Below are 72,089 nucleotides of genomic sequence, written 5' to 3'. Positions count from 1 at the left end.
TGCAAATTATTTAGAAGATATTAAGATCCTGAAAGAAAGTTTCCTCCGATCAGAGATCATCTATGTACCAAGGACGTAAAATTCAAAGGCGGATAGCCTAGCACGCAGTGTCTGGAAACAATTGTCTTTCGTCGTTCACATGGATCAAGATCTCCCGGTTTGGTTCACAGAATCAGTATGAGTCTGTATAAGTTGATGACAAAAAAAAAGTAAGTAAATAATGAGTTGTATCAGAAGAGATTAATCTACGGCATAGCATAATGAAAGCTTTAAAACTGAAAAAAATCAATGACCATCTCAATTTTTACTTTTACAGATATATATATTTCTAAATAATTTTCTGAAAGTGTCTTTGGGGGGGATTATTGGTAAGTGAATTATCATGAACTTTGAAATTTTTTAAGAATCCATTGTTATTGGTTCTTGGATTTCAAAAATCTTAGTAGAATCCATTGTTATTGGATTAAGAATTTTCAAAATTCATTCAAATCCCTTGTTATTCAAAAAATTTAGTTATTATTGATTCTCTAATTCTAAGTAAATCTAGTGTTATTGAGACATGATATCTATTTAGTTTTACTCATAAGACTCAACTTTCAAAATATCATATGTATCCATGTGATCTAAAATCCTTGTGATAAAAAACTAGAAACCAAAATAATTATTCTTACCAAATATCTATTGTACCTTAAATCCAAATTATATTTTCAAAACTATAATTCTTACATTTATACACTTTTAAAATTTTGAATATATAATTATTTTTAAAATATTATATTTTAATATAGATATTAATAATTACATTTACAAATTTTAATAATTTTAAAATATTTTTTAAATAGTTTCAAAAAACATTTTCGAATTTCGAATTAGAAAACATATATTCGAAATTATATAAAAACAACTCTTTTTATTACTTATACATCTATATAGCAAGGGGTAAAATAGTCTTTTACCTTTTTAATGAAACTTATTTTGGTCATTTTCTTTTTTTAATTGTCTTTTTGTGACAAAATCTTTTAAAATAGCTATTTAAGAAATTTTTTCAATTTTCTATGTATCAGTATTATTTTCTTTTTAATTTGAAAGCAAAAATAATAATGATATATGATTTAGAAAATAAAAAGATTATATATTTATTTTACAAAAAATGATAGAAAATAGGTAATACAAATTCATGAAAATCTATATCAATTTAAAAAAATTATGATCAAATTTCATAAGTCAGTGTATATAAATTTTCACTTTCCATGTAATTTTTTAAAATATATCAACTCTCCAAATTCATAAACTCTACGCAAATTCCTCTCCCAATAACCTCCCTCTAGATTTTTTTGTCCTAGCATAACCAAATGTAATATTAGTTTTATATTTACAGAATTTTAAAAATTGATATACTAAATTACTTATAATTTCTAAAATTCTAGATTCGACCATGTCTTTGTGATAATAAACCCATAATCTGTACGTTAGTTACTTGATTATTTTTATATTCTTGATAGTATTTGTTTACGAAAATTTTGAAATTAGAAGATTATTATTATTGTCCAAGGTAATTCTTCACTTTTGAATATGAAGTAGATAAATTGTTCAGAATATTAATTTCTTTTAGGAATTGTACTTTTTTATTTTCAGTTATACATTTCAATTCAAATCTTATCTTGTATACTTCCCCTTTCAAATTAATTGTCTTTTTAGAATTTAGAATTTATTTTACTTTAAGCGTAATTTTTTGTTTTCAATGCATTTAATTGCTAATTTTTTCAATGTTATCATATTTTTAGTTCATTAATTAATATAATCAATTAAAATAATGTATTAGTTGAGGGTAAAAATATAAAATTTAATGATTTTTTAATTCATGTGAAAAACTTAGAACGGAAAATCAAGTAAAACAGAGGGGGTAACTTTTAAAATATTTATTTTGTAAATGATTGCTCATGAAGTCCACAATTACGGGAGAGAAACGTGGGTTTGATTAAGAAGAGCAATTAAAGATATCTATAAATGACTAATTTTACCTTTTTTTGGTAAAAGATACTTTTATTTCTCATTATCTTTTTTCTACTTTTCAAAGGATTACATTAATTTCAATTATAAAGACAATAATTACATATTTTGGTATACGAACCGAATAACTCGAACCCTCGTGCTGAAGCTCAGACACGGAACACTACAAATTTTGCAATTCATCAATGTCTATTAAAAATACTCAAAAACTTTTTTTTGAAAATTAAAATATTTAAAAAATTCATCAGAAATTGTAAGATCATATTGGTCTATTCCATATTATTATAAGTGTCTATTTAAAATCAACAAAATATCTTTGAACAAGATTAAAGAATAGTCTTACGTGAACGTGCAGTTTTGAATATAAAAAAGATTCGAAAATTAGCATCATACTATTGTAAACTCAAAGGGAACAAACACAATAGTACTCGACCCCACGTATAGTTATTTATTTTTTGTAATATTACATATTAGATATTACTTATTAGAGATAAACAATTATGTGACTACTATAAAAAACTATATATTGTTAGTTTTTGTACGGAAATGTATTAGAAATAGTAATAAATCATTACTAGTTAAAATTATTATTAATTGTTAAAAGAAAAAATATATGTGTTCTCGTATGGCACTCTTATGGATCGACGGCCAGCTGGTTCAACAATAAAAAATAAATTATGTTATTTGCTTATATATGGTTCAATTTTTTTTCTTCTTGTTTAACAAATTACTATTGAATTCTAAACTTTACAACTATTCTTAGGCTTGGGCACTTTACCCAATACCTGACCCAAAAAACTCAAACCGAAATCAAAACCGAAATAGCAAAATACCCGAATGAGTATTAATTTAGAAAAGATTGGATATCCGAACCTGAACGGGTAATATCTGAACCCGAATGGATACCCGAAAATAATCGAACATAAGTATATATAACCTTACATTTTTAATTTAAATTTTTTATTTTATTTAAAATATTTATATTGATGTTATACATACGTTAAAATCATATAATATACATACTTTAAAATGATTTTTTACTCACTTAAATGCATGTCAAGCTTTTTGTTTTATGTATTAACAAAAATTACATCCAATTTTTTTTTTAAATGACCAAATTTATGTTTATTTATTTTTGCAATGTTATCTCTAAATCTATTAATCACTCTATCTATTAAAAATAAAAAAAATCAGTTAAGTGAAAGTTATATTTTTAAATACAAGAAACTTAAAACAATGAAAAAATTAATTTTTTATTACAAAATCTAAATATCCGAACCCGATCCGAAATAACCGAATCCGAACTAAAAATACCTGAACCCGACCCGAAATACAAAAATACCCGAACGTGTTCTATATCCCTATACCGAAATACCCGAAAATCTGAAATATCTGATCCGAACCCGAACGGATACCCGAACGCCCACCCCTTACTACGCTATTCCGCAATGTCGTCAAGCGAACCTCATTTATGTTAACGTGTTGCTTGAGCATTCAATTTATTTTGCAAACAGCAAATATGTAAGAACAATACTGCAGTTGGTTAGTCTTATAAAGTGATCTTGATGTTATAGACGCCAAATTAGAATCACAAGTGATAACTAACCTGTTACATTCGTTTCCATAATGAACTAGTTGTTTCGTAGACGTAATCACGATGGCCAATATGTTAACATCATAAATCGTTTTTGCAGGCATACTTTATATTGGTAAAAGGTATACGAAATGTTTTTTTTTTTTTTGCTTAAAAAGGTATACGAAATGTAATAGCTATAAGTCTGATATTGGTAGGCACGCGTGACCATATCTTCATGTTTGGTTTAATAGAAAATTCCTTAAAAATACAAAAACTAATTTTCATTTGTTAATAAAATACATAAATTATTTTGAATACATATTTAATACACGAACTAATTTTTGTTACCTATTAAATAATTCGTAGATTTTACACATCGCTTTAAACGACGTCAACTCTGTTTAACGGAAGTGATGATGTTGTTAGTGTTTAACTAAATACATAGTTAAACTGTGAAAAAAAAATTCCTTAAAAATACACGAACTAATTTTTATTTTCTCATAAAATAAACAAACTATTTCAGATCGCCGTTTAATACACAAATTAATTTTCATTTCCAATTACATACACAAACTTTTGAAATTTACAAATTTTACACATCGATTTTAACGATATTAACTTTGTTTAACGGAAGTAAAAACAATGTTAGCTTTCACTTAAAAATCCTTTCAAATCCCCCCATATAGATTATATTATAGCTTTCTTCTCCGATGCTTCCATAGTGTAAATTAACATTGACTCACTCATTATCACTGCAATCAAAGCGAATAGGGGAAGAATAAAAAATGCATAACACTCCAAAATCAGAAACTCTTTTGGAAATTACCTCTTTTTCGTCCTTTTCACAACATGGAAATCGACTCCACTTCAAAGCGATATAAAGTGAAATCAAAGCGAAGAAGAAGAAAAAGAACAATTGGAGAATAAGAGAAGTTAGAACAGATTATGGAACTCGCATTGAAACTAATTTGAAGTAGAAATTGAAACTAAATTAAATTAGAGTGCAATTGATTTGAGAGGTTTTGTCTGAGGGCGAGTTTGTTTTTCATAGTTTAAATATGTGCTTAATTAAACACTAATGTCCTCTTCACTTCTGTTAAAGATAGTTGACATCGTCTAAATCAATGTCTAAAACCTGCAAATTTTAAAAGTTTGTGTATTAAATGGGATACAAAAATTAGTTCGTGTACTAAAGGGAATCCAAAATAGTTGTGTATCTTATAAGCAAATGAAAATTAGTTCGTATATTTTTACGGAGTTTTCCTTCCACAGTCTAACAATGTGTTTAGTTAAACACTAACATCGTCATCACTTCCGTTAAACAGAGTTGACGTCGTCTAAAATGAAGTGTAAAATCTACGAATTTCAAAAGTTTGTGTATTTAATAGGCAACAAAAATTAATTAATTTATTAAACGGGAATCCAAAATAGTTTGTGTATTGTATTAGCAAACATAAATTAGTCCATGTATTTTAAAGAAATTTTCCGCTGGTTTAACCTTAAACCAAATTGAGCTAAAGAATGTTCAACTTAAGTGATTTGATATGTTTGTATACAAGGGCGGATTCAGAGTAGTATTTAGCATGGGGCACATACTGAGACATATAAATAACTTAAAGAGTATATATAAATTTTGGGTGAACTACTTAAGAAAAAATAAAAAGACGTGTGGGGCACATGTCACACCCTTCCACCTGAGTCTGCCCTTGTTTGTAATTTTGTATATAGCTCAACTTTTTAAAAAATATCACAAATGTTATAAATCAATTGGTGGATGTCCATAACCGGCCCGGTCCATAACCGACCCATACATTTAGAGAGTGAGACGGTCCAATCCTAGAGAGAGAGAGAGGCGGCCGCGAGACTTGGAGAGGAGAGAGAGGCGGCCGCGAGAGTTGGAGAGGAGAGAGATGCGGCTACAACTTGCTTATTTCCTAATTTGTTTATGTTTATGATTTGTAATCTTTCCTATTATTGTATTTCCATTTATCTCTCTTGTAACCCCTATATAAAGGGAACACTTATTCATTAATAATATACAGAAACTTACAGTTCTAAATCCTTAAGTTTACAACACGTTATCAGCACGATAGCCTCTAACACCCTGAGCCTAAAACTAAATCGCTAAAACCCTAAAACCCTAAATGAAAAGGAATCTGCCTCAGAACTTCGAAGAGGCCGTTCTCCTAAACCGTGAGGACCCAGAAAACGATCAAGATATCAAATCGAAGCCCTGGCCAAGACGAATCAGTCAGTACAAACCGCTTGTCGATCTGACCACCAACGCGCCCTCACGCAGAGATACAGTGCGCGCCGATTTGCTTTGGAACCCTAATCCGAACCCGACGATACCAACGAACCCTAATCCGTTCGCGACTCCGTTCCAGCTCGCGTCCAAGACAGCTCGTGTCCAGCTCGCGTCCCGATTGTGTCTAAGCTCGAGGTTCATTCTTGGTGGTCCGGTTTCTACAAACAACTAAACTAAAGGTATTTCGAATTCTAAGAACATAATGAATCGAATTTGGTTGATTGCAAAGAATGAAACCCTAAAATATAATCTCTAAGATGCAAGCCATAGGATAATAAATCAATCCCTAAGCGAGTAAATCGAAGCTCTATAAGTTTGATCCCCAAACCCTAAAAATTGAGATTGATCCATTGATCAATTAAAATCAGAATCTTAAAGGTTTTGAATCTCAAATCAAATCCCTTTGATCTAAGATCAAATTTTCGAAATCCCTAAACCCTAATTCGAAAACTATTGATTAATTAAAACTGATTGATTGATTGATTGAGATTGAATTTGATCATCCTGAAATTGAAATTGCTTGTTAATAAAATCGAAACCCTAAAACCCTAATTCTGAAAATCGATTTTGATTGTTTGAAATTGAACATTGATTGGTTGATTTGATCACCTAGAACTATTGTTAGGATTGTTCAAACTCGAATCTGATTGTTTGGCTTGTTTAAACTAAAACCCTAATGACCTAGTTTAGATTATTTTAAAATCGAAATCTGAAACTACATATTAGGTTAAACTGTTCTAGACTTGATCATACTCGTGGCCGTGTGGCCTTGTTGCATTCATACCATAACTTAATCACATTGATTGATTGCAATTACACTTAGAACTTATTCTAGGAATGGTGTTGAATTGAATCAAATAGCCGTGTGGCTTGATCTTTGCTTGGCCGATAGGTTTGCTTATTTTGATTGCATCATGAACTGATAGAAACAAACCATGTTAGGATTGCAATTACACGACAAACTAAATGCATAAAAACGAACTAGTTTGCATCCATGGCCGTGCGGCTGGCTCATTGGCCGTGAGGCATAGATCTTGGCTTCGAAGGCTTGTTTGATTGTTTGAACATAAAACCCTAATCGTTTAAAAATTAAAAACTATTCCTAAAAGATCTAAAAATATTAATCTATAACTTCAGATGTCGAAAATCAACAACCTTGATTTCGCTGCCCTAAATCTACCTGGAGACAATTACCTTCAGTGGGCACTCGATGCTAAGATCATCCTGAAATCCAAGGGACTCGGTGAGTGTATTACCGAGAACAATAATGCCAATGAAAAGGATCGTTACAGAGCCATCTTGATCATTCGTCATCATCTAGCTGAGAGTCTCAAGGATCAATACCTAACCATTGAGAATCCACTAGATCTTTGGAATAAATTGAAATCAAGATATGATCACCAGAGAACGGTGATCTTACCAAAAGTTCGGTTTGATTGGACGAATCTGAGGATCCAAAACTATAAGTCTATGGACGAATATAACTCTGCACTGTTTAAGATTGTTTCTAAAATGAAACTGTGTGGTGAAAGTATTACAGAACAGGATATGCTTGAGAAAACCTTTTCCACTTTCCATGCAAACAATGTGCTGTTACAACAACAGTACCGAGAGAAAGGTTTCAAAACCTATGCTAATCTTATTTCTTGTCTCTTGCTTGCTGTACAGAACAATGAATTACTAATGAGAAACAGTCAGATGAGACCACTTGGATCAGCTCCACTACCTGATGCACACGCTACAGAGGACAATAAAGAGTCCAACCACGTCCAAGGAAACTGCCAACATGGCCGTGGTCGAGACAAATTGAACGAACGTGGCCGCGGTCGAAGATCCTTTGGCCGCGGGCGAGGAAATGGTCAAGACCATGGGCGGGACCGTGGCTCATTTGGACGAGGCCATGGTCGTGGCCGTGGATCTTCTTTCAAACCCCAACACTTGACTAAATCAGAGAAATATGTGTGCCATAGATGTGGAATGAGCAATCATTGGGCTAAGACTTGTAGGACTCCCAAGCATTTAGTTGACCTCTATCAAGAGAGCTTGGAAGGGAAGAATCCTGAAGCCCATATGACTTACCAAGATGATGGAAACGACTTCAATCATGAGAAGGACGATCTTATGGATTATGAAACTTCAGATTGTCTAAAAAAAACTGAAGATTGATTTCGACATTTGTAATCTAAATTCTATGTTCTTTGTTTTGATGTTTTTTATTTCTATGTTTTTCATTTCAATGAACTTGTTTTATTAAAACTTAATAAAAGGAATGAATGATTTTTGAAAACGCCAATATGATTTGCGGGTATGGTACACATTAAGGGCTATGTCCAGATATGTATAAGGGCAAGCATTTAGATGCTTTATATTCACCCAGAAAAATCCATTGAGATTATATAGAGATATAAGAATGAATGGTTTCCATATTGAAACAATGGGCGAAGGAAACAAAGATTTCCTTCAGATATATGTATAAAATCGCCCAAGACCATAATGAGTCCTAAAAAACTATACATGCATTCTCTATTGATCAAGACTATGCCAAGATCAGTATGATAGAGGCAATAGTCATGGTAACCAGAATGGTTTACCCACGAAATTATACACTTTATGGTATGACCGGATTGGCCAACCCGGTCCAAAACATGATGCGAAATTGATATTGGAAAGGGCACAAAGAGTTATCCCATAGAATCTCACGTGTGTAGCATGAACACAAGGAAAACTCATTAGGCCATGATGTCCCAAAGCACTTAAAGATTATAGTATGTCCATGAGGGGGCAATGAGGACAAATCCGCACATGTCCATACTATATATAGCTTCGCTGAATCCTTTTATAAATCTGTATTGGCCATTACCCATAGGTCCAAACTCTCAGTCCAAGGCTTGGGGACACACTAATTTACATGCATCTTAACTAATAAGCATCAGACCATTAAGTGAGCATAAATATTCTCACCTCAAATTTATTACGGGTCGTGAGCCAGACATATAACATCTTGAGATATTTGGATAAGCCACCACAAATATATGTGCCGTCTAAGATGGATCCTTAGAAGAGGATGAGGATGGGGATATATGTTGGATATGAATCTCCCACAAATAATGAAGTACCTTGAGCCAAATATGGGTGATCTATTTAGTGGCCAAGAACACGGATTGCAAAGTTTAATGGATCCGACTATCCAACATTAGGGGGAGAAAATAATAAGCTGGTAAGAGAAACAGAAGACCATCATTGTCTTGGCAAGATCCTCGGACTAAAGAATGTGAAATAGACGTCCAAAGATTATATATTTACAAAGATAGCTAATCAAATGCCAGACACATTTGCTGACCCGAAAAAGAATAACCAAGTCATATATAAACCAGCTTGTAAAGCACCAACTAAATTGATGTCCAAGAGAGGCACAGTCAAGTTGCTACAGAGTCTATACAAGATAGACCAATAAGTTCCAAAAGATAAGAATCCTGAAACAAAAGAGAAAGGTGCATAGAATGATAAAAAAAATCCGAGGTCAAGAAAACCATACCAGACATAGAGATAAGGCCGGCCGGCTCTAAGGTACAGGTACCAAACAATGTAGCTTGGGACGCCAAGCTGCAAAGTATTAAAGGTCCTGATAATAATGAATCTCAATTGATTATATCATGTCTGAAACATAATGGAACACAATAAGAAATGTCGACATAAGATGATACAAGGTAGCACTTGAATTTATGAATATAAGCGAGGATCATGAACCCACGTCAATATAAGAGTGCACACTCGTAGAACAGATTGAATGGAAACGTGAAGTTAAAATTTAAAGAAGAAAGGCGTATTTGGCCATATGATTAAGACGCCATATGATGTTAAAACCAGTGGATATAAATGGGTCTTGTGAGGAATAGAAATCGTGAGATATAAAGCTAATGTTGCACAAGGATTCTCACAAAGACCAGTAATAGATTATGAGGAGATATACTCCCATGTGGTGGATGCAACTACTTTTAAGATTTCTCATAAGTCTGGCTATATAAGAGAGAAAATTAGACTTGCAGCAAACTGATGTAGTGACTGCATATTTATATGGTCCACTGGATAATGAAAGTACTAGAGAGTATTGAGCTGAATGTACAGCAAGTTCTCGAGAACAATATTGATAATCATCGAAATATATGATCTGGATATTCTAGAAACCTCTGGATACAATTTCCCAAACGGTTGAATACCTTAAGAATAAATTCGAGATGAAAGATCTCGGGAAAACAAAATTCTGTTTGGGATTATAACTTGAGTACATAAATGATGGGATCCTTGTGCATCAGATGGCATACACTGAAAAGGTACTCAAGAGATTTAATATGTCTGATTGTCATTCTCTGACCATTCCCATGGTCGTGAGGTCTCTCGGCCTGGACATTGACCCATTCCATCCCAAGATGGACGATAAAGATGACCTAGGTCCCTAAATGCCATATCTCAATGCCATAGGAGCTTTAATGTACTTGGCAACTCACACACGGCCTGATATAAGCTTTGCCGTGAACCTACTATCTAGGTTTAGCTCCTATCCGGCCCAGAGGCATTGGAATGGGATCAAACATGTTCTTCGTTACCTGCAAGGAACGAAAGACTTGGGTCTATATTATACTAACCATAACAAAGATGGTTTAGTTGGCTTTGCTGATGTTGTTTATTTATCAGACCCACATCAAACTCGATCACAGACATGATATGTCTTTACACATGGAGGTACGGCCATATCATGGCGTTCCATGAAACAAACCATCGCGGCCACTTCATCTAACCACTCGGAAATCTTGGCCATACATGAGGCCAGCCGCTGGTTGAGGTCGATGACCCAACACGTCCGAGCTGATTGCGGGATAGCCGAGTGCAAAAAGCCAACCGTGATGTATGAGGACAATGCTGCGTGCATTGCTCAGCTCAAGGACGGTTACATAAAAGGTGATAGGACGAAGCACATATTGCCTAAGTTCTTCTTTACTCAAGAGCTTCAGATAGCCGGTGAGGTCCAGGTCGTCTAAGTACGATCCAGTGACAATTCAGCTGACCTATTCACCAAGACACTTCCTACCTGCACGTTCAGGAAGCTCACGCATCAGATTGGGATGCGTAGGCTGAAAGACCTCCATTGAGGTTCACATCAGGGGGAGTAGTACGTGTTGTACTTTTTTCCTTCATCATGGTTTTGTCCCACTGGGTTTTCCTGATAAGGTTTTAATGAGGCAACATTAAGCGTATTACAATCTCTGTATGGTTATGGCATCCAAGGGGGAGTGTTATAAATCAATTGGTGGATGTCCATAACCGATCCGGTCCATAACCGCTCCATACACTTAGAGAGAGAGACGGTTTAACCCTAGAGAGAGAGAGGCGGCCGCGAGATTTGGAGAGGAGAGAGAAGCAGCTACAACTTGCTTATTTCCTAATTTGTTTATGTTTATGATTTGTAATCTTTCCTATTATTGTATTTACATTTATCTCTCTTGTAATCCCTATATAAAGGGAACACTTATTCATTAATAATATACAGAAACTTACAGTTATAAATCCTTAAGTTTAAAACAACAAAGAAATTGATCAACCAAACTATTTAAATAAAAAATAAAAACTATTCAACTTATGATTTATGAGGTGTGAGAGTGGACCAATCTGGTGTTAAACTCGAGTAAATGAGCCTAATCACCAATACATGACCTTAACTGTGAAGGTAAAAAGATATGCAAGAAGTGAAGACCTCGGGTTTCATCATGTTCCTTCCTACACAACACACATCTCCACTCTATGCCCTCATACGCAGTAGCAGATGTAGAGCAAAATTTTATGGGGGGCAGCATAGGGGGCAGCTGCCCCCCCCCCCCAACTAATGTGGCTCCGTCATTGCTCATACGGACACACACATTAGGCCGCACCAGATACTGCTTTGGAGACAATGACAGGCTGATAATTCGTTGTATGCCCAAAATGCTAGTCCATGATACTCCTGAGATTTCCATTGTGCATTATGTTCAAAACTATTTTATCAAACCAGATACTAGAGGATGTATCATCACTTATTTTCATATTTAATTCATATGCAGTTTTGTCAAGATGTCTAGATGAATAAGCTATATGCAGCCTTGGTTGGTCAAAATAATATTGGCTATATATAGTCTTGAAATACACACAAATTTGACACATGAAAAAAAACTCAAGAACTCTTTGAAAAATGACTATTCACCAAACTTGTGTTGAGAAGCATTAGGCATACATAGTAAACATTTTCAAGATGACATTATTAATAATGACAGAAATATAGGACATAAACTACACATGGCCGAGTGGTACGGCAAATTTGAAAATATGCTAAAAATTTGGGGTTTGAAACCTACCAAACTCATATTTATCTGTTTGTAGACAGATGACATAAGTATATAATTTCCATTATAAACAACCGGATATATCTAATGACGTTGGACATATGCCCATAGACTAGTTAATTGAATCTCAGTCTATCGGATACCTCCGGGTTATCAAAAAAAAAAAGACATAGAACACCCTTGTTGAATATCTTTGGCACACTGGAAAAGCCTTCCAAAATTTCATTGACAGGTACTAAGATGACGTCGAAATGCAAATAAAAACCCATTATACAAAATGAGAAAAGCTCGATGGAAACAAAGGTAGTAGGCATTTACTGGACTATATCAAATTTGACTGTGCAACATGATATTGTATTGCTATAGTATACTTTTAATCTTTTATTTACGGTGACAACTATATAGCTTAATTATTTTAAAGCAAATAAATATTTATTCCCTGTTGTAAAATTATTAGCTTTATTAATGTCAACTTATCGAATTAAATTAAAAATTTAAATTATATTGATGAAATTGTATAGAAATTGTAATTTTTTATATAGTTACATATACATGAAACTAAACTAAGCCAGAAAATTTATAATATCATCAGTGCGCATATTTTTTCAGTTAAATTTATGTTTTTAGAGAGAAAGAAAAGAAGAGGCTTGTTAGTTAACTTTCGAACTAAACTTGCTGGAAAACTTGCATCGTCCAGGGAATCAGATCCACAATAATAAAACCAAAAATTGTCGTTAATGTTTTTGTACATTCGATTTCTGATATATTTGGAAAAGCTTAAGAAAATAGATTTATCTACGTATGTTATCAAAGTGCGCTTATCTTTTTGGGCACACGTCCGTTTAAAATTCCAAAGTTAAGCGTGCTGAAGTTGGGTAGTAGAAGGATGGGTGACCTATCGAAAAGTGTTTCACAATATCGTGCAAGTGAAGCCAAAACACGGAGATGGGCCATGTGGTGATTGCATGGTCAGTAAACAATACTTTTGGACTTTAAAAAATTAATGCAATGTCGGTTGCGTGGAATTGGGCCTATGGGATGAGAGAGCGGGTGTGGAGGGTCTATTAACTGTGGACGGTCGGGACGTAACAAATGGTATCATAGCAAAGATAGCCATCTTAGTTCTGACCCGAAAAGCGTCTAGAGACCTGTCATGGTGTGCAATGGGGTGTTGCGCTTTGTGAGTGGAGGTAAATTATAACATCATGATTTTTAGTATATGTGGACGGTTTAAGAGAACTGATTTGTGTGCCTATGTCACCACATGCGCTTACTTTCTCGAGCACAGATCCGTTTAGAACTCCAAAATTAAGTATGTTTGAGCTGGAGTAGTAGAAGGATGAGTGACCTATCGGAAAGTGATTCATGATATCGTGTAAGTGAGGAAAAACACGAGGAAATGTCATGTGGTAATTGCACGGTCAGTAAACAATACTTTCGGGTTCTCGAAAAATTAATGCATCACCTATGGCACTAAATGGAACTCATGGACCTAGAGAATATACGTAGGAGGCCTGTTATCCGTAGATAGTCAGAGTGGTACAGTTTTATTTTGGACTATCAATGCTAGGTTTTATTTTTGGGATAAAATATTTGGTCTTCGGTATCTTTTTAGATTTTCTTTTTCCCCTTAAGCATTTGGAAATGATCTCTAGATGTATATTTTGTCTTCTCTAGCCCCATAAGGATATAACATACAATGAAACAAAAGTTAAGAAGAATCTCCTTTTTCTTTTCCCAAAAGATAAAGAGCACAGTTTTCTTTCAAGATTTTAAAACAATTATGGCAATAAAATATTAAGTTAATGAATTAATTATTATTTTTTGAAAGTTAGAAAAAATATTTTTTTTGAAGTTAACAAAAAAAAAATATTTTTCGAAACTTATGTTATAAATTATTTATTTTGTTAAATATATTAGAACAATGATATTTCTTGGAAAACCTGGAAAATGCCATGGCTGCAAAATTACGGCTACTCCCACCACAACCAAAGCTTGAAAACGTTAGCATAAAATTTTATTTTATTTTTTGAAACCTATTTTTTATTATTTATTTTGATAAATATATTAGAGCAATGCTATTTCTTGGAAAACCAGAAAAATGCCAGGAGGGCATGGCTGCATAATTATGGCCACTCCCACCACAACCAAAGCTTGAAAACGTAAAATTTTTGAATATTATAAATGATTAGAAAAGTAGAAAATGAGATGTAAATCGTTCATTAATCTGTAAAACAGTTCATCAATTTGTGAATCTAGGTTCAGCCAAGAGTATTGATATAAGCCGATCTACTAAAAGCATGTCTTATCCAGTGCCGGATCCATAAAATATTTTGAGTGGAAACACAAAAATAACTAAATAATAAATAAATATGTTTACTTGATAATATGAGGAAAATAATACATCGACAAAAAGGAACTCAGGAAAAAAAAATAGGGAGCAATAAGAGCTTTGAACCCAGGCTGAGAGATGGCAAAGAAAGACTTTTAGCCAACTAAGCTGCAAAAGTTTGGCTCAACCTTATAAAATTAAGTTTACTTTTATATTTTTGTGGTGGCAATTGCACCCTTCCTACATAACGTAGATGCGGCGCTGGTCTTATCCCGTTCGATTAAGAACGTCATTGCCGAAAGTAAAATGTAAACATTACATTGTGAAGATATAAATTTAAAATAAAGTTCGTCAAACAAAAATCACTTCCTAAATCCTATGACCACTTCCATTGGTTAGAGTTAAAATTAATTTAATAGTTAATTGTGTACTTTATGAAGTTTAGAACTTTAGTTGTATGAAAGTCCAATGGAAGAACATCTATAAGGTTCTTAATTTTTTTAAAAAAAATTGAATTATTAAATTTAAATATTACAAAATTTATAAATTATTGGATTTCATAACATAAAATATGACATAAAAACATATGAAAAATAGAAATACAAATTTATATCATGAATTTAATATTCCGGTGAACTTCGTATGTTCAATGAAGTTAAGATTCCTAGACAAATTGGAGAAGACACACAACAAATCTGCAAGTTCAGTAACAAACAAGAGTCACAACTAAGAAAAGATCAAGAATGTCATTAGAGTTTTAACTAACCATCTTGTGTCACGAGAGGATAATCTGATGCACTAAGGTTGATGAACCAATCCCAATCCAAGCTCTCCTTGAGAAAAACCGCCACAGCTTGAAGCGTACAAGCGATCATTGTAGGGCCTTTATAGGTAACGAGATTAGACTGTGACATAACACTGACGGACGTTTGCAACTTCACGGAGAGTAGGATCACTCTTCACAGACATTGCAAGCTTCAGCCTCTCCTTAGGTGGAGCTTCGAGGTCTAAATGGAGAACATATTGGTTTCTTGGATGGTACACAGCTTCCAAAGTCCTCATCATCCTGTGGCTATCTCCTTTAGTACCTGAGATCAGATAAGCTAACCTAGGAACCTCTAAAGAATTCGAAGAACTCCCGTTTGAGTTTAAAGACTTTCTCAAGTGTGATTCTACAAAGTATTCTTCTAAGAGAGTATCAAAAGGTAGTAATGGTTCTTCTTCCACATAAGAAGTCTCAAATCCAGCGTACAGGAGAGACATTAAGAGAGTCACCGACAAGAAATCTCCAATTATTATTGCAGAAACACACAGATCAGAAGAACCACAAGACTATGTACTTCAATACTCATCTACCACTCAAAATGAATCGATTGACCCAAAGAAAAAAATGTTAACTTTGACTGAAAAACATGAATGTTAGAGCATAACATGTTATCATAATGAATCCATTCCCATATATATCACAAATATGATCAGAACACGACGGAATTTAATTGTACAAAGAAGTTCAACCAAAAGAGAAACAAGGTGATAATGTATTTCAAAGAGAAACTAAGAAAAGTTTGTCTATATAAACCACATGATCAACAAACCAATTCGGGAGGAAAAGAGTATAGTTTTGAAGAGCTTATGTACGTTAATCAAACCAACACACAGATTAGGGAGAAAAGAAGTATTCTTTTGAACACCACCGGTTCTTTTATCTATCCATATCTTTTGCAGATTCAATACAATTAGTTAACTTTCTCAGAAAATAAAGCTGACAAATTTTGATTTTTGATTACAAAGAAAGAGAGAGAATGAAGTAGACGAACCTTGGTGCCTTGATCGAAAGAGTTAACCCCAGAGGCAAGTGCAAATGTCTCTTTTCTTTGATTGATTCCCAAATTCGAAGAAACCTAAATTCCCAAATCAGAACATCAAAATCCGTAAATTGGGATAATACCCACGAAATCAAACATGATGAAGAAGAGAGAATTAAGGTTTGAGATCTGTATAGAAGAATTGATTTACCAGAAAGAGACGCCAAAGAGAGAAAGAGGATAGAGAAAGGCATACAAGAAAAGCCAATAAAAAACGGACACGTTAGGGATTTTTACTGAATCTAAGAACACCTTTAACCCTGGTTTTAAAGGGTTCTTAAGGGGTGTGGACCCCACAAAAAACTAAAACCCACCACTTTCTCCTCTTCTCAACTGAGAATTTAAGGTGATTTTTAGTGTGATTCTTGTACTGTTTGCGGGCCCCACTGATACGTAGCGGTCCACGATTGATTAATTTTTAATTTTTTTTAAATCAGACAAAAAAAATAATAATAATAATAAAAACCCCTAATGGGCTCTTAGGATTAAGGATGCTCTAAAAACCCTCTTATAAGAATCGGTTGCTATACTTTTTTTTTTTTTTTTTTTTTTAAACCCTTCCTTAACAACCTACAACGGAGGTGCTCTAATGTCACAATACAATGAGCCCATAGATGACAGAAAATGGTTAATATATGCCCAGCCCAATCTTAAGACCAGATTACAATTTTTTTTAGCGAAGTGCGTTAAATAGATATTAATTCTAGCGATAATACCATAGTTATATTTTCTTATATTAGTTATTAGTATCAAACAGGCGATAATTTAATATTTATATCCCCTATATATTAATTAAAGATCATTTAAAAAGTTGTAACTTTAAATTTGTACTAATTAAAAAGAAATTCTGCTTAGGTGTCACTTAATTAAGATGTCAATTTAGCTTACGTGGCAGCTTAAGAATCAATTGAAAAAACTGTTGGTCCAAATTCAATTACTAGGAAACATTATATTAATCCAAAATATAAGAAACATGTATTCTTTCTTTAAATAAAAGTTACGGAAATATCTACTATGATTAACATATAAGGCAATTAATGACTATGAATAATAAAGATTTGATAACAATTTTTTGCATCCTTCTTCATTTTTGTTTAATTTTATATTATTGAAAAAATTAAATAATCACATTAACCATATAATAAAAAATTAGATTTTTCTTATATGTTATATTTTGATTTTTTTTAAACGACTTTAAATTACAAAAATGTAAGTTTTTTTAAGCATACGACTAAAAACATTAAAATGACATGTATCAATTTGATGGTTGATCTGAAACCTTTTAGAACTATATGGAAGATAAAAGTCAAAAAAATTCAACTGTGGAAATAGTACTGTTCAAATTTTCAAGAATGTGTTCGGTGCAAAAAGTAAGGTTTTTGTGTCATAATTTGTTTAATGTTCAATCCGATCAACCCGTAATATATTAATTATAGTTTAGTTCCACAATTTTTAATAAAAATTATCCCGTCCATCGGAAGGAAATTATATAATAAAAACAAAAAATATTGTATATGTATAAATAAAATGATCAAATATATAAAAAAAAATTGTCGATAATATATACAAATAAACTCACCCTGCGCAAAGCACAGGTCTTATCTTAGTTTGTCATTATATATGAATTCATTTTCGCGTAATATTTTTTTGAAAAAGTAATACTGATTTAAAATTTTGATATTTAATGACATATGTTTAACATATACGTTATAATTTGGATATGCAAAGCAAGTAGCATGTTTTTTTAAAAAAAAACTAGTGAAATATAGTCTACTAGTATTAAGCATGGGTTAATTTACTGTTTTTAAAACTATTTGATCGCTGTCATTATTTGTAATTAGAATAAATATTATTTAAAAATATTATATGAACTGTGTCATATTATTTAAAAACATTATATAAGCGGGTTCGGTTTGAGTTCGGATAACCCATTTAAATTATTTTTAAAATTTTAATATTCATTATATACTTAAAATTTCTCAAAATCTATAAAACAAATTAATATATTACATATAAATATTTATAATGTATGTCAAAATACCTAAAATTAACATATAATTGGTTTGATTTGAATATTTGGATAGAAAATCAATTGATATTTCAAGTATTTTGGTGTTTTGAATATATTTTAGCTATTTTATACATTTAGTAGGGGTTATTTGTTGTTGTATTTTAATGGATTTGAAAATCCGAACTAAATCTAGTGTTATTGGTTCTATGATTTTCAAATCTGTATTAAAATCATGTGTTATTGGTTTAATGATTCATAAATTTCTATATCAAATCAAGTGTTATTCAATCGTACGGATTTACTAATATATTTGATTTAATAATGGATTTGAATGAAGTTGTTTGGATTTTTTAGTTAAAAATACAAAGACTCAAATCCGAGAAAAAACCTCCGGATTTGCATATTTTACTTGGATTTATAAATACTATATGGATTTCTAAATCAATCAAAATATATAAACCAATAACACCTCCTTACTTTTGATTATTTATGTATATTTTCAAGTATTTTAGAAAATTTAAAACTATCTTATATATTTTGGATGTTTTTAATATATATTAAATCTAAAAATAAGTAATATATTTAGGTATATAAATCTATTTCAGTTACATTCGGGTACCCGAAATACTTCGGTTCGGGTTGGGTTCGGTTTCGGTTATTTAGATACCAAAATTTTGAACCCATTCGGATATTTAATCAATTTCGGTTCGGATTTGGTACTACTTTTTGGATCGGGTTCGGTTCTTCGGATCTGGCGTTTTTTGCCCAACCCTAAGGTAGCTGCACATAAAAAAGCGATTGAAGTGGTAAAACATTAACATATTATTATAAAATTGATATATGTTTGTAGTATTTTTCAAGAATAAAAAATTTATACAAAATATAAATTATAGTTAAAATACTTTGAGACATTAGTTTTTTCTATATAGATCTAATATATAGATCTAATAAATTGATGTTCTTCTTATTTTACATTTTAAAATAATTTATTGACATTTTATGTTAATTTGCGTAACCTATATTTTTATAAAACGCAGATTTGAACATAATTAACCCACAATTTTTATTTTGATAATTTATGAATTTATAAATTAGAATTACAACTTTTTTATTTTTTTACCAAAGCTATAATAAATTGTCCAGCAATAATAAATTAAATTTCAGCTACAAAAATATTAATTAAAGTAAATTCAATTTTGGATTCAGAAAAGCAAATGCTCCCCGATACGTCCATTTAGTTTCATGGTTGAATTCAATTGCAGTGGTGATTGCTTAAAAATTATTGGTTCGAGAAAAGAAACATTACAAATATTAAGGAGTGAAAAATTGGTTAACCTTTTCTGTCCGGCTAAAACCTGATGCTTGTCCCGTTTGTCTTTTTTGACTGATTGGAAATTCAGTGAGTGTAGGTATGGACTCCTTCACATATCTCCAAACTATGGCTTCTAGATAGAGAAAGTTTTTTTTAAGCTATATTGCAATACTCTAAAATGGAATCTCATCAAAATAAATATACTATCTTGTCGATGATGGATTTCTAAATAATCCATGCTATAAACAATAAATAATAAAAGCTTTGAATTACTGGAAAAAACTATGAAAAACCGTAAAGGTAGAGATCAAAATTCATATGGAGATGATAGAAATGAAGGAAAAGAAAGTACAAAGTAAATTTAAATAAAAAAAACACAGTTTGAAATAATGATAATTTAACTATGAACGTGGGTGGATATTTTTGAGGAAAAATAGGATAAAGTTGCTGAAAATTAGGGGTTGATGAAAAATTTATTTTAATCTATTTTTTCAATCGATTTTTTCTTAAAACATTTTACACATGTCAAATTTTGATTTTTTAGGTGACTTGTTTTAATATATAAAGGATTGTATATTTTGCTTGATTTATTTATGTGTAAAAATATAAAGATAATGTTTTGTAATTTATTATTTTTTTGTCTTTTATGTTACAGTTTTTAAAATCTAATTTGTTAATAATATATGATATTTACTAACTATTGTTATTTTCTTTTCTTTTAACTGTAATTTTTAGTATTATCAACGCCACTGAGACTATTTCAATCCATAATTGCAAAATATAATTTCAAAGCCAAATTTATGATGACTTGGTTATTAGTATTAGACTAGTATTGAGGTCCATGCTATGCATGAGAATATTTTTGATTATAAATTAAACCACATTTTAATTATATATAACTAAATTAACATGTAATATTTAACTTTGATTTATTAGAAAGATATGCATATATATAAGAAAATATTAGCACACTTATCATTAATTAACCACAAAGATACCGTATAAAAAAAGAACAAAACTTAGGTTCACCCTAAATTTTTCACATCCTTTAGAACCAATCAAAGTGACACATAGATTATTAATTAAAAATATTAAATTAAATAAAAAATAACTACAAAAAATAAAAACGCTAATTTTAACGAAGCTAACACTTCCAGCTAAACCCTAAACTCTAAATCTTAAATTCTAAACCCTATACCCTAAATTCTAAACCCAAATCCACACCCCTAAACCCAAACCCTATACCCTAAACCCTAATCCTAGACCCTAAACCCAAATTATATACCTTAAACCAAAAAATAAGACTATAAACCTAAACCCTATACCCTAAACCAAAGTCTTAGACCCTAAACCCAAACCGTAAACCTTAACCCAAACTTTATAGCATCTAAGTTTGGGGTTTGGGTTTAGGGTTTTCCGTTTGGATTTTAGGTCTAGGATTTGGGTTTAGGGTATAGGTTTTGGGTTTAGGATTTACGGTTTGGGTTTAGGATTTACCGTTTGGACTTATGGTTAAGGTTTTGGGTTTAGGGTATATAATTTGGGTTTAAGGTTTACAGTTTGAGTTTAGAGTCTAGGACTTTGGTTTAGGGTATAGAGTTTAGGTTTATACTCTAGTTTTTGGGTTTAGGGTATATAATTTAGGTTTAGGGTCTAGGATTAGGGTTTAGGGTATAGGGTTTGGGTTTATGGGTTTGGATTTGGGTTTAGAATTTAGGGTATAGGGTTTATAATTTAAGATTTAGGGTTTAGGGTTTAGCTGAAAGCGTTAGCGTCGTTAAAATTAGCGTTTTTATTTTTTGTAGCTATTTTTTATTTAATTTAATATATTTTAGTTAATAATCTATGTGTCACTTTGATTGGTTCTAAAATGTGAGGTGAATCTAGGGTGAACCTAAATTCTGTCCATGAAGTTAGGTTTGTTTAAATATTTCTATATTGATCTTAATAAGCTTGTCAGATATAAATATTAGTTTGAAGCTTTCTTGTTTAACCTATTTATGTTTTTTTCTTTCAATATTTTTTCTAATATTTGACCTACAATTTATAGTAATTCATTCAGTATCTCCATTTACAAACAAAACTAATATTATAAATCTGTTTTTGGTCAAATCTAATATTATAAATCTAAGGAAAACAATAAGAAGAAAATAGCATGTAATAGATTATAGGAGATCTTTATCCTTAATATATGCTACTATACATTTTAAATCTACATGACATAAATGAAAAGCTTACTAGTTGACATTACTAAACCATGAAAGTAGAGCAAATACTTTATTGAGACGTTTATTAGAAAACATAGTAAAATAATGTAGTTAACACACAAACATAACAAAAAGAAGCATTATAGAAGACAACAAATACCTTGTATTTTGATACTAAAAAAAGTTCAAAGGAGATAACAGTATAACACGAAGAGGAAGCAAACCTCAGTCGAAGAAAGGTTAAGTTTTGATGTCTTCTTGTTCTGCTCCTAAAGAAGGAGCATCCTTTCACATTTTGTTTTTGATAGATATAAGAATATGAAAAACTACGTGATTGAGTTTACAAAAAAAAAAAAAAAAAAAAAATCTACACGATTGCATGTGATCATGGATAGTGTAATGGGTTTGAAGAAACTGTCGTACGGTTGTTTTTCTCTTTTTCTAAATAATTATTTGTTTAATTGATTTTTCTTTAATTTTGTTAATATTTATTAGGTGGTACAATATAATTCGTCGAGTGACTTGTGCTTTATTATATAAGGGATAAGATTTTTTTATCTAAACTATACATCTTTTTAATAAAAAAAAAGAATTTAATACATCATTTATTAATTTATATTTTAAATTAGCAATTATACTATTAATTTAAAATTTATATCAAATTTAATAATTTAGGTTCAAATAAAAATTAAAATTAATATAAAAAACTTGGGTATCTATATATTAGCCTGCAGAATGCGGGCCCACACTTAATATTTAACTGAAAAGTTATATATTTCATTATTTTATATACTTTTTGCTTGATAAAAGGTTTGTTCATTACTTCTTTTTCTAAAAATTCATTGCTTTTTTATCATAAGAAAATGCGTGATGTCTTAACACAAACATTAGATATATAGTCTCTAGTGTCTATCAAAACATTCTTTTCTTAGTCTTATATTTTGTGTTGCTAAACCGTCAATTGCGGGAACAAGATCTCGTATTTGGTATACGTAATTTTCATATCACAAAGGTGGGTACTTGTCGTTGAAACTTTGTCCTATAAGAATATTTGTGAGCTTGTGAACAGAATTATTAAGACAAACACTAAGGAGGTTATAAGTGCTATACTACTATCTAATAATATAGTCGAATCAATGACTCACTTTAATCTTTAAATTAAAAATTTTGAGTTGATATTTCAAGGGGAAATTGTCATCATATATTACACAGTTCATGACAATGTGGTCAATTATACGGTCGTTAGCCTGTTGTTAGTGCAGAGATTGCTAGCAAAATGGCTTAAGATTATTAGATAGCATAAACCATAATTATGTGATATCAGTATTTGTTTTATTAAAAATTAGGTTGTTCCTCAATTATTATGTATAGAACACGTTAATTTTGTCCTTGATCACTAGGAACAAATCAAGACTTTTGTCACTGGACAAAATCTTGTCTCCTAACTTTCTACCTTGATTATGTTTTTTTTTTATTTCAGTTAATTATTACAAAAACAATATCTAAAATAATGGCAATGAAACTATAGCGAGTGAACTCATTTGACCTTCACCTTTATCAATGTTTACACGTAGCAAAATAAAACTGAAATTATATATAGTGCTTAGTTTGTTAATACGATTCGGTAATATCTTTACTTTGAAATTAGAGAATTTGCCAATAAGAAAATATATCTAAAATTTATCCAAAACAAAAGTACATATGTATATTTACTTATGATACAATATTAAAGAACAAAAAAACAAAGGTTGACTTTTCTTCCCGACCGACAAAAAGATGATAAACATTTTACATAGTTTTAAAGATTCGAGATTTTACATACAAGCCAAAACTTTCACATTAATTAGTCGTACCCAAAAAAAAAGACTCAACTCCAGTTAAGGAATCTTCGCGCTTCGTTTCTCAGCAAAGTGGTTAACCAACGCAAGAGCATTGCTAGTGACTTGAGCTACGTGAACCACTTTCAAACGAATCAGCTTCTTCACTTTGCCCTCCATGGCTCGACCTGAGAATCCATCTAGACACGTGGTTTCGTCTGTCAAAGCGGCACTAACCCACGTCTGAACGTTACTCATCTTCCACATGAAGTCCTCACCAGCCACAGCATGACCAGCTCGACCTAGTTCTTTAACCGACTGGCCTAACCGGTCCACGCTGTTGCCTAACACTTCGATGCAATCTTTGATTGCTAAATATTCTCTACGTTTGAAACTTGGCGTTCTACATATACATAAAATGGTTTTATTCAAAAAGAAATTAATACTATGCAAATATAAAAACGTACAAAAAAACTCCAGAGATTAGTCTAGTTTTTTTTCTTTGTCATGGAATCTAATTAAGTGATCGTGAAGCAAAAACGTAATTAATTAATGGTATACGAGAACATACTCTTTGGTTAGTTTAGCGACGAATATAGCAACGGATCTGGCTCGAGACAAGCTGATGGTGAGAGCAATTTGGGCAAGATCCTGGTCGTTTTTGTGTCGAATCATGGTGGCGTAAGCAGAGAGAGTATGCACGCATAGTAGTGGATATCGGGTGGTTTGGCATGATGTCACGATGAACCGGACTAGTTCGGACGGATTTGGAGTTGCGGATGAAGACTGGAGAATGGTTGAGAGGAGTAGAACTAGAAAGATTGTATTTTTAGGCTCCATGATGTTTTAAATGTTATTGCTTTATTTTTGTTTGTTTGAAGTGAAGAGGAAGTTTATAAGGTATTGGTATTTATATGGGACTTGATTCAAGTCAAAAATTCAAAGTGGAGAGACTTTTGCATATATTTGTGATTCAAGTCAAAAATTCAAAGTGGAGAGACTTTTGCATATATTTGTTATAAAAAAAATAGAAGCAAAGAAAAATGTTTGGGGTAAATCTCACTGACAATCTTATTCTACATTTTAATCTAATTAAGTAATATTTTACATGTATGAGTGTGCAGATTATAGTTTCAAGATGAGTCATCGATCAACACATTTAGAGTACTAAAATAAATGTACCCTGTGACTAGACCGTGCTAGCATTTATGCTTGCCATAAACGAACCATAAAAAAAATTACGATAAAAATAATAATGAATATTATAATAGAGAAAAACATATAAGTAATTAAACTAATAAAAAAATAGTGATTATACACAACAAGATTTTTTTATTAAAAATATTAATCAAGTATTTATCATTAAATTTATAACCTATTTTAAAATAAAATAATTCAATTATCAATGTTTTATGCCATAATCGGAAAAAGATAAAAAAAAATTATCTTCTTTACTTTTTTAATATTTAAAAATGCAGTCACAACTATAATCACCTATATCTAATTATTCTAATTCTTTAACAATTTTTTACACTGGTTGTTGGTTTTACTTTTTTACAGAAAATCCAAACATTGTAAATACTATTTCCAACGAGATTCGAGTCTGAATGGCGAAGTGCCTGGTAGACACTCTTTTATTACTAGGTCAATGTCTCGTTGGTAAAACTGTTATAACCTCGTATATACGTTAATTTTAAGCTCGTATTTTTTTAATCAAACTGTTATAATGCTTTCATCCTATAAACTCAAATTTTTGTGGTTTTAATATGCTTATGATAGTAGTAAATGATGCCCTTGATTTTAATTTTTTTTTTTGCTACCATAGACGAAGGTTTCTTTTTTCACTACTGTCGCACGGCACTGGCTGTGACCGGTATGACATGTTAGAGTACAAAAAAATGTTTTTAGTTGGTTCGCGTCATTTTTAAGTTGAAGTAAATATTATCAATCACATTTTATAAGATGTTTAAGACTTTTATATTTTATTAGATATTTTATATTTTTTTAAGAATACTGTATTTTAATAAAAAAACATCTTATAACATAGAATATATATATAAAGAGTAAACAATTTTATTTTATGTGATTTTTGAATAATTAGAATTTATTTATTTTTATTTTACATATAGAAAATATTATTTAGAAAAATATATTGGAATAGATTATACTTCTATTTTAGAGAGGAAAAAGATAGCAAATAAGTTTGGAGATTATTTTACTTTTACGCTCCCTCACAGACCAGTCACAGCCGTGGTTTAACGTTTAAAGTTTTCGCAATTTGTATTTAATTAGTTTTTTCCAACGCATTATTGTGTTTTTAGGATGCTTATCCAGACCATGTGGAATAACGACAAGAGGTTCATGCGTATTTTTTGGGTTACTATTTAATTATCAGCGCGAACGGATGAGCGTTGAATCCGGGTAAACAGGGCAGCTGAAAAGAATATTATTCGGTCTTGTTGAGTAAAAACCCAATTTGATGTGCGGTACGGATACATTATTTTGTCTGCCATCATAAAAGAAAAACTCTACAATGACAATTTCTTGATCATGAAAATAAGAAAAACAAACAAATTTAGTTATAGCTTTTAAATAAATTACGGAATTAAAGAAAATTGTTATTTATATTTAAAACTAGTGGTATTTCCGCGCTTCGCGCGGAATGTATTATATTCGGTTAAACATAAATTTTGTTTGTATATACTTATTAGTTTAGTTATTTTATAAATTTATTGTTTATTTTTTTTGTTAAACGTCTACTGTATATACTATTTATCATTAAGTATAATTTTGGCATTTTTAAATATGAGTTGAATTGGTCCCAAGCGGTTAAAACTATGCATTAATGTTCAGTTTTCGGTTCGGTTCCTGGTTGTTTTTTCTTTGTTTTTTTTTTGTTTTTTTGGTTCTAGAAATATAGAAACCATTCAATTATTTATGAAATTTTCTTTAGTTTTGGTTTGGTTATTTTGGTCTTTGGTTTAGTTCGGGTACCAATCGTAAGAAACAACTAATATCCAATAAACTTTTGGTTCCAATTCGGTTTTGATTTTTGGTTAATTTTGGATAATTCGGGTAAAAATCAGATCTTTTCAGTTATGGGATTTAATATCGGATAATCCAGATAAATTTTAATATTGAAACAAAAACTATTTGGATAATTCTGCTATTTCGGGTAACTCAAATAATTTTAAATATTTTGGATAAATAAATATTCGGGTATTTCATATTTTAGTAATATTATTTTTTGGTAATTTTAAAACTAAATATAATTTCTATTTTAAGTACTCATTCGGTTCTCTGTTCGGTTCTAACACGGTTTTAGTTTTTCAGTTTCAGAATATATGAACTGCTCGGTTATTTGTGAAATATTTCAGTTTCAGATTTATTTTTTTGTCGACTTCTATTCGGCTTTTTCTTCTTAATTAGTACGATGAGGCATAGTTGAAATTATAGTGATAGCGCATGTTTTGTTATTTTTTGTTTGCACATTTTTTATTGTATTTATTTGTTGCACATGTTCAGTGGTGGCACATGTTTTTTTTCATTTCATATTTTCGGGTATTTGGTTTATAAATAATATTTTAATTTTTTGGTAAATTTACAACTAAATAGAATTACTATTTTAGGTTCTTATTTGGTTCTATGGAACGATTTCGATTTTTCAGCTTCAAAAATATATAAACCGCTCGATTGTTTGTGAATTTCTGTTTAGTTTTGGATTGTCTTTTTTGTTGCCTTCAATTCGGTTTTCGGTTCTTAATTTACATGCACACATATTTGAAACGCAAGTTGTGTCACATGTTTTTTTATTTTTTGTTTGCACATTTTTTTATTGTAATTTTTTATTTGTTGTGTAATATTGTTATGGAAATAGTGTGTGTTGAGAGGCACGAAACTTAATCCTCGTTGTAAATATGTTTTGAGAAATTCTGTGTGATTGTGTATTTTTTTTTGTGTTGTGCCCTCATTTTGAGAGTGAATGTTATATTATGATATATGGGAAGTCGTGTTATGGAAAGAATTTTATGGGGTTGATGTTATTGCATGTGATACTTCATACTTGCCATGGTCCATGAACCGCGAGTCACCAGAGAGCCTCGTGAAATTATCAACCATCCATCTCACCTTCTTTGCGTTTACCTTTCATCTACCAAGAGCTTGTCGACACCCATGAGTTCACCTTCTTTCTTTGCATTCCAAACCTCCCCAACAGGAGCAATCGCACCTTGACTGGTTTAGGACAACGTTCGGCTTTCAATTCAGTTAGAAGCAGGTCAGTGTGGCTATTGAAGATAGCTGAACTGCAGAGAGAGGATGTGAAACATGCTTTTTTATAAGAAGAGAGAATGTGAAATGATTTGATGGGATTTGTGATTTTTAGTGAATCCAACTATGGTATTTATAGTTATAGGTGTAGTTTTCAGACGTTTCCATGCCAGTGTGAGTGAACTAATGAATGCGAGAGAGTGGAGGTAGCGATGAGAACGACATTAATGAGATCATTATAGTGATTGACTGAATTCAGGGGGAAGACGTTATGTCAACCAACAGTTTTTGTTGGCTAATTTGTTCCGACCATAAATGGTCGAAGAAGAAAGACTTATGAGATGAGATTAGGCTCAAACAAATAAATCAAATGCAACATGAAGCTTTCGTAAGTAGACAACTCATTTTTCAGAAACAAAGAATAAGGAAACAACGCCACGTGTCACATTTTGGAATAGCCTTCACTAAAGTGGTGTATTATGGAACTTTTCTAATCAACTTTATTAGTATAGATTAGATTTTTTTTATTCCAGATGTTAACTATTGATTACTATCAATTTTAAAATTATGGGTTATCTGATATATGTTTTTGTAGATTAAGATACAAAAAGTTTAATCAACAGTGATGTGAATCTTCGATATGATCCACTGATTCTTTACAAGCATATATAATAATTGATATAATTTTATAATAATTATTATGTAAACATACATATCCGACAGAAGATCTCACTATCTTGCTCTAGATTCATCTTCTCTCAGGCACGAAGACCGAGACAGCTGCATAGCTTCCCCTCCGGCGCTTTTCCCGGCGACAACTCCACTCTCTGATGTCATCGTCTCCTCCTCTTCAGTGCCGCCGAGTTTCTCTTCACCGGCAAGAGACTTACTCTGACCAGTTTGAGCCTGCTACGTTGGTTGTCATCCCGCCTCCTGTTCCAGCAATGACGACGCAACCCTTGCAGCTCAAACTCACGTTCTACCCTCGGCGAGCCCCCTCGCTTACGGATCTGAACTCTCGACCTCCGCCGGAGCCTCCGGATCCACCGGATCGAGCCACCCCTTCACAATCCAAAACCTTCACCTTCATCGTGCCGTTAGTACATCAACACGAGCTCGTTTTGGTAGATCCGAAGAACCTTCTGGTTCTCTCGGTCTCTCACTCCTCGTTGGCTCCAGCGTGTGACGTCATCAACCTCCTCGTTTCAACTATACTCAAGCCGAGGACTCTTGAAGTTTTTGTTGTCTCATTGGATGGTTTGAGTCTCACCAGAGCCGGGTCTAGCATCACTTCACCTGCTCCTCTCTCAACAATTTACTCAATTTACGTTAATCCGGTGACCGATGCAGGTGGGACTCCACTCCGGCGACCAGATCTGTTCCTTAAAAGTTTGAGAAGACAATCATCCTCCAGCCACATCTCTCTTCCTCGCTCCATCCTTTCCATCCCCCATGTCTGCCCTCCTCCGCCCTTCAGATGGTTTAAGCTCGGTAGTATACCGCCTGAAGATTCATGCCATCAACCACCGCAAACATACCTTATCTCACGACTGTCTGTTACTCTGGCGTCCGATGTAGGTGGGAATCCACTCCGGCGTACAGCTTTCAGTCATCTGTTTGTAAATCTGGCGTCCGATGTAGGTGGGAATCCACTCCGGCGTCCAGCTCTGAGCCATCAAAAGCTAGTAAGATCATGTTGTCGGCGCACAACTCTTACATCTTCCTCTGTTGTGGAGAGTACTTCACTACCATGTCTCCTTTCTATGAATGGAGAAAATACCTTGGATTCTTTTTCGAGCTTTAATTTCAGTTTACTCACCGGTTTGTTACCTTGTGGAGCGGTCTGTACGGGGCCTGAAGATGCAATCGAGACTACTTCAGTTTTTCTCGTTGGTGAGGACTGTCTCTCAACGTCACTTATGACTATTTCTCATTTGTCCGACTTTGTCATGCAAGCTTTATCGACACATTCAAGCTTGGTATTGAATTCGCTGTCAACTTCATATGAAGATTTATGATGCTTGATTCTATTTGCTATTGTAGTTCATGAATTGTCTCCAAAGAGGATGTTTAATTCCCTCTTGGCTTTGTAGTTCTTGAATTTGAGTTTTAATGAAAGTTTGTGTTTCAAAAAAAAACATACATATCCCACATGAATTTTTTTTTTTTGTTACGTATCTGACATGATGAAAATAGCGAATCGTTAAACAAACATCCAGCAACTGGCCAGGGGATTTTTGGATCTAGAGAATAGAATATTAACGCTGTATTTTACAAAAATATAACATCATATTACGTATGTTTCTCTGAAAACATCATATTACATGTTAGTTCCGTCTCACAAAGAGTGTCACTTAGACATTTTTTACACAAATTAAAAATTAATTGAAATGCATTTATGTTTTCATTAATGTCATCTATTTAACCAATAGTATTTTAGATAAATAAATTTATTTATATGATTAATGCATTTTACAATTAATATTAAACTAAAAGTAAATATAAATTGCATTGAAATTGTAGAATGAAAATTTTTATGTAACAAGAAAAAAATGCTAAAGTGACACTTAATACGAAACATATGGAGTATGTTCTTATTTCCGATCTCTAGAATGTACAATTTAGAATCTATTTTTTTTTTTAATAAAAATATACTATATCCGTTTCATTTTAATTGTCGTTTTAGAGTTGAACACACAGATTAAGAAAATATTTAATTTTCCATATTTCCAAAATAAAAACATCATTACCAATATACCTAACCACATTTTAACCAATAGAAAAATATATTGGAATATAAAGACAATAATTTTTGCATTGAAATTATAAAACGACACTTCTTTTAAAACGAAAATTTTACTCTACAACGATATTGAAATTGAAACGGAGGGAATATATAATAAGTAATCATTTATCCAGTTTGTCATAATTGATTTAGATTGTGTTAGAAATTTCTAACAAACACATCATATTTTATATGAAGTAAAATATATACCTATTGTTATTCATTATTCAAAACTCGTTCGTAAAAAAATTATTTTATTTTCTTACTGTCAGAAATTTAATTTGAATATTCTAGATAATAAAATGTATTTATTGAAAAATATCTTAAATATTAAAAAATATTATCTAAAGTATTTTAAAATATCTCATGAAATGTTTTCAAATGAGTTTATTAACATTTGACACTCATTGATAGATTATTATTATCTTAGTTATTAAAAAAATAGTAATCCTTAAAAAGAGATTCTCAATAGAGATACTTTTACATCCATACTAATAAATTATTTAGTTTCTGAAAATTTTGCGCCCCTAAGTTCGAGCCTTGGCCACTGCAGAAATTTACATGTGGGCTGCAGCACCCGAGACCGAAGACCGTTACACGGTAAGCCACATGGTGACGCCCTGGCAGCGTCCATGCTCACTTTAGTCTCTAGTCTGTACCACCTCGGTGGAGCCAGGATACTCGGTTAGCACAAAAAAAAAATTGGAAAATTATAATAGTGTAGTTAAGTATATGGTTGATAGTAGGCCTGGAACGGATCGGGTATCCGGACAATTTTAAGATATCCGGATCTGGATCATTATCCGGCGGATCCATAATTTTACTATCCTTATCCGGATCCGGGATTCGCGGATATCCGGGTGTCGGATATCCTTCTAAATATTATAATATCCGGCGGATATCCGGATCCGGATTTGGATCCTTAAAATAAATAAAAAAATAATATTAATATATATAAAATATTAACAATAATTTAAAAATAAAAATATATATAATGTTTTTAATTATTCCTATGTATAATATTACAAAATTTACATAAAATTTATATATACTATTATAAAAATGAAAATATATTAAATAAAATTAGTTTTTATATATAGATATTACTATTTTTGAAATATTTATTAATAAAATTTACGGATCCGGATATCCGGACTAAAAAATCAAGATATCCGGATCCGGATTCGACTTTGACGGATCCAACATTTTAATATCCAGATCCGGATTCGGCCTCTCCGGATATCCGGATTTTCGAATCGGATTCGGATCGGATCACGGATCGAATCCGGATCTCGGATAAAAATTCCAGGCCTAGTTGATAGAATAAGTTCATGTGATTCAACTCGAAAACCGTACGTCGGTAGCCAAAAGATGAAGATAGGCAAGTGGACATGATTCTTTTATCAAGTCATTTTGCTTTTACTATAGTCACTGCATAGCCCAAAAGATAACCCACAAAAAAACATACGCATGTGAACGTAATAATTAGGATAATTTTGTCACTGTGGAAAATAAAATAAAAGCTAAAGATGATAATGAAAGGCCATGCTTGGAAGCTGGAACCAATAAGTTTTCAAATTCATAATAACAATTGTGTTTCTTTAATTATTCTTCCCTTTATAGTATACCATACTTGATTCATTTATTTTCTTTTTCCACAACTTTATAAATGATTGATTCAATTCACTTATTACGAGTAGAAGAGATTTGATCGTTACAGTGAACATGGTCCCATAATGACACAGACATGCAATGAACGAAAAAGGCCCCAGCTTATGAAAGTCGATATTTCGAGACATGGTCCATGTTAAAATGTGAAAATTTAGAAAATATGACCTTAAAGATATAAAACATTCGTTCGGGGAAAAAGAAATACATTTTACTCAACAAAATAAATATAAATACATTTTACCCGAGCATAGTAAACATTTGAAAGATTGAGAAATCTTTGAAGACTCATCACTCATATGATTCTACACCGTCAAGTACTTTAGAACTGAAGCACGCACCTTCTCCATGTAATCTCCTGCTTCTTTCTGCAAAACCAATTTTTTTTAATTAATACAAAGATGAAAAGCTTTAAAATTCTTAAATAGGGTTCCACATTCGGTTTTCTGTTACGTTTAACGCTATAACCGAATTTTATTTCGGTTAATTCAGCATAGATACTTCTCTAGTGTTCAGGCTACTAATAAAGAGCGGATCTGTTTCGAGTTTGGTTTGGTTCGATTCAGTACGTTTATTATGCATTTATGCCTAGCTTCGGTCAATTCGATTAGAGATTTTCGGATTAGTTTAAAATCAAAATTAGAACCATAACCATGTTTTTTTTTTTTGAGAAATACCATAACCATGTTCTTTTGTCAATTCAACCATCCACCGGGTCTACTAACCTGGTTTCCTCTGTATGCATTTGCTATGTTTTCATCAAGAAGTGTCAACAAAGACCTGTTGATCTCGTTTTTCTCCACCATATCCAACAACTGTAATAAGAATCAAAAACAATGGTTCAAAATGATATCATGAAACATCATCATAATGTTTTAAGGTCACACATACTGTTGCTTTTATGTCGGTTGAGGTTAAGATCTTGGTTAAGCTATTTGTAGCGGTCATAAGCTCCTTTTGCATTTTGTCATAAGCCTCTGCATATAAACACAACAAAGAGTCAAGAGAAGTAATCAAAACCCGTAAGGAGATACAATACTTAAAGACGAAAAAGACGGAACACAAACCTATTCCTTCTTCTAAGGCTTTTTGAAGTGATTCAAGCTCAATCAATCTGTCCTCATCTTCCTACATGATGAAAAAAAACAAAAGATTAGTAAAGTGGCCGTTGACTACTCCACTGGTGATGGATTCAAATGTGGTTTGAAGAACATTGTACCGCGGTTTTTGTAACCGCAAACCGGATTTGCCCGATTTCAAGTCGAATTTGCGCAAAAAACTCGTCATTTAGCCTACAAAAAAATTTCAGTAAAACATGAACTTTATTAACACAAAGACTCAAAACCTTTTCTGACTCAGTTCTGTCTTGTAATAAACCAAACAACATATTATACCTTAGCGTTAATATAATTCGATGAACTCGCTTAAATAATTAAAAACATTTTCACTAACCTTCCACGAAGCCTAGCGATTTCAAACTCAATCTCCTGGGCTTCCGTATCAAGAAAGAACTCAATGAGCTCAGCGGAAGTGTCTGGTACAACTCTAGACTGACAAAGCCCATGACGAGACAAGCATCATCAGTGAAACAATACTATCCATATATGATTATGTAAAAACCAATTTCAGTTTTCATTTACCTCTCTAAGAGCTTGACGACGCTCTCTCTCTTCACGGAGTTGTTTCTGAAAAGCCTCTTTTGCCTCGGAGTCTCTCTCTAGCCTGCGTTTGAATTCAAGGCGAGCGATATGGCCTGTTTGTGCTGGTCCTAAGATACCTTTCGGATCCTTCCTTGTGATTAACAAGAAAATTTTCAGACAAAATCAAGAACAAGAATCGTAAAAAAATTCGTTCTTTACCCATTCGCAGGAAATTTTACTCCTTCTTGTATTAATTCTCGGGATTGTACGGACGGTGTTAGCAAAGGCGATTCCTATTGAGAGCGAAGCCATTGATTTTTTTTTTTTGTGGGCGGCTTTGCTTTTACGTTATCTCCTTAACTATCTCTTATCTGTTTTTTTTTATGGCGGGACTATTTGTGGCCGTTGAATTACGAGTGATTAGAGGCGTTTGATCAGACTGTAACCGTTGAAACGTTTTGATCTGACGATCATCGTTCGTCCACGTGACAATATGTGGAGGACAATTATGAATTTTCCGGAAAGGCCCAATTAAGCTGAATCTTCGACGACCTTTCTATGGCCCGAATGAATATACATTCTGAAGCCTTTCAAGTTTGACATGAGCGTATGATTACGATGAACTGACTTATTCTATAGCCCGATTGTTGTTACTGTGCCGGTCCTGACATGGCACTAGAGCTGGGAATTTGGGTCATTACCCGTGGGCCCGCCCCGTTTGACCTTACCGCGGGGCCGGTGCGGATCGACTGATTCACAAATTTCAATGTGTGGGATGAGTTGATTTTACGTGGGGCGGGTGCGGATCGGCCGAATTTGAATCGCAGGTACCCGCCAACCCACAAAATTAAAAAAAAAAACTATAAAAAATGAAAAATAAAAAATCAATAAAAAATAAATAAAAAATGATAAAACATATATAAAATAATGAAAATTATATAATTTAAATTTTAAATTATATAATTTTCATTATTTTTATTATAAAAATAATTAATATAAAATAAAAATAAGTATTTATTAAATTTAATATGATCCGCTGGTTCCACAGGTTGCGGGCCGGGTATACGAGTTTTCTTTCACGGGTTATACATGTCAAAATTTTGAGTAAAAAAAAATAGAATCAACCCTCGGGTTGGCGGGTCATGCGGTTGACCCGCAAACCCTGCTCTAGCAAAGACCACAAGCAAATTTTCAAAAACTTAGCCAATTCTGTATTATATGTAACTAAAGTAACATATATATATCAATGATTTGTTCTAAAAAATGCTAATTTTAAAAAAAAAAAATTGTGGGTTGGAAGCTGATGCTTGTTGTGCTTTCCATCAGAGTCGCTACTGTGGTTAACAACTAATCTTTTTTTTTGCTATAGTTAACTCTTTTCAGTCAAGGCCACTATTTCCTTTGGCTGATTTATTGTTATTCAAACAATCGGTCACAAAGATAAATGTATAACTTGTTATGAAATAACTTATAATTTATAGTATCGAGAAATTTAAATAAGAGTAGAATTTAATACATGTAGGAAGCAAATAACACTAGTATAAGGGAGATAGTTTATTATAAGAAGGAGGACGAAAATGTAATGATTCTTTGATTATAAACTCTTGTTCTTGTTTTTTGGTGTACAAAAGAGTGAGATGAGTGATGGTATTTATAGTGAGCAACGATACATAAAATAACAAAGATGGTGCTTGATTTGGTAAATGAGTGGTTGATCATAGTGCTTGATGAGTAGATGATCATAGTGCTTGAGTTGGTAAAGAAGTGGAGGATCATTTCAAAGTTTATCTTATAACACTCCCCCTTGATCATCCATCTTGTATTACGTAATGCCTCGTTAAAAACCTTGTCATGGAAAACTCAATGGAAAAAACCGTAGTAAAAGTAAAAAGAGTACAACTACGTAAGCTCCCCCTCGAATGAGTAGTCATAGAACCTTTAGAACAATGATAGATTTTCATCTCTCAAATTGTAACATTCTCTTTGGGTGTCTATCTTTTGTATGTTCTTTGTTGTCTCGTTAAAACCTTGTCATGGAAAAACCCAATGGGATAAAAAAAAATGATAAGGAAAAAGAGTACAACCACACTTACTATCATATTTCTTTCCCTGGAAACAATATCTTCAGGATATGCATTCCAATCAACTCTCTTCAGAGAATTGAGCTTAAGAGAATAAACTCTATTCATTTCTATTATGATATCTAGGGCCTTTAGACTTTTTGTCCATAATTCTCTTTTGACTTAGACAATAGTTTATTGGTCTATTTGGATTTCAAACCAAATTTCTTACATACAATCGTCTAGAGATTCGCCTCGTACATACGAATTATTCATTTGTAACTATAGAAGTTACTATTATGATTTTCTTTCTTTTCATATGAATTTACATCTTTCAGTAATGAAAAAGATTAATAATTTTCTTAAATAACACTCTTACGTATGGTATTTCAGGACCAAACATATACGAGCGTCTTAAATAAAATACTTTAAGGATCTTTATGATAACATTTCAGTTTTAGATCTCCAGTTTAGAATACATAAAAACAATATAGTATTGTCAAGAGTTTTCTTTCAAAATATAATTTTTCTATAACTCTTCAGGAGTTTTGATTATATTCAAATCATGATTCTATTGATTTATAATCTCTTGATAAATACAAATGGATACATTTGTTAACCTTATAATATTTCATATATCCCATAAAATAGTTTGTTTCAATTCGATCGAATATGCAGAGTTCCCGGGAACATGATTTTGATATCATCAATCCTTCATGGATTATACTTTCAGGGATTAACATTTTTCAAGTGGATTGTTTTATTCAAGTTATTCCTTTATTACCAGACTATAAGGAACTTGAAACTAGTTGCATCTACCATATGAAATTATGTCTCTTCACAATCAATTTCATATTGATCATTCTTTGTGTGCAACGGTTCATTTACATCTCACTTGTTTTACACCTTTTAGTGTATGGACTACTGGTCCAAATACTTCTCTATTTCACAAGAAGTTTATATCTTTGTCTATTGCATCTTTTTGATTTGGCCAATCATTTCTTTGTGTACACTTTTCAATAGACTTTCTTTCATGATCCTCTTTCTCATTTATTATATCAACTGCTACTTTGCATGTATAATATCATCGACGTCAATTTTCTTATTGGTTCCATTTTGTTTCATACATGACATAACTTATTGAGATCTCTTCATTTGTCTCAGGTACCTGAATTTTCGTCAGTCATGTTTAATTTCTCTTCTGGAGATCATACAAAACTATATTGCCTCGTTTTGACCATTATCAATATATGCTCCTTTTCATTTACGAGGATTTATCTTGGGAACCAATCTGTTTACCACGCTGCAGGCGTGACTAGCAGTTTGATATTGTTCTTGTAGAACATTTATTCTTATTGGAGCATTTACAGCTGGTATATGTGACTTGATCACTATATTTATATGGGTCGTGTCTGGCAACTGCTTTAGTAAGTTTTGAAATGAATTATCTTTTGGACTTCTATTTCACATTGTGTTTAGCCCGAGGATCAATGATAATTCATTTCAACTTATTTTCTTTTCCAGCTGTTTATTTTCTCCCCTTTATGTTGGAAGTACTAACTCACTTTTAGAATTCATGTATAGCCTTACTTATATTTTTCGGGGATGGCTCTGGATTCTTAAGTGTCAATAGAGATTTATATCCAACATATATTTCCAACTTCATTTGAAAACACATCTTCATTTGAAGCTCTGTGGCGGAGCAACATCCAACATTCTTAGATGAAAATGATTGGTTTCTGATCCTATACCAATGATAGGGAGAACTAGTGAATATTTATTGGCTTGATGCGAACCAGTGTTGCTCAAAATGTTTAGCACTTATCTCAGTGAATGTGCTATAGTCGTTAAAGACTTTAAGAAGTGAATTCACCAATATTATAAAAATGCATAGTGGGTGATCAGTCCACTAACATCTTCGTTATTTATGCCAATATCTTATTTTGGCTGGTGAAAACCATATTACCCTTTTATCTTATGGGTAAGCAACATATGTCAAATCATTCGGAAGAATCTTTGGGTTCTTATATGACTATGCATATGACCTATATATTCGCATTATTAATGAACCGAAATGGTCTAACTGATTCATGCCAAATGTAAACTTCTAGTTTACTATACATTTATCTTCATTATACTAATCTTTGTGTAGTACAATATATAAGAGGCTGTAGATATTTTCTCTAAAATACTTATACTGCTTTGAGAATTATTTCTGATTGAAATGTATATATCATTTCGTTTGCTTATTGTCTCAACATAAGTGTCTCAAAATCTTACGGATTTACTTTGAGAAAAATTCATCAATCTTACTTTTAGTGTAAACATAATCTTCTGGATGTTTGACTTATCATAAAAAGTGAGATTCTTTAACTCTTCCCCTCGAGATTATAATACTACAGGTTTATCAATCTCGAATGTATCTCATTTTCTTAATTAACAACATATCCTACATGGGTTATGTATTTTTCGTAGATCCTTTTAACTTTTGATACTTATAAAAATACAATACCTTAAGAACTTTAAATTGCATTCTTAAGAACTTTAAATTAAATTTTTATGTGCAGTAATACTATGTATACTTCTGGAGCATCATATATATCCTCTTTTTAAGCATTCTATAAGTTTTTACTACCTTGTATTGTACACACAATAAATTTTCTTTAATCTTCAGATGAATTCATAATTTCTTTTCCTTATTACCATGTTTATTTTCTCAACTTTAAGTGAGAGTATGAGTTCTATAAAGAAACTCTTTGGACCTTGACCTCATTTATGCTCACGTCTAAAACCACTATTTATGAGTTTTTTAAATGTCATATTTTCTTCAGGAGAATGAATCATAATCAACTAGACGTGATTTATCAATAGATATTTTTCAATATATATGCATCATAAAAAAATTTCTTGAAGAAATTTTACTTTTAAACTTAACATCCAACATTGTTGGCTTTATTTACAGACTTCAGGTCTTGTGATCTTTAAATGCAAAATACAAAATGAGCTTTAGGTAATCACTTCAGGTGATAATACATTTTTTATATATATTATTCTCCAAAATTTATGGATCTTTTAGAGTCAAGCTTTAAACTTAAAATCTTCAATATAAATGGTAATAAAATCAAAATATTTCAAATATATATAAATATGTATTAACAAAGGTGTCTTATTATATCAGAAAATAAATAAAACTTTCGTAGTAATTATTATATAGACTATATTATTACTCTCATGCTTTTTAACAAAGTTTAACCTATCAATCAATTTAATGAACAAATTTATATCACTGCCAACTTCATGCAAATTGATTTATCTAATCAAGTTTGTTAAACTTGTATATAAAGCATAAAAATACTTATCTTATAAACAGAAGTATATCGGCGATGAAAGTTTCAGCTGTTCACGTTTCTGAATTGGCTGATAACTTGTACATATCTTTCCGAGAGAATACACAATCCTGAAAACTTTAAATTTTGCTCATATAAACATGGCCATTACATTAGTAAATATCAACGTATAATCCAAATTCTTTTATGATATTAGACCAAAGACTAATCGACTACAAAACTAACCGATTACAAATAATTTCTTTTATGATGTTAGACCATGAATCATAAAGTATGTTTCCTTAATACCATTAAACCATGAAGCATATTAAAGTATAATAAGCAAAATTTAATTCATCAAATAACTATTATTCTTACATATAGACAAGCGTTGATATATATATATATATATATATATATATATATATTTTAGAATTTCGCAATTTTAAAATGAACCATTTATTATGAACTTCATAATTTAAAAACCGTTTACATTAATCATGCAAGCAATTACAAGGAGAAGCGATGTAAAGAAAATTAAACCGATATTCATCTTAAATTCACTCGGAGTAAATTCTCCAACGAATAAACCATAAATAGAAACACAAATAAAAATGGCATATAAAAACAAAAGTGCGCGAATCATCTTTCTTGAAATGAAAAAATCGGAGGAGAGCGATTTGAATTTTTTTTTTTTTTTTTTTTGAGAGAAGATGAAATGTTTTGGATGATGAAATGGAGTGAAAATGAGTTGTATTTATAGATAAAAATCACTGTTCATGACCGTTGGAGAAAGGGGAAATTTTTGAAAATTTTTCTTTGTGACCGTTGGGGTTAAATCGAGTGCACTAAAAATCAGTCTGAAAATATCGTATTAAACGATCAATCAAATCTATTAAATTTCATAAAATTTTGATAAAAATAAAAATTATGGTGAATAAATATTTTTTGTTATGATAATAAATTATGCGACGGCTCAGCCGGTCAATGCAGAATAATAAATAAATTATACGGCGGCTCGACCGACCAATTAGCAATAAACAAAATATAAGGTGGCTCAGCCGACCAGTTAACAACAAACAGAAAATAAAGGCGGCTCGGCCGTCCAGTTAACAACAAACAGAAAATAAAGGCGGCTCGACCGTCCAGTAAATTAATTAAAATATTAATAAATAATATAGGCGGTATTCCGGCCATTATAACTTAATATAAATAATAGTACAGGCGGTATACCGACCATTATAGCAGAGTATATATGATACAATAAATTTTACCGAATTGCAGAACGATCGTGCTGATAACGTGTTATGAAATAACTTATAATTTATAGTATCGAGAAATTTAAATAAGAGTAGAATTTAATACCTTAGGAAGCAAATAACACTAGTATAAGGGAGAGAGTTTATTATAAGAATGAAGAAGAAAATGTAATGATTCTTTGATTATAAACTCTTGTTCTTGTTTTTTGGTGTACAAAAGAGTGAGATGAGTGATGGTATTTATAGTGAGCAACGATACATAAAATAACAAAGATGGTGCTTGATTTGGTAAATGAGTGGTTGATCATAGTGCTTGATGAGTAGATGATCATAGTGCTTGAGTTGGTAAAGAAATAAAGAATCATTTCAAAGTTTATCATATAACATAACTGAAAAAAAACATCATTTTTTGGATTTAGCTAGTGATACTGTACGCCTGCCATAGTCAGTGGATTATCACGTGCGTTCATTCTATCTATAGAGTACATCATCCGATGGTCGCTGGAAAGTCAATTAAACCTTTTTTTTTTATCAACATACTATATTATCTAAACTATTAAAATTGAAGTACAAATAGTACTTACCCCTAACTTTTGCCAAATAATTACATCTGACTGCCACTGACCTTAAAAATCTATCCTTTTAAAATTTTCCTAAATCACCGTAAACAAATTGACGTCCCTTATCCTAAAATAACTTGTAACTAAACTGACTGCATTATGTGATATATTTACCATTTTGTATTTCATATGTGTATCACGTTTAAAACCGGTACACTCCATTATTAATACTTCTAATTTAATTTAATTCATACTCTAAGTACATAGTTTTGAAACCGATTCAATCCATGATAAACATATTATTTAATTGTAGTAAGATTCTAAAAACATTGTGTTGCACCGTGCACCGTGCACCGTGCACCGAACCTGAATTTGTATTGGTTTGTTTCTTCTTCCCTACAGAATGACTACTTCTACTTTATCTCTCGACCTACGAATGGTATACACTATACAATTTAAAATTTCCAATTATTAAACTAAACCGGGATTGGATAAAAGAAACTGAATCGGCCTTACCAAATAATTTTGGTATTAAATTATAAATGTCCTTCGAATATGGTATATTCAGAGTATCTGCTAAAAATATATGTAGATTTTGAAAATAAACCGTTTTCGTCAACCTAAGATCACGCTATTACTCAATATCACACCAAAAACCACACATATACTAACTTTAAGATCGATCTTCCAAAATCACGTAATATCTAACTTATTATCTTTCCTAAATCTCAACTTTATTCCAAGATTTATCCTTTAGTTCAAAAAATTTAGGTATACTTGATAGACATCTTAATAATCAATGTTTTTGGCCTATCTATAAATAAGAGCAATTCATTACAAACTATAGAAATAAACAACAACAACAACGCAAGATTATTGTTCTTTAATAAATTTATTTTAATAGAAATTAATTTTAAATATGTTTATATATTTTATGTATTTATAAATTTATTTTATTTGTTTTTAAGGGATGCTAAGATTTTAGAATTGGAAAAAAATTATGACCCATCCCTATATTATTTTAGTTAGGAGATTTAAAATTTATATCAGAATATTTTATTAACTTTTAATTTTAATTATAACTGCAAAGATTAATTTTCAATCTAACTTTATGTTTAAATATTACTAATACATAATTTAATATAAACAAGCTAAAACATAAAATAAATACCCGTCCGGTCGGACGGGTCAAGGTCTAGTATATCATTAAAACTGAAAGAAAATTGGGAGATTAACTCCGTATACCCCATGCCTCCTTAAATGAATTCTCAATACCTTCTCCCTATTCTTTTTTTTAACACTGAATTTCATTAGATAGAAGAGATAATCTCATCCCCAAACCAGAGATGAGACCAATACAGAGCCATCCACACAGTCTCAAAGCAAACCAAAAGTCAGAAAAGTAAAGCAGAGAAAGTTAAAAAAAAGCTGAAAACAGTAAATAAACACCACCACTAGGCAGCATAATAAGAAAACAACTTAAAAGCTGAGACAGAGAGAAGAGAAGCTATCAGACCAAAGCCAAACACTTCAATGTCTTCGTTATCCTGCAGCAGGAACCACAGTGGTAGCTCGCAAAGCCGTGGCTGAAGCTTCTTTGATAAGCAGATCGTTTAGCCACAAAGGTCCTCCTGATGCAACATAAGACTCAGAATGGTTGTCCGATGTCACACTATTAGCGATCGACTTAGCAGCTAAATTTCTCTCATTCTTAATAACGTTAACACTCCAATCCTGGAAAAGCCTCAAACGCTCTACGATGGCAGAGATCAGAAGATGAAACTGAGGAAATAGATCTGGTCGAAGAAGAGCCATCCGAAGATCCAAAGCGGAGGTTTCAAAAATCACACGTTGAGAATGGTGAGAAACCATAGATTCTACTGACCAGAGAAGGGCATGAAGCTCCGTAGTAAGCGGAGATGCTAGTCTTGTGAAGGCCCGTCGGCTGTGTAAAAGTACTTTACCCTCCTCATCACGAAGTAGCCAGGCAGCTCCACTCAGTGGCGCATTAAAGGTCCAAGCGAGGCCACATTACATTTAAGCCAGTTAGGAGGAGGGCGCAGCCAGCGAACCTCATCAATAGAAGCTGGAGCCAAAGGGGCTTCCAATGCTGTACTAGGCACCATAGTTTCTCTCCATACTTCAGCATCCATCATAGCTTTATCAAGAACACTAGCCGGAGCAAGTCTTGTATGCTCAAAACAGAACTCATTCATGGCTTTCCAAATATGCCAAAGAACCCAAGGAAACACTTGAGCAACACTTGGAGACAGGTTTGTCCTTTTGCTGCATCTCAGAAGATGATAAAGATTAAGGAAGACTGAGTTCGACCAAGAACCCGAGGGAGGCATAGGGATATTAGAGCCTGCCCAAACATCTTTTGTGACAATGAAACAATACATGTACAATATCCTCAGGGCCCCTGCCCACGCTGGGCATGTAGGATTGATGTTGATACCTCTCGTACGTAATAGAGTTCGAACAGCCAAAGCACCAGAAAGGATTCTCCACAGAAAATTCCTCAGTTTTGGAGAGGTTTTGGTTTTCCATAACTCTGTCCATAACTTCTTTTCAAGAGGATACACTGCAGGAACCGTAGGGTTGAGGCTTTCCTCTGCAATTTCCAGGAACTTATACCCACTCTTGGACGTGTAGGTACTATCTTTAGTATATGCCCATATTAGCTTATCCCTCCTATTGGGGTTCTTCCTTGTTTTGAGTATAATCTCTGCATCACAAGGACTGAAGGTTTGGCGAATCAGGTTCTCATTCCATGCACCCGTTTGATGATCAAAAAGATCTTCCACCTTTAGTGTAAGATCAACCACCGAATCAGCTCTGTAGTTAGGAGAACGTGGGACTTTGTCAATAATCCACTTATCCCACCACACATTAGTTCTAGATCCATCGCCAATGGACTGAACTAAACCTTGCTTGAGCAATTCTCGGCCATGGAGGATACTTCTCAATGCATAAGAGGGCCGCGAACCTAGACTGCTCTCCATGAAAGATCAGTTCCTGAAGTATCGGTGCTTAAGCACACGCGCTACTAGCGAATCAGGATTGCTCCAGATGCGAAATGCTTGTTTCCCTAGTAAGGATTGATTGAACATCTCGAGATCCTTGAAGCCCAAGCCACCTTCACTTTTGGATTTGCATAATTTCTGCCATGATACCCAAGCAATTTTCCTCCTATTAGAGCCACTGCTCCACCAGAACTCTGTCATTGCACTGACAAGGCGAGCACAAGTGTCCTTTGGAAGGCGGAAGCAAGTCATAGCATAGATAGGCAGAGCTAGACAAACTGATTTCAACAAGATCTCCTTACCCCCTTGAGATAGAGCTTTTGCGAACCAACCATTAAGCCTCCCATGCAGTTTACTCCGAATGAAGCTGAGCAGTTGTCTTTTCGAGCCACTAAAACACTCGGGGAGTCCCAAGTAAGTCCATGCACCTCCTTCTTTCTCGATGTTCAAGATTCCTTGAATCTCAGTCTTGACATCAGCCGGGACTTTGGCTCCAAAGATAACAGAGGACTTGAGAGGGTTGATCATCTGCTCTGAAGCATCCCCATATCTTTTCAGACATTTAACAATCTCTTCTGCTTCCATTGCACTCGCCTTACACATCAGCAGGCTGTCATCTGCAAACAGAAGATGATGCACTGCAGGACGAGAGGCGCCTAATTGGATACCATGAATCTTGTCCAAATCAGCTGAAGCATTTAAACCGTTTACAAGAGCCTCCGCACATAAAATGAAGAGAAAAGGAGACAAGGGGTCCCCTTGACGAAGGCCCCTCTCTGGTTTAATGAATCCGTGTGAAGCCCCGTTTATTAAGACCGAATATGTGACCGTGCTCACGCAGGACATGATCCATCGAACCCACTCTCGAGCAAACCCAAGCCGCTCCAATAAAGTCTCAAGAAAACACCACTCCACTCTATCATATGCCTTAGACATATCAGTCTTGATAGCCATATTTTCATTATAGACTCCCTCCTTAGTACGAAGAGCATGAACCATCTCGTGAGCTATTATGATGTTGTCTGATATTAACCGGCCTGAGACAAAGGCACCTTGCGTTTCAGAGACCACCTCTGGTAAAATAATCTTCAGTCTATTACTTAAGACTTTGGAAATAATTTTATACTGCACTGAGCAGAGACTGATAGGCCTGAGATCCTGCATCCGGTTCGCATTTACCACTTTCGGGATGAGGCTCAACTGGGTATGATTCCAACCTTCTGGTAGCACCGCCGTATCGAAGAAACTCTGGACTTCCTTAGTGACTGCCGGGCCCACTATATGCCAATATTGGTGGTAGAAGTTCCCAGTCAACCCATCTTCCCCCGGTGCACTACCTCCATCAACACTCATGGCTGCCTTCCTAATTTCCTTAGACGAGACTGGAGCAATAAGGTTAGCATTCATTTCCTCTGTTATGCGACTCTGGAAGCCATTAAACAAGAGGTCTAGCTCATAAGGATTAGAGCTTAAGAATAGCTTTCTGAAGTATTCAGTAGCTATATGTCCTTTAGAACCTTCAGAAAAGTGCTCCTCCCCAGCTTCGTCTAGCAGCATGAGAAGCCGGTTCTGGACCTTCTTTCCCTTAACCACATTGTGGAAATACTTTGTATTACGGTCTCCTTCTTTGAGCCATTCTTCTCTGCATTTTTGCCTCCAGTATCTCTCCTCCTCCATATAGGCCTCCGCTAGTTGTTTCGTAATCCTCTTAAGCACCGCTCGTATCGGATAAAGCTTGGAAACCTCCCTCTCCAATGCAGCTTTGAGTCGCAGTATACGCTCATGAAAATTAAGATCAGAGGTCTTTTTCCATCTGGATATACCTCTCCAAACCTGAGAGATGCGATCCATAATGCTCATTGGATCACCTGAATCTCCCCATCCCTGAACGACCACTTCTTCAAAACCTTGACGGTGAAGCAAGCGATTATTTAAATAAAATCTTCCTCGTTTGAGTTCCCTTTGCTCCAGAACAAAGCCTATCAGCATATGTCTATGGTCAGAGCCCCACATATCACCATATTCCACACTCGATCTTGGAAACAAATTGAACCACGCATCGTTACCAAAGCACCTATCAAGGCGGCATTGAACCCAAACCAACTCTCTCCAGCCTCCCCACGACAGGGGATTACCCGAACTGCGTAGCTCTCTGATCTTGCAACTTCTTGCCATATCACGAAAGCCCCAGAAGCTGGATTCTTCTCTCACAGCACCACCTAATTTGTCCTCATTTGACATCAGTTCATTAAAATCACCAGCTAGCAACCAAGGCTCATTCCTCCTAAGCCCAATCTCCACTAATCTGTCCCACACCTCTTGGCGTCTTTCTCTCACTGGATCACCATAGACACATGAGAGAAAGAAAGACAATGAACGAACTGAAACCTTCAAGTCAATGATTCTCTTGTCACCTGAAAGAATCTCAACTCCATAACTGCTTTTACAAAAAACCGCCAAGCCTCCACTAAGGCTTAGAGGCTCAACCGTGTAGATACCATCATAACCCAATCTCTGTTGCAAATCAGAAATGTAACCAAACTGCTGCTTTGTCTCCATCAAAAACATAATATCCGGAAAGTACTTACGACGCACTTCCCGAATGATCTGAACTGTCTCCGTGCTTCCTGCACCTTGACAGTTCCAGCACCAAACACTCATTGGGGAGGCAGCGGCTTCAAACTGGAAGCCACCGTAGGTTCTGATGTTCTTGGGTTTTTGTTGTCTGACGCAAGCATAGGTAAAGTAGACTTCCTCTTCGAGCTCCGCTGAGAAGGTTCGAGAGATGTACCCACTTGTTCTTCGGCCACAGCACGATCAGTTGTATTCATTTTCCTCTTCCACGCCGTAGGTCGTTTGCGCACTACTTTCCTTTGACTCAGATTCCCAGAAACACGCCCCTCCGACAAGGGGCCTAACTGAAAACCCGTCGAAATCAAGACGGGAGTAGAGAGAGCAGAAGCATGCAAAGAAGATGAGTCTGGTTCCTCTTCATGGGTGGCATGCATCTTCCCAGACAATGCCATAGCCTTTTCAGATTGACATTGCAAGAGCTGAGTGAAGGATGGTTCCTTGTAGCTAAAGACATGACCTTTGCCCTTATCCAAGTCTCCTGATATCCTTGTGAGACGCATAGAGGATTCTGCTTCAATTCCTTGTCTTACTCTTTCAATTCTAGCCATCATTTCTGTTGGATCAGAATGCGAGATGTATTGCATAGCCCTCCTCAAGTATTGTTTAGAAAGCTCTGGGAATAAAGGTGGAAAGCCAAGGGGGCCATCAAAGGGCTGAATCGAATGAGCCAGAATTCCTTTACTTTGTCCTCTCTCCGCTTCCACCGTAGGAGCAGGGGAGGCTCTCCGATCGGTTAGAGCACCTTTCTTCAATAAGGGACAACGAACCTTTTCATGCGTGAGGCGCAGACAATGGAAGCACCTCTTGTGGATCTTCTCATAGTCAAACTCAATAGTAACCACTTTCCCAGGAGTACTCAGTTTACGAGATGCTTTCAGAGGCTTAGTATTATCAAATAATACTTGAGCCCAGATGTAGTCCTTAGTATGAGATACCTTAGGATCATAAGCAATCTCCTCCACTTCACCGATCTCTGAAGCCAATTTGAACATTGTCTTGACCGTGAAGAAATCCACCGGAATGTGTCTGATGCGAATCCAGAGGCTCATATGTTGAAGGAAGTTCTCCGGGGGAAAGGAAGACCATCGCTCCAACGCCATTGCCCAATGATTATACGACCAAGGTCTGTCCTTCAGGACATTCACTAAATCCTCCTCACGCTGAAACACAAATTGGAACATGTCGCGAGAGAGAGCAATACCACGGACTCTACCTTGCACACGCCACGCCGTTGGCATGTAGTCAATCATCTTCTCCATCGACTGACAATCCGGGTTAAGTAGGCGGCCCAATAAACTTGTTTCATTCTCATCAAAGACTCTGTACTGGGGACTATCAGGGAGGACCAAAGGTTCCTCATCATCCTGAGACATCGCCCCAATAGCTTTGTGAAGGAAGTCAGCCATGTTCGCCGCAGATACGCTGAAGTTGTTCGCGAGGTCACAGCGGAGGGGGAGATTTTGCAGAAGTAGGTCAAGAATGATTAAAGTGAAACTCCCACTAATCACGCTATATTCAGCCACAATCTTAAGCGAATTCATTCCAAGATGGAAATACTTGATTGATACGAGAAGGAAAAAAGGCAATTTGATCCAAAAAGGAAAATTTCTTATTGATTTGATTGAAGATATTAGCGAAAAAGGAAAATAGAGATGCACTTTCCAACAGTAGGATACCGTTGCCAAGGGCCGGTAATTGAACTTCACTCACCTTGAGGAAGAGAAAAAGGAAAGAGAGGATTAGAATTAATTCCACCGAAAATCGCCACTAAGGGGAGAGAAAAAAGTAAAATTTTGATCAAGAGATCTTAATTGAAACCTTCTCTATTCTTCCTACCCTTTTATTTTTGCACTCCCAAACTAGCCTTTCATTTATTTCTCCAATTAAATAAACCAACCATAATTCAACTACCTACATGGTCCACAAAACAACATTAACCAATCAGATTTCTCCTGGCCTACATGTCTCCTTCTTCATCGTACAACCTATCTTCCTCTCATCCTCCATAAGCGATTTTTGAAGCTCAAAACCAGGAAATTTAGGTTCGCTTTCGATGAATTTTTTTATGATATTACATTTAAATATCGTGTATATGAAGGGTAACGTTAAAAAAATAAGGTTTGATGAAAATTTGAGAGATTAAAACATATTTCAAAAACTGTGTTTAGGGCTTTTGGGACTTTTTTACGTCCATTTTTGATGAATTTTTTACTGATATGTTATTAAAACAAGTGTATATCTCGGCTAGTGTAAAAAAAAAGATTCAATGAAAATTATGAGAGATTAAAAAAGATTTTGAAAACTGTGTATATAGATTTTGGGTATATTTTATGTGTGTTTTGATGATTTTCTGTGTGTAATTTCATTTAAGATGAATTATACATCATGGGTAATGTAAAATCCTAACAATATCGTCCTAAAAGCGGATTAGTTATACAAGGATAAGTTCTGGGTATTACTGGTATAACTAATTTTACTAAAGCACAAATATTTTACTGGAAATACTAGGATTTCTAAATTGATATTTCTTACTAGTATTTCTAGTATTACTATGTATAGTACTGAATTAAATTAGTATTAGTAAGAAAAGATTGTACGGTGTGATAATGATAATTCTAATGATATACTATTTTATTTCAGGAAAAATGCAAAATCCGCATTGCACAATTATATGTTTTGATTATGGAGGATATTATATGAAGGATGAGGCTCAAATAAAATGGATCTCAGGAGATGGTGAAGGAGAAGATGAAATTCACACGATTGTGTTGAGGAAATCAATGGAGGAGATCACTTACTCTGGTTTGGTTGAGCGTATTTGCAGAAAGATAAAGGTAGATGAAGCTAAGGTGCAAGTGAAGATTAGTTACTTTCCAATGGTATTGTATTCGTGCAAGCCATCATACATCTGGAATGATGAAGACATTTTTTGTTATCTACTGCAAGTAAATCACAAGATGTGTAGAAATGTTCTACATGTGGAGATCATCAATGAAGAAGTGCAACTTTCAGAAGAGGATGATGAAACTGACGGCTATGTCGGTATATCTGATAGAGAGGCTATAGAGGCTGGTGATGAAGATGAGACTGAGAATGATGAAACTGATGCCTATGTCGGTATATCTGATAAAGAGACTACAGAGGCTGGTGATGAAGATGGTAATGGTGGTCTGCTCACTTTTCACGAAGACATTGAGATGCATGATGGTGTTAATCAGAGACGGGATGATGGTATGGATTTGGTTATAGGTCAAGAATTTATAATCAAGGAGGCAGCAAAAGTTCTTATTCAAACGACATCATATCAGAAATATTTTGAATTTGATATAATTAAGTCGGATACTAAGAGATTTGTGGTTAAATGTCGAGGAGCCAAAGATGGGTGCGAGTGGTTTGTGCGAGTTGCAATGTTAAAGAATTCAGATATTTGGACAGTTAGAAGTTACATCAAGCAACATACATGTTCTGTCGTTACAAGTAGAGCTGCTAAATGGGTGGGCCTTCCATTGGTTGCCCATGTCCACAATTAATTGGGCTTTAATTGGTCACAACCACATTTCCATATGGGTTTTAAATGGTCAAAAATCAGAAACCAATGGGCCTATGGGAGATAATGGGTTTGGTTACTGTGGACGTGGGCTGTCCAATAAGTTAAAATTTCTAGGGTTTTGATTTGGGGAAAAAAAATCATTTCAACTTTCGGAGAACGAAAGTATCGATCTCTCTCTCCTTCGGCGATTCGAGTGGCGATTCTGCCAATTCATCGATCTCCGTTCTCTATCCTATCTCCGTTCTCCGTCCTATCTCATCGATCTCTCCGTTCTCCGTCCTATCTCATCGATCTCTCCGTTCTCCGTCGTATCTCCGTTCTCCGTCGTATCTCCGTTCTCCGTCGTATCTCCGTCTGTGACTCTCTTTCTCCGTCCGTTCGAGCTTGTCTCTTCATCTGTAAGTCTGTGACTCCTTCATCTATGACTACTTGTTTGAGATTTGAAATGGATTTTACTTGTTTGAGATTTGAAATGAGTTTTTACTTGTTTTGAGATTTGAAATGGGTATCTCTTTGTTGACTGATCAGTGGTTCCTCTGTTTCATTGCTGGGTTTTGTTGAATTTGTTTGCGTAATTAGATGGGGATAATCACAAGTGATGTGTGTTTGCAGATTCACTGGTAACGTAACGTTAACCTTAAAGGGAATAAGCTAACAAGAATAACAAGAGAAAAACTCCAGGTACTGTTTATGACATCTTTATTAGTTCGTTTGTTTAATGGTTTGTTTGCTTGAGATGGGTAACTGAGATGGGTCTGTTTCTGTTTGAGTAGTTTCTTTACTCTTTGATGATTTGAAATGAGTTTTTACTTGTTTTGAGATTTGAAATGGGTATCTCTTTGTTGACTGATCAGTGGTTCAGTAGCTTCGGCTTTAGTTATGACATCTTTATTAGTTCGTTTGTTTAATGGTTTGTTTGCTTGAGATGGGTAACTGAGATGGGTCTGTTTCTGTTTGAGTAGTTTCTTTACTCTTTGATGATTTGAAATGAGTATCTTTACTCTCTGTTTCTTTTTAGCAGATAATTGTCTAACTTGTTCTCTGTTACTTGAGCTGTTCTTTGCTTGTTTGCTTGACATGTTTCTTTACCATTTGAGTAGTTTCTTTACCATTTGAGAAGATCGCCTCTGTTTCTTTTTAGAAGATATTTTTTTATCATACTTAAGAACATTTTGTTTTAGTATCAGTGATGTAGATGCTTTAAATGTTTACTAAATTATATGCTAAATTATATGATTTTGAAAACTTTGTTTTCTTATGATTTTTCTGAAAAGCTCATGTAGAAGATCGCCTCTGTTTCTTTTTAGAAGATGATTGTCCAACTTGTTCTCTGTTTTGTCGCTTCAGGATGGACAATGAAGATACTTTGGACCTAAATGACACAGACTACATGAGTGGGGATGAGCTGATGGATCAAAACCCAGATGGAGATGGAGATGGAGATGGAGATGAAGTAGTAGCAGTGGAAGATACTCTCATGAGCACAGTTGAAAACCACATCAAAAGGAAAAGAGGAGGTAAACGCAGACACTCTAGATGTTGGAAGCATTTTGATATAGTAGGAGAGAAGTATCCAGATGGTTCGAATGATGTTCAGTGTAAATTTTGCAAACACTCGTGGGCTAATGGACATGGGCTCGCCCATTTAGCAGCTCTAGTTACAAGAACACTGCCTGATAGAGAGGCTGGTGATGAAGATGGTACTGAGAATGATGCAACTGGTGGTGTGCTCACTTTTCACGGAGACATTGAGATGCATGAGAATTTCACGGAAAGAGATGAGCATGTGCTTGAAGATACAGAAGTAAGACCACGAGTTGTCTATCAGCCACGGGATGATGGTACAAGTTTGGTTTTAGGTCAAGAATTTAGAACCAAGGAGGAAGCAAAAGTCCATATTCAGACGGCTTCACATCAGAAATGTTTTGAGTTTGATATAACTAAGTCGGATACTACGAGATTTGTGGATAAATGCCGAGGAGCCAAAGACGGCTGCAAGTGGTTTGTGCGAGTTGCAAAGCTAAAGAATACAGATCTTTGGACGGTTAGAAGTTACATCAAGCAGCATATATGTTCTGTTGTTACTACAAGAACACTGCCTGATAGAAGGAAAGGCACATCACAAATTATTACATCTGTTTTGGCTCAAGATTATCCTGGTACATTTGACACACCAGTTCCGAAAGTTCTGATCGATTTGGTTTATCGAAGGGTTGGTGTGCGTGTATCATACACCTCAGCATGAAGAGAAAAAATAGAAGCTGCTAATGAAGTGCGAGGAAGTCCAAAAGAGATTTTTACTTTATTATACTGTTATATGCACATGCTGGAGCAGACGAATATTGGCACAAGAACTCGTGTGGTAGTGGATGAGGCCAACAAATTTAAGTATCTGTTTTTTGCCCTGGGAGCTAGCATAGAAGGATTCAGTGCGATGAGGAAAGTCCTCATTGTGGATGGAACACACCTCAAGAATGTTTATGGTGGAGTTCTCCTTGTTGCGACTGCTCAGGATCCTGATCATCACCACTACCCAATTGCGTTTGGTGTAGCAGATGGTGAGAATGATGAAAGCTGGATATGGTTTATGGAACAGTTGAAATCAGTGATATCCGATGTCCCGGGATTGGTATTTCTTTCAGATAGAAATAAAAGCTTGATCAAGTCAGTACGTCTAGTGTTCCCTGAGGCCGAACATGGGTATTGTATATGGCATTTGTCTCTGAATGTTAAAACCCACGTCCATAACAACAAAGATACTTGTGCGTTCAAGTTTAGAGAATGCGCACACGCTTATACGGAGGTTGAGTTCAAGTACCTTTATGATGCTTTTCGGCGGAAGTATCCTAGTGCAGCAGCGTATCTTGACAAAAGTGTTGAAGAGAAGAAGTGGGCTAGATGTTACTTCAGAGGAGATAGGTACAATGTTGACACAACCAATTCAGTAGAATCTTTTAATGGTGTTATTAAGGAAGCGAGAAAGTATACCTTACTACTAATGTTTGATGTTATCATTGCGAAAATGTCTGAATGGTTTAACAACCATAGGAAGGAGGCAGCTGAAATACCATACACACTGAAGCTTGTGCCTATTTTGGAAACCGAAATGTCTAAAAGATGTGTTGATGTGGGGTTTCTTACAATCGACGAATTAAACAACTTCCATCTTGAGTACAGTATGCATGGTACTGACGGCAAGGTTTATACTGTTGATATGGCTAGGAATACTTGCAGTTGTGAGCAATTTGATAAAGACAAATACCCTTGTATGCATGGAGTGGCTTCTGCCACATTCATGTCTAAGGCAGCGGGAAGGGAGCTCCATCTATCAGAGTATTGTTCAAAATACTATTTGGTAGAGCAATGGGCTTTGGCTTATCACAGGACCATATATCATGTTCCTCATATGTCTGATTGGGTTATACCAGAAGATGTTAAAGCAAAGAAAATACTTCCTCCAGATTTTGACAAGAAGAAAGGAAAATCACAACAAACAAGATTTTCATCAGTAGGAGAATCCCGTGGAAGAGGAAAAAGAGGCAGAGGAGGAGCTAGAGAAGCCAGAGGAAGAGGCAGAGCCAGAGGAGAAGGTATGGCATCATAGTTTGAATGTGGGAGTGGTTCAGGTACTACCTAGGTTTTACTGGAGATTACTGGGCTTATTATGTAAAATTTGGATTACTGGGTTTTACTGGTATTATTATGTGCAATTTGAATTATTGGGTTTTACTGGTATTATTATGTGCAATTTGGATTACTGGGTTTTACTGGTATTATTATGTGCAATTCGAAACCAATATGTATCACTACGTTATGTGTAATTTAGACTATCTTTATATGATTATGTTCAATTCGTAAGCTACGTATATAATAAATATATAGATTAGACTATTTTTGTTAATTATTTTCAATAGTTTAAGAAAATCTTAACGGTTTCCCAAAAAAACTTACTTAACTTTCATTGTTAGTACGTGAATGGTTAACAATATAGTAAGTAGAATTTTACAAAATACATATTTTTCGTAAATTGTTTATGTAAATGTCTTCTTTGACGATAATAATAGGATAAAATTATTGGTTCTTTGAGTTGGATTTACTACAAAAAAGTAGAAAATGCCAAAGTATTACTATGTGTATGGTGGTATTACTATTACCTTGAAGATTACCATAGGTATTACTAAGTGTTAAAAATAATATTAAAATATTTATGACGGCTGCACGTTTTACATGTGAAATATATTTTTTAATTCGTTTTTTAATAATATATATATATTTTAGTGTTTTACATGTGTTGACTAATTTTTGGTATATCTTTTATAGTGTTTTTTTGGCATAATAAACCCAGTAAATCTAGTTATTCATCTTACTCATTTTTGGGCATGGTAAACTTAGTTTTCCAAACCTGTTGCAAGTTGCAACACACCAAGATTTAAACATTCAAAAGCATTCTACTACCAAGTTTTAAACATCCAAAATACTTAACATTCTACTACCAAGTTTAAACAAGTTTTAAACATAGATTCCTAATAAATACATAAGCCTAAGGCTTTGTTTTACGCTTCTTCCCCTCCGTGAAAGGAGTCTGCACCCACTGTGATTTCCTCTTTGGCCTGCCACTCTTCTTTGGTACAGCAACAGCGGCATTCTCCTTGCACCTATGCATGATCTAAGGACTCGGTGCTTCCTTGTAAACGACCATGATCCACCTTTGCTTTTCTTCCTCAGTATATTCTTCAACAATTTTCACAGCCTGTTCCTCGACAACTTCCCCAGCCTGTTCTTCAACAACTTTCACAGCCTCTTCCTCTTTTTTCTCTTCTTCTGCAACTTTCTTCCTGTTTTTTTCCTCTGTTTCCACAGCCTCTTCCGCAACAACTTCAACACATTTTCCAGGTTTTCCCTCCATAGGCCTTGTCACTAGTCTCCTCGCAGCCATTGCCTTAGTCCTACCACGTGGTGGTGTGGGAGTTCCCTTCGTCTGATTCCCACGTGGTGGTATTGGAGTTTCATCGGTTCTATTCATCTCAACCCGAGGCTCATTGTGATTATCTTTGGGAGTTTCCTCTGTATGATTCCCACGTGGTGGTGTCGGAGTTCCTTTTTTTATCTCTGCCTTCCGAGCCTCAGATTCCACCTCATCAGTCTCACTTTTCTCCTTTTCTTGCTCCCTGGTTTCAGACTCTTTCCCTTCAACTTCTTCTTCTTGATCCTCTTTCCCTTCAACCTCTGCTTGATCATCTTCGCCTTCAGCCTCAGATTCCACCACTTTTTCTTCAACTTTCTCATCATCCTCACTGTTCTCCTTCTCTTCGTCACTGGTTTCAGCCTCTTTCTCTTCACCTTCTTCTTCATCATGTTTCCCTCCAACCTCTTCTTCATTTGCTTCAATTTCTTTCCACAGTTTATCAGCTTGTGTTCTACATCTCTCCTTCAATTGCTTCAACTCATCAGTCTCACTCTCAGTCTCACTCTCACTGTCTTCCTTGTCTTGCTCATCAGCCTCACTATTTTCCTTCTCTTTCTCATCCTCTTGCTGAGCATTGTCATCAGCCTCTTTCTCTTCCCCTTCTTCATCATTTTTTTCTCTCAGCCTCTTGCTCAGTATTCTCGATTTTATCGTTCTCTTTCCCAGCCTATTGCTCAGCATTAGCTTTGTCCTTCTCAGAATTAGCTTTCTCCTTCTCTTCATATGTACCATAGTCCCACTGTCGAAAATCCATGTCTTCACCATGACTCGGCTCCACCTTACTCTCAATAGAAGTTAGCTTGTCTTCCATTTTCTTAGCCCTTCTTCTCAAAATCCGCTGGTTCTTTTCAATATGACTCATCCTTGAGCCTAGAGCCTCTAGCTTTGTCTCCACTGTTACGTGAAGTCCAACAAATCCTTCTCCCATGAACTCCAAAATCTTCTCTTCCAGACCTTGCAACCTCGAATCTAAACCAGAATTAGAGGATGATCCTTCTGCAAACGTCACCTTTTCTATGTCTTTATTTTTTGGCAACACTCCTCATGCAGCTTGATCTAACTCATATAGCTCTTTCCACCAAATATTCTTCTGCTTCACATTTAACCAGTAGTTCCAAGTATCACTTGGGCTGCCCTGACGGTCATACTCTCGCTCCTCATCAATGATACGAACCAGCATAATTTGCTCACCAATAGTTGGAACTAACACACTGTTGATAACCTGAAAATAAAACAATAAGTTAGATCAGTTAAATTTTATGTTCATCTAGCTTCTATTATAACTATATACATGTACCTTTGTGTCTCCAACCGCATCATATATGTCTTCCAAAGGATAACCCTTAAGACTGGACTTTGTAAACCGGCGCTTGCACATCCTTGGACAGTCTTCACTAGCGTCGTCTGAATAGATTCTAAACGCTTTCCCAAAATCCGGAATACACTCAAAAGCCAGAACCTAGTACATCCATTGTCACAGTGTCAGATTTCAATTATATAACAACTAAAAATTTACAAAATTATATGCTTTACCTCTAAAGGGATTATGAATCCAGGAGAGGCGCATGCCTCTTTCACTTCACCCTTCAGATTGTTCATCACATGCATAATCTCTTTTATTGCATCCTCAAATGTTAGACGACCCCAGGGAAATGATCTGCAAGCATCTAAATCGTCCATCATCCTTAATATGAAGAGGTCTAAATGTCCAGAATCCTTCGGCTTTTCTCTGATAACCCGACCAAGAAAAAACAAGACAGTCATCTTCAATCTACCTGGACACAGTGGCATAGACAACATCTTCTGCTTCACATCGCTGATGGTGATCTTCTTTCTGTCATGGAAGTAATAATCCACAAACTTATAACCCCCCAACTTCTCGTAGTTTGGTGGATAATCACCGCAGTCTAAGCCAGAGATGAGGGCATGCTGCCTCATAGAATAGCTGATGGGTACACCATTAACCGCAAACCATGCAACATCATCTTCTGGAGTACAAATGGTGCGCAGGAGTAACATCCACATCCCCTGGAGCTTCAGGTTATCTTCGTCTGGCATGTGGAAGAAATGTCAAAACTGAGGATGGATTGTGAACCATTCAGCCTCAGGCTTACCCTTGATGAGCTTTACTGTCTTGGTCACAAAGCACTTAGTTTGTATCTTGGAACTCTTGGGGAACTCACTGCTTTTGAAGTAGAACCCAAGGGGTTGCATTGGTTGCATTTCCTGCAATCAAAATACATATATACATGTTAGTAATGCTAGTAATACAAGAAGTACTAGTAGTACTACTAATTACTACTCAGCATTTCTCACTAACAATGACAATGAATAGAAAATATATACCTCTCTTTTGGACCCCTCCTTATCGGACCCCTCCCTTTCGGACTCATCTGAGGCTGAGAGCGATTCTACACTCAGTGCTCTCACTGGCTCTCTCACTGGCCTACTCTTTTTACTCTTCTTATTGCTCTTGTGAACTTTTGGCTCCGGCTTTTTTGCAATTGAGTATGAATTTTTGGATTCTAAGAGATTGACGACGCCTTTCATTGGGAATCCCCTTTTGATTTCCCTTCATTATGTACAAGACATTACAACACTCAATGAAACTAAATTCAAACCGCAAAACAACAACACAACATCAACTAAGTTTCCCCAATAAAATTTTATTAACAAAAATTAAATACAATTTATCACTCAAATCGGAAACACACAAAAAAACGCATCAGTCTACATACAGATTCAATGCAATATATACCTAAACAATAGATTTACCAAGTTCTTATCCAATTTCAAAGCTAATATCTAAACATAAGACACATTCAAAGTTTTCCACAAATTTATTTTCAAATCTACATACAAATTTGACCAAATAACAACCAAATAAAGTGAAACTAATCACTTACCACAAGGAACGAAGATGGAGCCTCGATTTCGACAAAGAAGGAAGAAGAAACGAAGCGGTCTAGACTTTAGGGTTTCAGACAAGAGAGACAAAGAGATAGTTGAGACACAAACGAACAAGGAAGAACGAAGATGGATTTTCGAATTAGATGGAGAATGAACAAGGAAGAACGAAGATGGATACTCTAGGGTTTCAATCTCCGATTTCGCAATAGAGAGTGTCGAGAGGGGAGAGACGACGAAAGGATCGACATTTGGAGAAGGGAATGAGTTGAGTAATTCAAAACGATATCGTTTTGGTTTAGCTGGGTCGGATTTTAGGGTTTGTTATGTGTGGGTCGGATCTTTCCGGTTGGATCTTATAAATATCTAATTTAAGGTAGGGGCAATCCGTCTTTAGCCACTTTTTCTATTTAAAAAAAATTAAAAAATAAATTATATTATAATAAAAGGATAAACGGAGATTTTTTAGGGGGGTAGAGGGTATATGGAGTTATCCTCCAGAAAATTAGTCTTGCAAGAAAGGGGAAACAGTTGTTAAACGAGGCAAGAGCGGCTTTAGCTAAAGCATCTACAACAACATTTCCAGAGCGAGAGATAAGATAAAGACTAAAAGAAAGAGGCAAAGCTTCGAATATTTAATAAGATGCCCGCGATTTCGTTCAGAACGGTCCCTGAGCACGGGGTAAAGACTAAAACCATTGAGTCTGAATAAATGTGGAGAGTGGTTACATTCGCCTTCGGTGCGTTTCGAAGAGCTTCACAAAGGGCAAGAGCTTCAGCAGTGAGGGCAGATCCAACATGGGAGCGGAAGGAGGAGTCTGGGAGCAGTAGCTGAGCATGTTAAGGTCCATCCCATACCTGTAAGCAAAGATGATTCCTGCCAAGCTTCATCCACAAAGCAATTTGGAAATTGTAAGTTATCACCAGCCATAAGAGGAGTGGGCGTAGAGGCAAGATTTGGAACTAGTTGGAGGGCCTCCTCCCATTCTTTTGCAGCTAGGACTGCTTTTGTGATACAATTTTAGACCGATATAGATTTGTCTTCAAAGAAGTAATTTATGGCCGTCCATAGCGTCCAAAGGATCCAAGGGATCAACAGAGTTGAGACCAGAGTAGAAGCTGGCAGGTTGATGCCATATGGGATCCTTGCTAACATGTTTTGAATGTTTTGGGTACCAGCCTGTTAGGCATCTTTGAAAGACAGAGGAGCTTGAAGCCAAACCTCTTGGGCGAAAGAGCACTCTAAAACAGATGATTCATAGTTTCCATTTATCTACATCTCTTGCAATGGATATGCTCAATAATTCCTCGAATAGCAAGCATGTTTCCTATAGAGAGCGTCTCGTTTAGAATCCTCCAAAGAAAGTGTTAGATCTTGGGTGAAGTGGGAGACTTTTCAGACACACTTGTTCCAATTTATCGCCTGTACTGCTAGATTCGGCCCTGCTAGATTCGGTGTGGCCAAAGTTGCTAATTTGTAGCCTGATTTGGTGGTATAGCCCCCGCTTTATCAGCCAGCCAGATCAATTTGTCTGGTGGACGGAAAGAGCTCGAAATTATTTGATGAATTTGGTCCTCATGGTGAGGTAGGTGAAGCCTGATTAGCTGTATATTCCACTGGTATGAGGAGATCCCTAATCCTTATGTTGGAGGCTGTAAAGGTAAGATGTCCATAAGGACAGAATTAAAAACTTTATAATTGATTTTGTGGTCATCAAATCATTTTTTCCGTATTATGTCTCACTTATACAGTAATGAAAATCATTTTTTTTTATAAATAATCTATTATTTAACTATTTCAGTTCAAACACATTTAATTCTAAAGTATTTTCTAAAAAGAATACTAGAAATATAAATGTATTTTATTGATATTGATAATCAAATTAAATTTTACAAATAATCACTTAAATAGATAACAAAATTTTATTTAAGAAATCAAATTTATAATCGACTCAATAACAATCCAAGCACCATATTTTCTGAGGAAAAACATTCTTAAATTTACCAGTAATAATTTATGTCAGTCATAATAACACGACGAACCGTGTCAGCAAGGCGTATATCTACTGATATATATCAGTTTATATACCGTATTCATATAATATCTACATACATTAAATGAAATAATGCATGCATGTGGTGTGACTTGTGGTGTTAGACCATGTGATAATTTAGACAATTATTTAATCATCATTCCCTGATAAACCAGTTTCTTTTTTAAAAAAATAATTAACATTGAATATTCAAGATCTATAAAATAATCTACAAATGGATTCTCTCTCCTGATATTCAAATATATCGTAAACAATGGGCGTGTATCCGCTACACGATGGAATGTAGTAGAGTGTTTTCAAATCTAAATAACTTAACAACCTGAAATTCGCCTGCCACTAGACCACTATCACCTGGTTGATAAACCTGGTTTATTTTTCCGAAATGTAACTAAGATCCCGTTACTAGCATTAATTTGTGTATTTGAGGGTAAGAATATGCATCATTGCTTTATGTTCACAAAATATTTTGTATATCTGTTATAACAATTCCACACACATATAATAGCATAGAGTTTTAACCCTCTAATCACACTTGCATATATTCAAATAAAATCCATATAGACCAAAATTATACAATAAGTCTTTGAGAATAGAGTTAACCTCAAACGGAAAAAATAAGTTTGTTGTCCTAAAGCTAAGCAGAAAAGTAAATATGCAGATATAAACAATAAATAAAAACATTATGCATTAGAAAAATCGTTGGAAATAATATCATTAATGTAGACAATTTATCATAGAATCAAAGAACAACCATTCTGGAACTCAAAACAAAAATGTATAATATTTCCATTCTCGTGGTTCCAAGACTTAGAGAACTAACTCATGTTGAATCTCGAGATTAAGCATGCATAAAATTTGAGTTTCGATAGGTTCATAAAGTGCAACAACATCAATTCCCGCTGGCTAATGACACTTTGCTCATATAGATTATTTTCAAGCAATCAAATCAACTCTCGATGTATTCAATTAACCTAAGATTATGAACTAGGTGATGAATCAAGTTCAAACAATAAAATATCAATCCAAGTGAAGAAATCTAATGAAAAATTCACAATCAAACAATTAGACATTCATTTTTTCTTTTCCTTTAAAACTCTAGAGTACTTAGACATAACCAAAAAATACAAGAGATCTTTGATAAGATATGTATAATTAGATAAAAAAGATAAAGCATGGGTTCAAAAATAAAGTCATATAACATAACTTCATCCTAGGAAGTATTTGTAGATAATGGACCACTTACGAAAAATGGCACCACCAAACATGAAAAATGAAAATTTCAGACAGGCTTGTGTGTTTTTGATCCATTGATCGCGTTTCTGGATCACTCAATCCATTCTTATTTGTCTTCAGCTTTCCTGATCTACCGATCATTGAGTCGGATCGATCAATTACATTATCAGCTTTGCTAAGATCAATCGATTTGTTTAGGTGTTGATTTTGGATTCTATCGATTCATGCTTCAAGATCAGCTTCTTCATTTTTTTTCGCATGATGGATCCATCATGCATGCATGTTCTTGTAATCATGCATGCATGTTCTTAAGATGAGAACTCTATATAAGATATTAATTAAAGATATGCATCATGCATGCATGTTCTTAAGATGATGAGCAGACAACTATTTGCAGAAATTGTAATCTCTAAGTTGAATGACCACGTCGCAGCTAATAAGGAAATAAGAACTTTTATTTATAAGACATAAACTAAAAATATGCATCATGCAAGTGGTTGATAATTCCAAAGATCCGTGAATAACTTTACACCTATACCATCGCTGTTTTCTTCTTTTTCTTTTTGCCATTATAAAACGTCAATAGATAGTTCATCGATGCTTCTATACTAGTAGATCCATGTTTCAATTCTCTGAAAAATTGATTTATTAAACAATTATACAGGTTACGGAAGAAAGACTTACAAGGGATCTTCAACATGGTACAAGTAAACTCGGTCAGGCGTGATCTTCGTAGGACGGCTCAGGTGATGCAGTTAGGAGTAAATCTTATAAGGCAGATAGTATTGTCGGTTGTCGGATCATCTATGTAATTTTTATCATAATTGTAATATCATAATAAATCAATGGTAAAAAAAAAACGTGCAGCGCTAAAGTGCCGTCTGAGGAAATTGCTACCACCGGATTACTGTTTAGTAGTGATATTTAAATATTCAATGCGATTTAAGAGTTTTGAAGAAAACAATATTTGGTATCCACAACAATACATGTCATGATATCATAAGAAAATTTCATAGCATATGATTATGATCATGAATAAAAGTTCATATATTACACGTTTTTTTAAATAGATTCAATACTCAAACTATCTGTAAGAAAAAACAAAAATATATTATAATTATCAAAATAAAACATTCAAGATTCTCTTAAATGAAAAGCGCTAAAAAAATTTTTTTATCTAAACACAATCAACAAGAAATTTAATCAAATTATTGGTCATACAAAAACTGATCAAAGTAAATTTAAACTGTGACAGAAAAGTAAATCTAACCATCTCCGATCAATTCAATTTATACAAAATATGGTAACTTTCTGGGTTAACTTCGATGACGATGTAGTTGTGAACACAAATATTTTACTTATTAAAAGAAGAATGAAAAAAAGAATTAAATGGCTGTATAGCCTAGGACCACCACCATCACATCGATTCACATATAACAGCCTAAATCAGTTTGACCGTTTCAACGTTATTTCTAGTGATTGGAAGAAAAAAAACGAAAAATCAAACTAAACCAGTCAAACTCAAAAAGACCCGAATCAAACCAAAATATATGACACAATTGTTAAAATTCTTAAAAGAATTATCAATCCAAATAATTCGATTTAGTTGGGTTTAAAACAAACCAAACAGGAAAACTAAAGCGTTTATTTAATTAAATTAATTAAACATAATAATAATATTAAAATTTGAAATATTTAACTATCTAATCTAAATACTAAATATAATTTTATATATTTTATTTTAAATGAAAAGAAAAGCACAAATCACAATAAAATTAAAGAACATGAATTTTGTACAATTTCAACAAAACCAAATACCTATAATATTTATATTAGGTTCGAAGATATTAATATAAAATTATTGTATTACATCTTCTACATTTTTATGTAATATAAATTTATATATAAAGAATTTAATAATTTAGTGTTAAATGATGATTTGCTTTATGTTTAATAAATTAAATTTTCATAACCAAACTATAACAAAACTATAACCAACTCGATTAAACTCAACCAACACAACAAAACCGAACAAAACCGAAAGAAACACAAACCAAAACATACCAAACACAAATATAACCAAATTAATTTCGGTTGGCTTGAGTTAAAAAATTTCAGATCCAAACAAACTAAGACGAATACAAACCAAACCGATATTTAAATCGAATAGCCGACCCTACTCACTCTATCACATAGATCTATTTAATTTTAACACTTAATCATGTATTTATGTATTGTTTATATTTTCCAAGGTTTAAAAACTCGACAGGCGGTACGCGTTCGGCTCACTCGGGCTTAATGAGTTACCAGAAAAGTAGAAAAAAATCAAAGAGAACTCGGAGAACTTTTTTTTAGTTATACAACATACCTTTTAAAATATTTTTATCCAGAAATGACAAATGAAGTAGTTATTTAAAAAAATATATACAACACATCTTTTAAATATTTTTCTACCAAAAATAAAATGACAAATGAAGTAGTTTAAAAAAAAAATTTATACAACACATCTTTAAGAGATAGGCATGGTTCTGGTCACCGTACTCGTAGATGTGGTCAGCCGCAAGGATGCCTATTCTGTGGTGAACCAGATGAGACTCAAAACCTTTTTCGCATGTCCGTACACTTCCACGTTATGGCTGCAAGCCGTGGAGAATTTATTTGCAGCTAAACCTGATCCAAACTGGGATACACCTCTCTGCAGTTGCTCACAAGAACATATCACCGGCTTAATTTTGTCTTCCTAAGATTGGTGCTACAAGTCACTATTTATTTCATTTGAAAAGAGATGAATGATAGGAAACACAATAGTACAGCTAAACCGGTGGACCAACTGGCTCGGCTAATTAACAAGACAGTGAGGAACCGTATTATGTCTACAAAGTACTGCATGAAGCCTAAGCTGCAGGGCCCTTTATCTCGTTGGTTTGAGGCTCACGTGTCCTAGAGTAGTCACTGTTTTTTTTTGGGCTTGGCTAAAGCTCTCTAACATTATACATAAATTAAATATTTTTATCAAAAAAGCGATGAGTAAAGCTTTAAATTTTCAATGGAACCCGAGTTCGAAGACACCAAAATGCATTTTTGTGTGTTTAATGATCTTCTTAAAAAGGATATAAATGTAATTTCGATTTTCTTCTAATTCCTCGAGGTCTAACTTAAGTTGCAACCGTGTTTTGTGTGTTTCAACATAAATACCCATTTTTGCGATTTACTTTATTTGAACTTAGTTGTGAGGATTAGAGCTGATGAATCCTTGATCTAATCTCTTCCTTATCTCCGATTGCACGAACAAGACTAAAACCGTAATGACTCGTCGGTGTGTTGACCCAGTGTTCACCGAACCCTTCCGTTAACTAGGAAGGGCCACTATAGCTCATCGGAGCTGGGATCGAACCAGCAACCACTATATTGCTTCACAAGCGAGTTCAGTTACAATACTCTCTCTCGTCTCTCTTTTCTCCCTAATCTTGACTCACAACAACAACGATCAGCTCAAGGACTTGGTCACTCAGCTTTATAACTAGCTGATTACACTCGTGCAAACCACAAATGTGACCAATGGGAAAGAGACACGTATAAACTGAAACAATACAATGACTCGAGAAACTTAGAACCCTCGACCTCATAATGAGTCTTCGATACACTTAGGCTTATACCGGATTTTTCTTTCTCCTACTTCTCTTATAACCTTCATACTTTGAGTTCTTCTTCTTTGATCTAATGACTAGATCCTTCAAATCTCAACCTTAGGCATTAGATTAACCTCTAACACCCTTCTTATGTTCTTGACGGAACACATGCATCTTGACCGATGCCAACACCTCTTCTTTATCTTCAGGAAACACGAAGGAACTGTAGAGCATCCTTCACTTTATACACCGGAAGTACTTTAGTAAAAATATCAGTAGGGTTGTAAGCAGTAGCGATCTTTGTAACCTTGATCACTCCCTTTCTTATCCAATCTCGCCCAAAATTGTACTTCACCGCCATGTGTATTGTTCTCTCATGGAACACTGCATTCTTCGATAATGCAATGGCACTTTGAGAGTCACAATAAATCTCCACTGATTCTTGTTTAAAACCAAGCTTTTCTACAAGACTTTTTAACCATAAAACTTCTTGGATTGCTTCTGAGAGAGAGATATACTCAGCTTCTGTAGTTGAGAGAGCAACGACCTGTTGAAGCGGTGATCTCAAACTTATCGTATTACCTCCAGTTGTGTAAACAATTCCATTTATCGATCTCCGATGATCCAGGTCTGTGGCATAGTATGAATTGCAGTACCTCTCACAATAAACTCTCCTTGCTTCTTGTAACACAGCTGTGTGTCTAACGTTCCTTGAATGTACCTTAGGACCCATTTTATTGCACTCCAATGTTCATGTAGCGGCTTGCTCATGAATCTGCTTATCAGGCCTACTGAGTAAACAAGATCAGATCTTGTTCCGATCATGGCATAAGGAACATCTCTCATAGACTCCACCTTCTCCTTATATTCTTCATCCATAGGCGTACTTAGTTAAATATGAGCTCCCATCGGTGTTGCTACATACTTACACTGATCCATTTTGAAATTTACCAGAACTCTTATGAGATATCCTTCCTGTGACACCCACAAGCAACCTGATGTTCTGTCTCTCTCGATCTCCATCCTGAGAATCTTCTTCGCGTCCCCTAAGTCCTTCTTTTCGAACTCACTGCTAAGAAAAATCCTGAGCTTCTGAACTTCTTCTTTATTCTTGGACGCTATTAGGATATCATCTACATATAGAAGCATGTATATGTATCCTCCATTCTTCTCAATCTCCTTGAAGTATACACAACTGTCATACTGGCTTCTATTGAACTGAATCACCTTCATGAAGTCGTTGAAGCGCTTATTCCATTGTCGGGGTGATTGCTTGAGACCATAAATGGATCTTTCAAGTTGACAAACTTTTTTCTGGATGCTCTTTGTCTTCAAAACCCTTAGGCTGATCCATGATGATGAACTCTTCAATCTCTCCATGGAGGAATCCTGTTTTTACATCCATTTGTTAAAGTTCCATATCATGATGAACTACATCAGATAACATATATCTGATAGATACATGTTTAACTACTGGTGCGAAGATCTCTTGATAATCTATCCTTTCTTTCAATGAGTACCCTTTGCAACCAGTCCCGCTTTGTATCTCGGATCTTCAACACCCAAAATCCCTGGTTTTCTCTTGAAGAACCATCTACACCTGATGGATTTCTTCCCCTATGGTTTGTCAACCAACTTCCAAGTTTGGTTCTTGATTAGAGAAACCATCTCTTCTTTAGCTGCTTTTATCCACTTGTCACTGTCAGCATCTCTCATTGCTTCTTGAAAACTCTTTGGCTGAGAGCCTCCATCTTCAGCTAACACGCGCATGAGAACAGCATATTCTTCCTCATATGAAACAAACTCACACTCGTAATCACTAAATCTGACTGGTGGGATGATATGTCTTCGTGTTATGTCTCTGCCAAGTAAGTAGTCACTTAAACTTTCTTCGTTTGTTTGATCAGGCGCTGATTCTTCACTATCACCGTTCTGAGAATCTGAAATAATGACCTCACCTTGAACATCACTCATTTGTCCTGAAGACTCTTCATACTCAACATTCACAATCTTCTGCTTTGGACTTAACTGTAGATCATGGGACTCCTCGCCCTCATCAGATAACTCCTTGAATACTTTGTCTTCTCTAAAAACAACGTTCCTGCTGATGACACATTTTTGTTCTTCCATAACCCAGACTTTGAAACTCTTTATGCCTTCAGGGTTTCCAGTGAACACGCCCCTCTTAGCTCTTAGCTCGAGTTACCATCGTCTGCAGTGTATATAAACGAGACAACCAAACCTTTTAAGGCCTGGAAGACTTGGCATTACTGATGTACCCATTTCCTCCGGAACTTTGAAATTGATTGCAGATGATGGTGATATGTTAATGAGATACACTGCCATAGTCGCTGCTTCAGCCCAAAATATTTGACCAAGACCACTCTCATTGAGCATACTCCTCACTTTGTTCATGATTGATCTATTAAGTCTCTCTGCCACTCCATTCTTCTGGGGCGTATAGGTGCAAGTCCTATGCCTGATGATTCCTTCTTGCTTGCAGAACCCATCAAATTCTCTGTTGCAAAACTCGAGACCATTGTCCGTTCTTAATTTCTTCACCTTTCTTTCTGACTGTGTCTCCACCATTTGCTTCCATTCCCTGAAGTTTCTGAATGCCTCGTCTTTCAATTTTAAGAAGTAAACCCAAACCTTTCGGGAATAGTCATAAGTCAATGAGATAAAATACAGACACTTGCTCAGACTGAATGGAACATTAGGTGATTCCCATAAGTCCGAGTGGCATAGTCCAACTTGTTCTTGGTGACGTGCTGAGCAGCACCAAAGCTCACACGTTGAGACTTCCCCATAACACAGTCTTCACAGATCTTGTATTCGGTTATCTTCCTGCCCTCAAAACATCCTTTTCGTGCTAGCTCATTAAGTTTTTTATGACCAATATGGCCTAAACGACTATGCTACATCATTGATTGATCTTGACTTAACACTGACTTCTCTGTGTCTGCATCTACTGCATTAGATTTTGATATCCTTGCTTCACCCTGGAGAATGTATAGGGACTGCCTCCTAATCCCCTTCATGAACACAATGCAACCCTTGATAACTTTTAGGACACCGTTAGAGCCCTTAAACTTGCAATCCTTGTCTTTTAGTGATCCAAGTGAAATCAAATTTCTTGATATCTCTGGCATAAACCTCACGTCATGAAGGAAAAACGTAGTTCCATCTTGATTCTCGAATCTAACTAAGCCAATACCCTTTATCTTAGACACTAAATTATTAACCATTTGAACCTTACCTGAAGACACTTCCTTTAGACTTAGGGATATGTCTCTCCTTGGTGCCATATGAAATGTGCAACCAGTATCCAATACCCACTCGGTGTGATCTGAAACGCCTGGTTTGAGATTCACTTCTGACACTAGAAGTCCAACCAGATCCTTAGCGTCGTCTCTGACTGAAGTTGCCTCTCCTCTCTCCTGACCACTCTGCGAGTCCATGTTTCTTTCAATCCACTTGAAACACTGCAACTTCTTAAGATGCTCCTCCTTTCAACAGATCCAACAGACTCTCTTTCCATCTTTGGACTTTGACTTGGACATGTATTTATTCTTTCCAGAGCCAATATTTCTATTATCTGTTCTTCCTCTAGCAAAGTGACCTTCACCATTTGATCTAGTACTAACCGCATCCGTAAATTCGCTTTCCTTAGACCTAGCCGTACTAGCTACTTCATATACCTTAATAGCATCACGATCGTACTTTAGAGTTTCCTTTAAGAAATTGTACCTGGCGGAAAGAGAGTTGAGCAATAGGATGGCTTGAACCTCCTCTGGAACTTCAATGCTCAGGTTACTTAGGTCTGCTATGATCTTGAGAAAATCATCCATGTTTTGATCAATCGTCTTGGAGTCATGCATCTTGAAGGAGTAAACTTTCAGCTGCGCATGAACTCTATTAGGTAAGCTCTGAGTCATGTACAATCGATCAAGAAGCATCCATGTCTGAGCTGTTGTAGTGCATTTGTCGATCTTCCGAAGAATTTGATCTTCAACGCTCTTGAATATGAGGTTCATTGCCTTCTCGTCTCGCTCTAATCTTGCGGACTCTTCTGAATCTTTCTTCTTCTGATCTTCCACCTTCGTATCTGATTCTTTCGAATCTTGAATCCTTTCCGAAAGAACGTCTTTGAGTCCTTGTACGCTGAGATTTGCTTACTTCCTCTTCTTCCAGATTGTGAAGTCTCATGTGCCGTCGAACATTGTCATCGCGAACTGGTGAGTCGCCATCTTGACTCGAATTATCTTCGTCATCTTCAATCGGCAAGAGCCCATGCCAGAGAACATGGCTTTGATATCAATTTGTGAGGATTAGAGCCGATGAAACCTCGATATAATCTCTTCCTTATCTCCGATTGCACGAACAAGACTATAACTGTAACAACTCGTCGGTGTGTTGACCCGATGTTCGCACCCTTCCGTTAACTAGGTAGGACCGCTATATCTCAACGGAGCTGGGATCGAACGAGCAACCACTATATTGCTTCACAAGCGAGCTCCGTTACAAGACTATCTCTCTCGTCTCTCTTTTCTCTCTGATCTTGACTGATCACAACAACACAACAATCAACTCAAGGACTTGGTCACTCAGCTTTATAACTAGCTGATTACACTCATGCAAACCACACGCGTGACCAATAGGAAAGAGACACGTATAAACTGAAACAATACAATGACTCGAGAAACTTAGAACCCTCTACCTCATACCGAGTCTTCGAAACACTTAGGCTTATACCGGATTCTTGTTTCTCCTACTTCTCTTAAAACCTTCATACCTTGAGTTCTTCTTTTTTGATCTAAGAGCATCTCCATCCACACTCCATAATTGCAAAATAAAGTAATGAAAGAATAAAAAAGTGATTACTCTATAAATAGAGTATTTTTTTTTATTTTTTGTTCATAATGCATTTTCCATTCAATTTTTGGAGTAAATTATGGAACAGGGATGATGCCCTAATGACTAGATCCTTCGTTAGTTTATCAGGCATGGGCATTCGGGGTCCCAATCGGGTTTCGGTTTTATCCAATCGGGTTTCGGTTTTTCGGGTTTATCAAAATCAGTCCCATTCGGATTATATGAAAGTTCAGTTCGGGGCCGGTTCGGGTTCTATCGGGTTCGGGTCGGGGTTAGTAAATCTTCAAAGAACCGGTACAACGCAATATACTTTCGGATTCGGGTCCCAATCGGTTTTTCGGTTTAAAAGTACCTGATTTTTACCTATTTTATAACCAAAACATGAGTAAAATCGGTTCTTCAGTTTTAAAATACCTGATTTGTACCTATTTTGTAACCAAAACTTAAGTAAAATCAATTCAAAAAATAAGCAACATCAACCGTGATCATTCAAAATCAAACGAAAAGTAAACATATTTACTGATAAAAAGAAAACCAAATAAATAAAAACATAAAACGAAAACCAAGTTCTCATGAAATGAGAAACATTGTTTAACGAAAACAAAATCTAAATCTAAATAATTCAAGATTCAACGGTCATCTTCAACCATCAACCTTCATGTAATAGATAAGTATTTTACATTTTCAATATTTCTTAGTGTATTTTGGTTACATATTAGGAATTGAGATCATGTTTGGTACAAAATCTTTTCGAGGTTTTGAATGTTTCGGGTTCTATCGGATATCCATTTAGATTCGGGTTCGGTTCGGATAATACCCATAACCCAAAATACCACAAAACAAAATCCATTCGGTATTTACGTCGGGTTCTGATCGGTTCGGATTCATTTTTATCGGATCGGATTCGGTTCAGATTTTCGGATTAGGTTTATTTGCCCAGCCCTATATCTATTACTAACACTAAATTATCAAAATATAAAATTATTATGATTTTGGACTTGAAATTGCCAAATTGTTATGTTTTATTTATTTACTGGGTTTTAATCTTACTATGGTAAATTCGTGGCGGCGGAGCTCCGCTGAGCACTTTACCGGTGCAAAATTAGCGACTTCAGTCGCGTTTCAAACATGGATTGTTTTCTATAAATTTATAGATAGCGTATAAGCATATGCATGTCTACATATTGAATTCTACAAGAATGAAAGCGAGTAGTACTAAGAATCTAGACATTTACGTCAAATGACAACTAGTGACACGAAACATCATTTTGTTTTTTGAAAATAACAGGAAATGGATTTTCAATAATAACAAGAAACATCATTCTCAATAAATTTTACTCAATCCGTTTCATAATACATGAAGCTTTTTTGCCTTCGTACCCAAATATTAAGAATTTTTTTTTTCTAAAAAATAGTTTTAAAAGTATAATTTAAAAATCATTCAACCAGTTGAAAAAATAACTCAAACATCTAATTGGTTACACATTTTTCAATAAAATTAAAAATAACATAAAAATATGAAAATATCGTCTATTTTGAAACAACAAAAATCTTCTATTACAAATCTATTACGAACAGAGGGAGTATAATTTACCTATCAAATATTGAATTTTCTACGTCAAATATATGGAACATGACATTTGCTTTAAGAGCATCTCCAAAAGAAACTCTATAACTTCAAATATGAAATTTTTTGCTCTCCAAAAATAAATTTCAAAACTTCAAATTTGAAATTTTAAGTAGTGAAACTCTATATTTGAAGTTTCACTACTCAAAACTTCAAATTTGAAGTTTCATATTTTTAATTGCATTTTGGTCCCTACAATCACACATCACCTT

The 72,089-nt window shown here is 34.4% G+C and overlaps 4 protein-coding genes and 1 long non-coding RNA gene across 5 annotated transcripts; 1 reads left to right on the top strand and 4 right to left on the bottom strand.

Annotated features, from left to right (window-relative positions):
• Window positions 1–15,040: 15,040 nt before the first annotated feature.
• LOC106402291 lies at window positions 15,041–16,697 on the bottom strand. The gene is made up of 3 exons (XR_001280651.3): window positions 16,614–16,697; window positions 15,364–16,498; window positions 15,041–15,292 (listed from the first exon to the last, which is right to left on the bottom strand). It is a non-coding gene; the product is annotated as an uncharacterized LOC106402291 (long non-coding RNA).
• A 6,955-nt stretch (window positions 16,698–23,652) lies between these two features.
• LOC106399373 (pectinesterase inhibitor 9) lies at window positions 23,653–24,723 on the bottom strand. Its single transcript, XM_013839857.3, has 2 exons — window positions 24,381–24,723; window positions 23,653–24,212 (listed from the first exon to the last, which is right to left on the bottom strand). Exons 1-2 carry the CDS (start codon window positions 24,647–24,649, stop codon window positions 23,870–23,872), a joined length of 612 nt encoding a protein of 203 aa, XP_013695311.2. The 5' UTR covers window positions 24,650–24,723; the 3' UTR covers window positions 23,653–23,869.
• A 7,953-nt stretch (window positions 24,724–32,676) lies between these two features.
• On the bottom strand, window positions 32,677–34,572 carry BNACNNG68480D. The gene is made up of 8 exons (XM_013842836.3): window positions 34,391–34,572; window positions 34,172–34,318; window positions 33,984–34,081; window positions 33,751–33,823; window positions 33,599–33,659; window positions 33,423–33,508; window positions 33,257–33,346; window positions 32,677–32,899 (listed from the first exon to the last, which is right to left on the bottom strand). Exons 1-8 carry the CDS (start codon window positions 34,481–34,483, stop codon window positions 32,837–32,839), a joined length of 711 nt encoding a protein of 236 aa, XP_013698290.1. The 5' UTR covers window positions 34,484–34,572; the 3' UTR covers window positions 32,677–32,836.
• A 12,487-nt stretch (window positions 34,573–47,059) lies between these two features.
• On the bottom strand, window positions 47,060–48,577 carry LOC106398024. The gene has a single exon (XM_013838625.2). It carries the CDS (start codon window positions 48,575–48,577, stop codon window positions 47,060–47,062), a length of 1,518 nt encoding a protein of 505 aa, XP_013694079.2.
• Window positions 48,578–52,909: 4,332 nt separating this feature from the next.
• LOC106398026 (protein FAR1-RELATED SEQUENCE 5-like) lies at window positions 52,910–54,190 on the top strand. Its single transcript, XM_013838627.2, has one exon. It carries the CDS (start codon window positions 52,910–52,912, stop codon window positions 54,188–54,190), a length of 1,281 nt encoding a protein of 426 aa, XP_013694081.2.
• Window positions 54,191–72,089: the final 17,899 nt, after the last annotated feature.

This window comes from Brassica napus, chromosome C9 (genome assembly GCF_020379485.1).
Source record: "Brassica napus cultivar Da-Ae chromosome C9, Da-Ae, whole genome shotgun sequence".
Taxonomy (NCBI): domain Eukaryota; kingdom Viridiplantae; phylum Streptophyta; class Magnoliopsida; order Brassicales; family Brassicaceae; genus Brassica; species Brassica napus.
Note: the sequence above shows the minus strand (reverse complement) of the source record. Positions and strands in the feature narration are given on the sequence as shown.

Coding starts and splice junctions, on each gene's coding strand:
- LOC106399373 (XM_013839857.3), bottom strand. CDS start 24,649: ATGGAGCCTAAAAATACAATCTTTCTAGTTCTACTCCTCTCAACCATT. Junction 24,213..24,380: donor GTCGCTAAACTAACCAAAGA/GTATGTTCTCGT, acceptor ATGTATATGTAG/AACGCCAAGTTTCAAACGTA.
- BNACNNG68480D (XM_013842836.3), bottom strand. CDS start 34,483: ATGGCTTCGCTCTCAATAGGAATCGCCTTTGCTAACACCGTCCGTACA. Junction 33,824..33,983: donor ATCGCTAGGCTTCGTGGAAG/GTTAGTGAAAAT, acceptor ATTTTTTTGTAG/GCTAAATGACGAGTTTTTTG. Junction 33,509..33,598: donor AGCCTTAGAAGAAGGAATAG/GTTTGTGTTCCG, acceptor GTTTATATGCAG/AGGCTTATGACAAAATGCAA.
- LOC106398024 (XM_013838625.2), bottom strand. CDS start 48,577: ATGAATTCGCTTAAGATTGTGGCTGAATATAGCGTGATTAGTGGGAGT.
- LOC106398026 (XM_013838627.2), top strand. CDS start 52,910: ATGCTGGAGCAGACGAATATTGGCACAAGAACTCGTGTGGTAGTGGAT.